The sequence below is a fragment of the Ptychodera flava genome, chromosome 14, assembly GCF_041260155.1.
Source record: "Ptychodera flava strain L36383 chromosome 14, AS_Pfla_20210202, whole genome shotgun sequence".
In the NCBI taxonomy this organism is placed as follows: domain Eukaryota; kingdom Metazoa; phylum Hemichordata; class Enteropneusta; family Ptychoderidae; genus Ptychodera; species Ptychodera flava.
Genome location: NC_091941.1, coordinates 1,573,483 through 1,633,019, shown reverse-complemented (window position 1 = coordinate 1,633,019; position 59,537 = coordinate 1,573,483). Strand labels below are relative to the sequence as shown.

General features: G+C 37.6%; 1 protein-coding gene and 1 long non-coding RNA gene across 4 annotated transcripts; one reads left to right on the top strand and one right to left on the bottom strand.

Moving 5' to 3' along the window:
* Window positions 1-3,692: 3,692 nt before the first annotated feature.
* Window positions 3,693-19,619, bottom strand: LOC139148941 (uncharacterized). Of its 2 annotated transcripts, XR_011556043.1 has the most exons (5): window positions 19,513-19,619; window positions 11,421-11,996; window positions 10,792-11,002; window positions 10,099-10,209; window positions 3,694-5,777 (listed from the first exon to the last, which is right to left on the bottom strand). It is a non-coding gene; the product is annotated as an uncharacterized lncRNA (long non-coding RNA). The 2 variants fall into 2 exon arrangements; XR_011556042.1 differs by lacking the exon at window positions 19,513-19,619 and having other exon boundaries at window positions 3,693-5,777; window positions 11,421-13,165.
* Window positions 19,620-19,706: 87 nt separating this feature from the next.
* LOC139148940 (arginine-hydroxylase NDUFAF5, mitochondrial-like) lies at window positions 19,707-55,576 on the top strand. Of its 2 annotated transcripts, none has more exons than XM_070720404.1 (11): window positions 19,707-20,036; window positions 28,046-28,086; window positions 28,565-28,628; window positions 28,956-29,003; window positions 29,923-30,029; window positions 31,190-31,229; window positions 31,486-31,596; window positions 41,717-41,803; window positions 43,576-43,720; window positions 47,271-47,353; window positions 55,180-55,576. In XM_070720404.1, exons 1-11 carry the CDS (start codon window positions 19,707-19,709, stop codon window positions 55,279-55,281), a joined length of 1,158 nt encoding a protein of 385 aa, XP_070576505.1. In that variant the 3' UTR covers window positions 55,282-55,576. The 2 variants fall into 2 exon arrangements, with proteins under 2 accessions (XP_070576505.1, XP_070576504.1); XM_070720403.1 differs by having other exon boundaries at window positions 29,887-30,029.
* The last annotated feature ends 3,961 nt before the right edge of the window (window positions 55,577-59,537 follow it).

Here is a 59,537-nt window from a genome sequence, read left to right as displayed (position 1 = left end):
CAATAGTACTAGTCTAATACAGTCATATTGTAAAAAACTACCATGTTCCTAGGGATGACTTATTCAAATTTGTGAAAATGATTTGAGATTGAAAGTAAATTTTTAGGGAAATTTCATAAGTATTTTGTTCCAAGCATTGCATTCTCTTAAAACATTAGTCCTGAAGCTTTCATATTCCTTTATAGATTCATAAAACTGACTGTTGTCTGTGTGTGTGCAAATGGTGAGGAACGTTACACAGTTATGTTTTAGGGCTATTTTCTTGTCCATTGTAAAAAGTCAATGCAAACCCTTTTCAGTTATTTCCATGTTGGATTCAAGGTGTTGCGCATTAATTCATTTCCAGATAACATTACCAATTTCTTTAAAAAATTCAATTAGGTTATTAATTTTGTTTTTGTAGTTTTACACATCACCACAACACCACACAGGGCTCAAGAATGTTTTACATTGTTTACTGTACATCGTCATGGTTAAGTTCTTTTAAACACTAACACATTCAGATAAAAATAACACATATCAATGGTAGTGTTCTCAGTTAAATATTGCAGAGAAATTACACACAGTTTCACTTTTGTCCTTTCAGAAGCTTTGCAATTAGAATATTCTTACAGTGATAGTAGTACTAAGGGGATGCAACGTTTTTGCCGGCCCAGCAATGCCCCTGATCTGAGTCTACAATGTGTGAGAACAGTTCCCAACACCCCTGCGCCACCAGTAATTTAAGACGGAGTCAAGGGGTGGACCTGAGTCCGAGTTTTGACTTAACGTCAGCGTTTCCAGGGTGTGTGACCCCATGGAAAATTACCAACGTCAAAAAAAGCCCCCATGTTTTGTGTATATTTTAGAGGTAACCTATGGTCTTTGTTCAGTTGTCATTGATTTTAACCATGACGGACGTGTCCTACGCAGTCGGACGTGATCAAAAGATTAAGTAGTGCTTTTGCTTGCCGTATGGCGAGAAAAGAACATCCGGAAATGATGGACGGCACTTCCAGAGACAATGCAGTTTACGGAACCTGTAGCAGACGAAGCAGCAGCCAAGCCCTGGGAAGAGTACTTCTATAGAAAAGTTGTACGGATATATGTGCTCCAATGGATCACTTTTCACAAAAAAATCCCTAAACATGAATCGATTTTTCATCCTAAAAACCCTACACATGGTTGACATAGCAAAGCAAATGTCCCGTTCTCAATCAGCTTGCATAGCAACTTTCATCAGCTTTGGTCAAGTCCTTCCAGTTTAATGTAATTTGGAATATTCATTAAAAGTGCAATATCAATTAGTGACTAGGATATGCAAAATGTCCTTCACTGCTAGCACTGATTTTGAAGAATTCATTAACTGCAACAAATTACCAATCAGCAAACACAGCATCTTCATCAGCTTTGGTCAAGTCCTTTTAGTTTAATGTGACAAATTTGAAATTTTCATGGAAAATGCGAATTATCAATTAGCTACATGAAAATGTAAAACGTCTTTCATTAAATAAAATATCACTGTCTCAACAATATCCACAGTAAGTTTTTGGTCAAGTCAATCCAGATATATAATTAGAAAAGTCTGTTAAACAAGCAAATAAGTATGCTTAATGACTTTTAATAACTGACTTTTAATAGTGCCATATCATAGAATCTCTGATGAACATAGCTTTTCATAGTTTCATTGATGAAGTCAACTCAGATATTTATCCCTAATCAGGAATGTCAATCAAACATGCAAATTAGCAAGTAACTTGCAAGTCAACCCTTACAATCTTCAGAGCTAGAGTGATCAAATTTATGGTAATTCTCATCGAATTTTATGAAGCCGATCTGAATCAATGTCAAGGTTTTCCTTCTAAAATCATTAATTATGCAAATTAGAATAAATTATGAAAGCTACACTCACCAAAAGCTAATCAACTCAGCTGTTCTTGACATATCACATGAACAGACAGACAGACAGACATAAGTGCTACATTATCCTTCATGTACATGTGAACACAGGAGCTAAAAAATGGTGCAAGCTTTTTCAAGCGCTAAGAGGCCTTTCCTCACATTTTGACACTTTCAGCAAAGAACATGCGCAAATCTTGTCAAGGAATATTGTCATTTTTCTGGTTTTATATATAAATACCAAAAAGAGCTTATATGATGAGTCGGTGGCATCTGTATGTCTGTATATTTGTGGGTATGTATGTGCGGATGTATGTCCGTCACACACAAAGGTTCCCATACCACAAAGCTACTGTCTCAGTATTGGTGTACAGGTAGATGTAGGGGTTGAGATGTGAATTTGTTCAATGAACACGTCAGTGTCAAAAATGTGCAAATGAGGTAAGAGAAAGGGAAATCCTGCAAATGTGCAGGAGTGGTGGCAGTAACTGAATCAGCCCACACATCTGAATAAGAGGATTTTGACTTTAACCTATTTGTATGCAGGGTACCTATTATGTTTGGGAGTGGTAGCAGTAACTGAAACAGCTAATTGGTCATTTCCTGTCATTGTTTATGAACTGTGACATATCAACCGATCTGCTGAAACCATGGATGTCTATTTTTGTACATCCATGGTTGAAAGATTCTCTGCTATGCATGTTGCTAAAGTTGACCTTCAGTACCTAAAGTTTCAGACCTTATTTACTTTTGTCATTCTTAATTTTCTGGTTTAAATATTTCTTGTTGTTTTCTGGTTGTACTGTGCAGAAATTGTCATAACATCAACGTATGATTTTCCTGCTCTGAACAGATAGAAATAACACTTATGTTGATCTTTGGTATGTACCAATTCTGATCAAATTTGAGCGACACCGTATAATTGCGGTATTTTTTCATATGTTGTGCTCTGATCAACTATATCAACAGAAAAAGGGAGTTCCTGTGCTACTTTAGACTTTGGGGCTCCTAAAACACCCTAACCCGATGCTTTTTCAACTAACAAGAGGCCTTTTGTTCGTATGTTTTGATGGTTTCAGTAAAGATCTGGCTCACAACCTGTCAGGGAATATTGTCATTTTTCTGATTTTTAAAATATATTGTGCTCTGAACAATTATGTCAACAAAATAAACAGAAAAAGGGGGGTCCCATGCTATTTTTTGAGTTAGGGGATCCTTAAGTACCCCTACGCCATGGTTTTTCAACTACAAAGGGCCTTTTTCTCCCATTTTGATAATTTCAGCAAGGAACATGCTCAACACCTTTCAGGGAAAATTGTCATTTTTCTGATTTTTGAATATATTGTGCTCTGAACAATTATGTCAACAAAAATAAACAGGAAAAGGGGGATCCCTGTGCTACTTTTTGAGTTAGGGCGTCCCTAAAGTACCCCTACCCCATGTTTTTTCAACTGCTAAATAGGGGGCCTTTTTCACATTTTGATACTTTTAGCAAGGACATGCTCAAAACCTGTCAGGGAATATTGTCATTTTTTTCTGATTTTTGAATATATTGTTTCTTTGATCAATAATGTCAACAAAGACAAGAGGGAAAAGGGGGGTTTGGCAAAGTACATGCTCAAAAATTTATCAGAGAATATTGTCATTTTTCTGATTTTTGCATATGTTGTTGCATTGGTTATGTCAACAAATAATAGAGGGGGGTTTCCAGTGTTATATTTTGAGTTACAGGGTGTCCTTTACACAAGTGTAGAAAATAGAGCATAAGCAGGGTTTGACTGATTGATAATATTGCTTTATTGCTTACTTCATATATACTTACATCATAGTATGATATCTTGTTATATAATCAATACTATATAATAAATATTTTACATCAATATTTTATAAATATTATGCTGTATTTACTTATTTGCTCTGGAGTGTTTAAAAGATGAAGAATGAATCACCAAGCCAACTGTGCATATGCACCAAAAGTATTTCAAGATACAATAGATTGTTTAGTAAGGCTTTGTTAGATGCCGTAATACCAAGCGTTGTATGCCCAATAAATATTCTACAAAATCTTTCAGTATTGTCTCAACAGCTCCGCATGACCTGTAAATGACCTCCAAATGACTGATTTATGCAAATAGATATTCCAATGTGTTAAAGATTTGAAGTTATAAGAAAAATGTGTAATTGGAATATGACTGTGTTGGTGGACAGAGTGTTAACATGAGTGACGTTTCCAAACCAATTGAGGAAAAAACAGGACAGTAATAATTCTAAGTAGCTATCACAGATTGACAGCAAATGACACCCTATAAGCCTGCCACATGCAAGAGAAAGTAGCTCAGTAGATGAGCAAAATTTCATATGAGGCTGCTTGCTCAGCCATTCTCGTGTATAGGGGATTTTTCGTGTTTTTCCTTTTGCGCCGTTATGCAAAAATATTCAACATGTTTGGTATTTTTGCCTCGAAAGGGAAATTCCTACCCATGAGAATGGCAGAGAGTACTTGAATCCTAGTATTACAGCTTTCACTGTTTTAGATCTGGTGCAGATTTGGAAGCAGCAGCCTTAAATGCATGATCACTGCATGCACAACACAAGTTGCGGGTACTGGATGGGTGTCCAGTTCCGCCTCAGGCACTAGCATAAGCCAAATTTTAAACAAATCCTTGGTCTTTGAAAACTTAAGTAACGAAACACAATTACTTGAAAACGTTTAGCACTCTACAGCAATACAGCGATTTGGCATATCAGAACATTTTGTACAAGATAATCTTCCAAATTCTATGGACGTCTGTGGTCTCGGCTAGGCTCCGCAGTACTGTGTCCCGTATTTGCGTCACTTCTGTATTTATAATATCCCACAATGAGCACTTCCGGTCTTTTGGTGGGCTCTTTCAAATCGCTGTGATTGGGTGAAAAAGTGTTTATTCTAGGGGTCAAAAATAAAGTTTTCAACAGTAATGAATTTATTTCACCTATTATTTACACTTAAGTTTGCTAATGCAATTGAGATGGGTTGGTCATGTCAGGAGAACTTTAACAGTTAAAGTTATCAAATATCTAATACAAGTCAGCATGAAGCTTTTCCATAAATTTCAAAGTTATGATGCTAAACATACAGTATTAATTCTGTGAGAAACAAATTCACAAATATTATCTACCGTATAACGTTTTTGGATTTTGTCACCCTTTCTTTTCTATTTTGATTTTTGTCTTTCAACAACAATTCAATGCCTTCTTCACCTTTCCTGTTGAATGCAAGCTCTAAATGGCCCATGGCAAGGCCACTGCTCGCAATTTTCTCGCACATACATTTACCCTTTGAGTACAAGAGGATGTAAGGTTTGCATGTTTTGGCTTGTTACCTTTGCATGCTCTACAGACTCCCTGACAAACTCCCATGTAAATGTGAACTCATCAAAAGATGGTTGCACCTTTTCAATAGGTTTTTGTAAAGCTTTCACATCTGCTACAGCATCATGTGCACTGTAACTTTCTCCTACAAATTTTGAAACAAGCACAACTTGTGAGTACTTTTCACAATCAGGACATGACATTTTAAAGACCTTATTATACGAATCAACAAAGCCAGTAATGTGTGAAGACAATTGATCAACCATATCTGTTGCTACAGCAGCATTATACTCTACAATCAAATGACTTGACGTTGTGTCCAACCAGAATACAAGGTTCTGGTCCACGAAAGTCACACAATGTCAACAATGCTTGTTTTACAGGAACTGCACTGACAGGTTTTCCATTCTGTGTTAGGATTCCATTTTTCATTGTCAGACCGGTCACTCTTGATGCTGGTTCACTTATTGGCATCTTAGGTATCACATACACATTCAAACACCCTTGTGGTCCAACGGCTGCAAGCTGTGTTAAGTGTGATGTTCTTGCTGAAAAAGAAAAAAAACTCATGACAAATGGCAAGATAATTTGTTTATGTTATTTTGGATTACAGTAAATTTCAATGAAAATTCATTTGCTGTGTCAGACTTTGCCCTGGGAGATAAGTAATAAACTGAAACTGACACTTGAGGCATTGATTGGCATGTTGGTATGAAAATAATGTCATCTGCCTATTGTCTGTAAACCATTGCTGATTTTGATAAGCAAGTCATGATCATTAAAACAATGCTGTCAGAAATTTGAAGCATGGATGAAGTTGTTCTGTTTACAGTAGAAATTTGCTTCAGTTTAATGATTGATCTGTGTGTATAGGTCAATGGCCATTCATAGCCTCTAAAGGTATTAAGATGAAGTATTGATATGGGGTTCACATCTAGGCCCAGGGCCGGCCAGAACTAATCCGGCAGAATGTGAGAAGATAAGCTAATCTTTTGTCCGCGTTCACATTACGTTCAACGCTGTCCTAGCCTAGATCATTTGGTAGCGTCTAGCCGACCGTTGACCTTATACAGGTCAAAATACATTCATCAGATACATTCCAGTTCCTACATAGAAAATCATGTCATCCAAAATCAACCTTCAAGGGCCTAATCAAAGGCGAAACATTAAGGTACATGAGGACATGTAACAATGAAGAAGACTTCAACAACAAAGTCAAAACATTTATGAAAAGCTGTTACTGCGAGAATATCCACAACAAGAAATATCAAACATCAATGCGGAAACAAATTACGCTACACGAAGAACACATTTAAATCACAAACAAACGCACAACAACAACACAAATAAATTGATATTTGCTACCAAATATAGTCCACACATCAAAACAAAAGACATCAAACAAGCACTCCTGAAGAACTGGGAAGAAATAGAAAAAGACCAAACACTAAATAATTTATTCACGATGAAACCGATCATCCCTTACAAAAGAAATCCAAAAATTGGCGACACACTCATAAATGCACAAGTACACAATCTTAGAGAACGACCGAACACAATGAAACACAACAAACTGACCCAAACATAAGTATTCTAGCCTCCTTGCTAGACGAACAAAACACTGACAATAATTAAGGAAACCGCTGCGAATATCCCTATATCGCAAATTAATTAGCAACAGTATTGCTAGTGCACCAGATCATCTTGCAGTTTGTTTATCGAAAACACTGCGGGGTGCGTATGCGGTGTCCCCTAGACAAAACACTATTGCAGAAGCCGTTCATATAGCGTGAACGATGGTACATTAAAGGATTAACTTTTACAAGTAAAGTTACATTGCTTTTGCCAGTTTTTGTTGAATTGCTGTGGTAAATTCCATTGCCTAGGGAACATGTTGAAGCAACCAAATTCGACAGACTTTCCCTGAAGAAAAAGTGCAGGAGAGAAAACGATAGGTACTGTCATGACTTTGACTTCGTTTCGTTGTACAGGCGTTGTCATCATAAATGCCGTCATTACCACTGTCTCACAAAAACTGTAATTTGCGTCCGGCATTGAGGTGAAATCCGTATTTTTAACTTTTATTTTCATAAAGTGATCAGTTTACGTCGAGGTTTACAATGTGCGTAGTTTTTCTATATGATGTACAACATGAACCTTTTCACGTTTAACACCCATCGAGCGATATGTCATCTTACCTCAAGCATGTACTTCGACAATTTTCCATCAAACGGACGGCTTCCTTGAGTGAAATTCAAAGTCTCTAAATTTATAATCTCGTTTCGAAGAAACCGATTTGCCGACCGACCGCTTTAAAGTAGATGCGTATTCTTAGAGTGACAGTGAGAATAGACAGTTGTGTAAGTAACCCGTATTTATCGGCCGTGCACCGATGTAGTTTCTAAAAAGTTACTACTTGTAAAACTTCCAGGCTTCGAGGTTCTGTTATCCGACATGTCGTAGCGAAATTCTGTGAGAACTACAAGTAATACAGACAAAAGTTTGGGTTTCTGACGGTTCCATGTATGAGCTGATTATCAAGTTGAAATTATTGTGTGGATAGTCGTTGCTGCTGGTCCGCGGCGTGGCGGGAATTTGTCACGTACAAACATTCTTCAACTGTCAGCCATATAAACCTCTCCAGTTTTCATCGACGGCTTTTGTGGTTTCGAAGAAGACCTTTTTTTTTTGGATATATTTCTGACAACCTCGGCTTAGAGGCAAAGTCGATGTCGTCTCGTAGTACACCCTGTGCGAGTCTCGGCCTTGACATGACACAAGCAGACATACGTCACTGTTCAGTCACATTTATTTGGATGCGTCATACGGATAATATCATTATTCAGGGGGGGTTATCGGACTAAAGTGGGCACATAGTAGAGTTTTCTCAAGAAATATAAAACGGAAAAGGACAGTCATATCATAAATTTCAAAGAATGCTGAAATGCCATAGTTTTTAATCGTTAATCGATGGCAAAGTTCGTATTTTGACCTCAACGTATCCAATCGAGAAAGTAAACTTGGCATGACTCAAAGTTTGAAAATGTGTTGTCTTGTCTCCCGCGGCCTGGCATGGCCCGGAGGCACTGACGTTTCGTACTTCGAATTCTGAGAGCTATCAAATCGTCACGATCAGCGGACACGAAATTACTATTTTCAAATTGTCATCACTGAAAAAATACAGAGAAATGAGAAAACACGGTGAGAAAAAAGGCATTTCATCGATGCTGTTGATAACCTTCCTTTCGCTTCTGATCTACCCAGTGCAAACTGGTACCTTTTCAAACCACTCATGACTCAGAACCCAACTCATTCCAACTGGCCCGATACAACCGGCCCGAATTCAATTTGTTGGGAAGGCAACGATAGCTTTTCCTGCAAATGTGGACAGACCTGCAGTGTGCACTGAAAGGAATAGTTGGCGACATCTTTTCGAAACTCTGAAAATATAGCTAAAGAAGGAGCCATATCTCAGTCAGTACGGCCAAACCTTAGCGTTCACACCGACTATGGGGACAGAGCATTTTCAAACGAAACGGAAATGTCAAGGAAAGGCGATGACTTATTTTCTAAAATTGAAGAAAATGCTTAAAATTTGGCTGTGTTAGTCAATCAAGCGAAATATTTTTGTTCCAATAAAATCAGTCTCGATTCTACCCTCTACTAGACTAAATCGACAACGGAGGGTGCATAGGTACGCGGTAGAACGTGTAAATCTCAAACAACGGGCGAATTGGTTTCGGGCGAGTTGATTCTTGGCTGTTTTAGTTGGAGAAAGTGCGAGTTAATTGTCATTCGTACAAAACGGTCAAGAAAACTTCAGGAAAATAGGAAATCAATGACATTTACCGCAGACGTGGTGATACACATACATGTAGGCAAAAGCAATTTAACTTCATAGAAAGTCAATGCTTTACTTCAGTAATTTATCGGTCATGCAAAATGAACGGCCTCTACTTTATGAGACACCCAACGGTGTTTTGATAAATAGACTGAAAGATGATCTGCCAAACTTCATGCACATAGCGATAGTGCTGCCAGCTATAAATCTCTTTGCGATGTAGGTATATACCCAGCGGTTTCCCTAAGTATATTGGGGCTTGGGTGTACCAACAATTATCGCGAACCACGAACCACGAACAGTGAAACATAAATCTAAGGAGAGCAATCTCCAAAGAAAAGCGACTGAGGAAGAAACCACACACTGGTTTCGAAACGTAGCGTCAAAGGCCGGGGTCAAAGGATCACCCTGTCATTCGACAGCCAGATTACGGCTACGTCTCGCCATGGCTTATATCTACACCAATAGCCAAACACACAAAATCAAACACAAACACAGAGAACGAAAAAATAGTGTAGGCGATGTGTGCAGCCGCTTTCCCTTTATTACAAACGCTGTGAGATGATATTGTAGGCGATTCGATCCCTTGACGTGCCGTCCATCAGATTTTTCACCATATCTTCGTTCCAAATGCCTAAAAGACACTTGATTTCTTCCGTAGCCCAGTTGACTCCTCGACTCGCTATGTCTAAAATGATACTGAATCGTCGAATAGGTCAAAGACTACACTGCATGTCAACTACAGAGGGCGTCAACTGGGACCTGAGTCGGACAAACGCGTTCACATACGCTGTTTACTGCTCAACCAGAGACCTGGGTCGGCCACAAACCACCCCTCTCGACTAGGACAGAAATTGTCCGGCAGTGGCCGGCCAGAACCGTTCACACCTGTTTTTTTGGTCGGCCACGAACCTGGCTAGGACAAGGGCCTAGTCTTTTTTGGCTAATGTGAACGGCCCTTGAGATGATTGTAATATCAGATTAGTTTAAACAACACATATTATCACACTGATAACAATAACACCAACCTAATCCAGTAGTCTCCAGGTCAAAATACACAGCAGGTTGATCAGTCAATTCTATTGGTCATGGAACAGTTTCTGTAGAAGGAGAGGGTATTTCCTGTATAGGTTGTGTTTCTGAATAAAATGATAGAAGCAGATACAGATAAAATATATAGGAATGAATGATTCAGTTTTTACTTGGATGAAACAGAATAAAAGGTTATTCACAAAACAGTGCAACCTACAGAAACTACCGGTACATGTATGGTCCACGGCTCAATGTTTTAGGTATTTGGCAAATCACAAACTTTAAGCAGACATGAACTGAGTAACTAGTTCTACAATTATGCAAATAACAAAATTGCCATCCAGCAAATGATAGAGTACATCAGGTCACTCAATGACAATGCATACACTTGCAGATGCACTGGTACATGTCATACTGAAAGCATTGGGGTTTTGTGTGCTCATTTACAATTTATCACATCAATGAATGTCAAACTTACTACAGACATTCGTGCACAATCATCAGTTTTATGGCATTGAGTTTTACGGTAAATCAGTACAGGCCAGGAGCCATATCAATACAAGCATTCAACTGTTAGCAATTTAGAGTCATTTTACATTGATTCTAAAATCATTCAACATCTACATCTATCTGAATTCAAACTTTCATTCAAATCAATTATACAAGGACTAGATTAAACAAGTAATTACTTTGAATAAGGTCAATTCCTGTTGTGTATGTGTCACCTTCACGGAGTTCCTGGACACTCTGTCGTAAATACTTGTTTGCCTTCAGCTCGATGCGACGTTTTTTGGCACACTGGGTCTGGCTCTTCATCTACCTCTTTCTTTTTTGATTATCTGGATAGGAACCATGTGACACACAATACTTCCCTGGAGACATGCTAATCCGTTCATTTACCTATGACGAAAACAATAACAAGTTTACAGTGACATTAGTATAAATTTTTGAAATATTTTTTGTTGTGTAGTTAACTGAAGTGGGCTGATTCAACTCCAGTTTGAAATCATTTATGGTCATAAGATACAATTTCTTGTATTTACCAAAAACTCATACCCCGGTAGAATAGAAGTAATTATACTTCATGTCTAGGGAACGTGTGAGAATACAACTCCAAAAGCCAACACTTCAGGGTGTATTTGTGATAAGCAGAACCACATAAATAGTTTCCTAAACAGATCAAAACTGATGATACTATGAAAGGAGATAGTATCGTTGTCCCTGAAAAATTCTTCAGCAAAAAATCTGTTCGCTTTGAGGTAAACACAAGACTTGGCACTCGCGCGCGTGCATGAAACAAAACAAAAATCGTACTTACCGATTGCAAGTTTGGTATTTACATCAAGCCAAGGGAATAACGTTGACAAAATTACAAATGGGGTTGCAACACTTGACAAGCAGCCAGCCACCCAGACCATGTCAAGTCTCGCCGATAGTATACTAGTGTCGGTCATCCGTAAAGGCATATTGCTGCATTTCTTGCAGCCAGATAAACCATCTGCAAGGATACCAAGATCAACATTTCCCCTACCATCTCTCCAGGTGGCACTGTAGGTTGTTGGCTGCAAAGGATCGTAGTTTTCATCATATTCCCATATGACTACTTCATTGCTGGGTTCCGCAACCGAGTGGTGGTCAAGCCAACATACATGTAGCAATGGTCGTCAGGCGTTGTGATGTGTATGGCCACAGCCGACTCGACAAGAGTATCAGATCTTACACTTTCATGACCAGAGCAGGGTTCGAGTTCGAGTATCCAGAAACATATATTGTCCTCAGAGATACATATTTTAGCAGTTATGTAGTACATGTCTTGTCTGTTCAATCACACTCCCTCCACTGTGGTTCAATGTCAGTCCTTCAACCCCACTCCACTCTACTCAAGTGAGTGTTCCTTTGGATATACAATGTCTCTCTTTGTTTTAATGTTTACTGCTATGATTATTGTGATTAAGTCTGCAAAAGTTGTTACATCTCCTTGCAAATTTCGTCTAGTCATTAAAGTGACACAGATCAAGGTACAAAACTCTTACAAAACTTCATAACAGTCCAAAAAAATGCAATAATTGTCATGATATCAGCAGAAATTGTCACTTCTTTATTACACAGTAATTCTGCCAAAACTTTAAAATCTGTAACTCAAGTCCTTTGTATATAACCAGTCAGTCAGTCACTCATGCAGTAGTCAAGTTGATCTGTAAATGACTGAAAATTTTCCAGTGGATTTACTGGGCATCCAACACACATGTAAACCAACTTAACATGTGTAGCAGCATGGTGAAATGGTTCCAAAACAGCATGTACAGCCTACAATTCACCCCGATGGACCCCAACCCCCACAAGAATTACACTCTGATATGACTGATTTTTTGGACCACCAACTTTTGCAATTGACCACCAAAATTTGAATCTGGTGGTCAAACTTGACCACCAAACAAATAAATAAATGGGTAGTGGGTTATGAGTACCTAATCCTGTAAATGGGCTAGCGCCCGTTGGATGATGGACTAAATAAATTAAAAATTGGAGGCACCGTGGACCAGTGGTTAGGGTAACGGACTCACTATCGGAGGATGGTGGGTTCGAGACCCGGTTCAAGTCTCGGTAGATCCAGAGTAGCGGATTCACTGTCGGAGGACGGTGAATTCGAGACTCTAGCTCGGTGTTGTGCCCTTGAGCAAGGCACTTTACTCCTAAGTGCTCCATTGGGGTTGTGGGTTATGGGTACCTAATCCTGTAAATGGGCTAGCGCCTGTTGGATGATGGACTAAATAAATTAAATAAATAAATTTCGAACCCTGCTAGAGGATTGTCATTTATCCTTGAGGGCCTCAGAAACTCTTTTGGCTCTGTTTTGTTTTGCTTTGGTAGTGAATCTACCGTTGACTTTCAGCTGACTGGCAAGACCAAACAACATAGTTTCACTGCAAGCGGGCGATATCGCAACATAGTTTGATGGCAAATTGCGTTGTGATACACAGGGTCGAACCCATTTACAGTACCTTCTTAAGGTTCCAAGACAAGAAATCAACCTTTTTATGCCAACAATTTTCTAGTGGTTAATAAGCTCAGAACCCCAGTAAATTATATATTTTTCAGAATGCCTAGATATAGGGAAACATTTTGGTTAACATAGTGTCACCACTGTTTACATAACTATCACGTGACAGGTAATTTGCATAACCTTTCAAAAATCGGTTTTCCCTATGTTTTGTTTCAATTCTTTTAGATATGTGGCTGAAATTTGTGTGATTGCAAGCTGTCCTTAGGATCTTCAAAAGAGTGTCTCAGAATTTTTTTAAACCTTCTTAGACAGTTTTTATGCCAGAAAAACTTCCAGAGCGGTGAATTTAACCCTAGTTAATTTCTTTAAAATTGTGCTCAACTAAAAACTAGGCAAGATATGAAAAATCTGAGACACGCTTTTGAAGAGCGTTGTGACAGCTTGCATTCCAGAAAGTTTGAGTCAGATATTTTGAAGTATTGTGACAAAACATAGGAAACCCGATTTTTGAAAGGTTATGCAAATTACCTGTCATGTGATAGTTATGTAAACAATGGTCACACTGTGATTACTAAAATCTTTCCCTATATCTAGACTTTCAGAAAATGTATAATGTACGGGGGTTCTGAGCTTATTAACCACCAGAGAATTGTTAGATTAAAGAGGTCAATTTCTTGTCTTGGAACCTTAAATCAATCACGTCGATACCTATACCATGAAAATTTACAAAACTTTATCATTACTTAATTTTTTTGATCATTCATAACAAACTATCATCAACTTAATACGTTAACCTTCGTTTATGCGTAGCACAGCCTAAATTTAAGATGTCGCAAATAATCTCATTTTGCACTATTTAGCTCACTCCATTACGATATAAATATTGCGCAACACCTGCACAGACATCGATTTTTGTACGTAGTCCCCGTCCTTCAATTTTATGTTGCTACAATCTATGACTGATTGCAACTAACCAAATGACCATTATGGGATTTTAGAGTAGTTTGAAATGACGTTATTTGTTGAAGTTCTACAACTAAAACAATGTATCCTGAAAATTCAGCCGTGTGAAGGCACTTTGGCACTCTGCGACCTCTGACCATGTGGGGGAGGTCAGGTGAGTGCCCGCAAACTAGCTCAGTATGTAAGCTCCAAGTTGGCTGTATGTAAGCTCCAATCAGATCAGACTTGAATAACATTGGCTTTATTGTAAGTCTTTTCTCAGCTGTGACGAAAAGAAGGGTACAGATAGTGACAAGATTCAATATCAGCATGAAATGCTGCTTGTAATAGACCTCCACTGATTTGATTTGTAGGACTTTCATTATGATATACTGTACGTTCAAAACTAAGTGTCATAGCAAAGTCAACAGTAATGGACAAATTGGCCAGATGGACCAACCTCCAAATATGGTGAGCAGTCATTATTACTAGTGGGCTGGATGTGGCAAGTTTTAACAGATATTGTACTACACATGTTAGCAAATGTAAACTTTAAGTCCACATAGGACACGTTAATAAATAAAATACAACTAGTCTCCAAGTTTGGCTCCCAACAGACCCAGTATTTCAAATAACAGAGTCCATAGTGAAAGTAATTCATGTGCAACTTGTGGTCATTCAGAATTCAGTCATACTGGTCAAGCTCATACAAATGTTAGTGGGATGACTCGCCTAATTTATCATCAGGGCTGAAATTTATATCTGAAGTACCCATAGGGAAATACCCATATCTTGATTAGGAGCTGTTCAGAATAAAGTTATTGCCCATAGCAGTAGTTCATGAAAATTGTCAATCTGTTGTTCCTTTTTAAGGGGTGAACCGTGATATCCTGGGGGTTTAGAAAATTGGGGAAGGCTTAGATTTTGAGGAAAAAAAGAATATGAGAAGTTGCCTTGGCAAAAAAATCCCGCAGAAAAAATAGAAAAGATTGCAAGCAGATATGAAGTGAAAAATAAAGTAAGGACGGTTACTTTAATCTTCACTTTCCATTTTCGGCACGAACCCTGTACCGGTATGCAACAATTTTCGGCATGCCCTTCAGGCATACAATGTTAGTGTGCCTTTCAGGTGCCCTTTTCCCGGAATATCTTTGATCACATTTTTATAACATCTAAATTCATTACATTTCATTTCATTGATGTCATTAATATTTAAACTCACACTTTTGTTGTTGTTTTCCATGTGCCAAGTGTTTCAATTTGAAACATTTAGTAGTATTATTCATTTGTTGGTTTCTGCTACAGTTTCTCATCATTACAACTGAAAATATCTTGAACATTCAGTTCAGGTTGTCAATAGCCTGCACTGGATATCTTGTGTCTTTCATTTTTCTTTACAATGATGTCACCATCATGTGCCAGCCTCATGACTTGTCAACAAAATTATTTTGTTGTACATATGGGTTTCCAACATTTATCACAATGTTGAACGTTTGTACATGTAGAACTGATCTTTTTCAATTTCTAACAAATTTGCAATGCAAATAAGGGGTGCTTCTATTTTCTTTCAAACTTTTCAGCTTCCTGAAGCAGATGAGGCTGTTTGCGCTATAATTCCATGTAAACTTTGTGCTATTATAATGGTAACCGGAGAAGTCGGCCAGTTGCGAACTCGGCCAGCGCCGGTGCCGACCAACTCGGCCAGTGGGAGAAGTCGGCCAGGGGAAGTCAGCCAGTCGCAACAAAGCAATATGATTGCATACGCATTCTCTTCACAGTTGAATACTTAACCGGCACATGCCAGTTTTAACTTTTTACTGCCATAGTTTTTGTTATTTTGTCGGTTTAATACTACTACGAACATTCAGAAAACAATTCGAAGAGGTCCCACGTCCACCCTGCAAAACATTGTACGGTCTGCCTTAGTGTTTCTGCAGATCGCGCGCGTACCGTATTAAAGTTCAGGCAAACATTATGCCATTTCTTCAGTAAAATTCATGGCTTGATGACTCTTAACTAATTTGCTTCACCATCTCCTATGACTTTTTAACGAACTTCAAGTGTAACTATGACGAAGGCTGCAAAACTCGCTGCCACGATCGCGATACACCGCCATCTTTAATATTACCCAATGCAATGTGTGTATGCGTTGAACCATGGATGGGCGATTTTTTACATCCATGGTTGAACTGTGATCTGTGAAGTGAAGTTTGCAAACATTACGCTAACCTTATGCATGACATTTAGATCGTTTTCGCATATAATTTTGGTGAGACTTCAAAAAAAGAAACACTACTAGGCCAAAAAAAAAGAAATGTTTCTGGTCAGCGCGCGCGTCACTTGAACAACAGCGCGTCACCCTTTTTTTTCTGTTTGTGGCCGGCGGCCGCGGCTGACACCAAACCGAAATGGCTGAAGAGAAAGAGAAAATTCTTTTGGGGGCATGATCAGTGACTGCATGAACAGTACATGTATATATGTGACTATATTGATAAAACTATAAAACTGACCCTCCTCCCTCCCTTGAGGGAAAAAAAATAAAAATAAAAAAAAATAAAATGCGCGTCGCCGCACCATTTTTAAAGAAAGACCTGACCAGAAACATTTCTTTTGTTGTTTTTTTTTGTTTTTTTTTGGCCTTATAGATCATATATTCTAATTGGGTGCATACTGTACTGGCCGAGTTCGCCTACTGGCCGACTTCTCCAACTGGCCGAGTTCTTAACTGGCTGAGTTCTCCCACTGGCCGAGCTTGCAACTGGCCGTCTTTTCTTGTATTCATTATAATTTGTTTACCTTTACTTGGCCTTTGCCATTCGCCTGACAATAGATAGACTGAAAGATCCGTCTACACTCTCTACGCCCCCACCACCACCCAAATTTGCAGCAAGGTAAAACGAGTTTCAAATCCGGTCCTTGTTCGTACGTACCACAGGTGCTTAAGGTGAAGCACTACGAATTACGTCAAAATTAGGTTGTGGTGTCATTTTTCTTGAAACTTTGCACAAATATTCTTTGAAGTTGTGCAAGTGCAAAAATGAAATAAAAAATGGGGGTCACCACGCTCGTTTCCATGGAAACGGACGTTAAAATGGCGTCATTAGAAATAAATAAAAATGATATAATTCACTTAAACTAAAGAAAGCAATTATAAAACGCTTAGCAAATGAGTTAATTTTAATAAATACCAAGGATTAAGATCAATATCTATCGAATGTATAGTTTTCATGATGTTTGTAAAGAAATTTTAACATAAGTATCGATTACAAAATGACGATATCGAAATTATATCACTACATAATTTTCGAACTTTCTTCCTGTCGCTTTGAATGGTGTCATTTTGACCAAACTTGGCGAATAAAATCCTGACATAATACCATTTAGTTTACACTTTTAATAAAAGGGTGTCACCACGCTACTTTTTACAATATCTCCAGGTGAATGGGTAATATGCGCCATATAAATGGTAGAGAAATGTTAATTTTGCGCTCATATTGAATAAAAACCAGCTTCCTAGGGGGTCAAAATATGACAAGGTTAAAGGTCACATGTATTTCTAAGAGACTGGGTCAAAAAATTAGGTAAAAGCGCAATTTCAACAATGACAGGTGATGTTAAATACATGCGCTACAAAATAACCCATTTGCGGCAGGCTGGAGTTAAATCTGCGCAGAAACGTTCTAAAGCGTGTGCGCGTCCGAATTCGTCGCCCTTTACCTTAAATCAACCAGTGATCGCGAAGCCTCCTGTAAACGTACATGTATGTTTACAGGAGGCTTCGCGATCACTGGTTGATTTAAGGAGGATACCGCGACATTGGCACTATAGGCATTATCGGTAATATTACCTGAGTTATCTAAGTAAGAGTCTAATATTAGACGAGTGGGAAAGGGGCAGATGCCCGACATGCTGTTTTATCGGATAATATCCGATAAAATCGATAATATCGTCTAAAATCTAAGTTAGAGTCTAATATTAGACGAGTGGGGAAGAGGCAGATGCCCGACATGCTGTTTTATCGGATAATATCCGATAAAATCGATAATGTCGTCTAAAATCTAAGTTAGAGTCTAATATTAGACGAGTGGGAAGAGGCAGATGCCCGACATGCTTTTTTATCGGATAATATCCGATAAAATCGATAATATCATCTAAACTCTAAGTTAGAGTCTAATATTAGACGAGTGAGGAAGGGGCAGATGCCCGACATGCTGTTTTATCGGATAATATCCGATAAAATCGATAATATCGTCTAAAATCTAAGTTAGAGTCTAATATTAGACGATTGGGGAAGAGGCAGATGCCCGACATGCTGTTTTATCGGATAATATCCGATAAAATCGATAATATCGTCTAAAATCTAAGTTAGAGTCTAATATTAGACGAGTGGGGAAGGGGCAGATGCCCGACATGCTGTTTTATCGGATAATATCCAATAAAATCGATAATATCGTCTAAAATTTAAGTTAGAGTCTAATATTAGACAAATGGAGAAGGGGCAGATGGCTGACATGCTGTTTTATCGGATAATATCCGATAAAATCGATAAATATCGTCTAAAAGCTAAGTTAGAGTCTAATATTAGACGAGTGGGAAGAGGCAGATGCCTGACATGCTTTTTTATCGGATAATATCCGATAAGATCGATAATATCGTCTAAAATCTAAGTTAGAATCTAATATTAGACGACTGGGGAAGGGGCAGATGCCCGACATGAGGCTGTTCGACAATATCGTCTAAAATCTAAGTTAGAGTCTAATATTAGACGAGTGGCAAAGGGGCAGATGCCCAACATGCTGTTTTATCAGATAATATCCGATAAAATTGATAATATCGTCTAAAATCTAAGTTAGAGTCTAATATTAGACGAGTGGGAAGAGGCAGATGCCCGACATCCTGTTTATTGGATAATATCCGATAAAATCGATAATATCGTCTAAAAGCTAAGTTAGAGTCTAATATTAGATGAGTGGGGAAGACGTAGATGCCTGACATACTGTTTTATCGGATAATAGCCGATAAAATCGATAATATCGTCTAAAATCTAAGTTAGAGTCTAATATTAGAAGCAGATGGGTGGAAAATTATATAAACACTGTCTTATCGGATAATGTCGATAATATTATCCCTATTAGATCACTTGGATCTCACATTCCTGGAACTCTCTAACTTAGACATTTTAGACGATATTATCCGATAATAAAGAAAAAGCCTATGTCGCGCCTTCATGGATTTAAGCACCTGTGGTACCATGGATGTACGTACTCAGTACTCAGTACGGTACTGTCCATTGGATGAAAATAACCCGGCAGCAGTTTGAAATTCCCGCGCGGTCATTTCCCATAGCTGTCGTACCCTATCGACCTTGAACAGCTGTAAGTGTTGCGGCAAACGACTGGTTCATGCAAACAAACGGCATAGCGACACTGCAATTATTATAGTGATCATTGAAATATGTACTTACGTCTGCAGCCATGGGTTGGCGATGTGAAAGGTAGGCGTGGATGCTCTGATCTATTTTGTGCACCTGCGCAAATACGTTGAACTTTGACCTCTGAACTTCAGAAAAATGGCCGACTGCGTCTGTGGAAACTGGCATGGAGTGACCGAAAATATTTCACGATAAATTGACACCGACGGTATCTTGCTCGGAAAACAATGGCAGCAAACATCATTAGGACTTACATTAATTTTGGCCCAAATTCATGTGTGAAATATCGCAAAATTTGTCGGAATTATTCAGCTGTAGGGCAAGTAATATGCAGTGGTTGGAGCGAACACTTCAATTTGCTGTCTCTGTATAGCTACGGAGTATCGTTCAAACGACGTTCAGTCACAGATTTGAATTCCCATTTTCGTCATTTACACCTTGGAAACCCAAGGGGTGAAACTGTTATGAACATTTTTGACAGGAAGACAAAACGACAACAGAGGAACAGATCTGCTATCTTGAGCGATGGCCACGTCTACGACTACCTTAAAGATGAGGTGAGGAAAGTCAAATGTTTTGTCCTCTTCTCTGTCCCTTTCCGTAGGACTCTAAAAGTTTCTTCAGATTTCCATGCTGCTTTTTCGTGAGGGTCACTGACTGGACGATCTTTTGAAAAATGGGTCTGTTGGGCAATGATATTCCTCTGTTACATCCACAGGCATTCGACTCAATGCAGGCAAACTGTGACTGATGTAGTAATATTATTACTGGTTGCCATCAGTTTCCTTGCTTTGGGCCGAATGCCTGTGATTGCATCCATCATGGAGGTAGTTCCACCTGGTTCCCAGACACTTCGCACCAAAACCACTTGGCACCAAAAGTCACATCGCCCAAAACAATTTCTCCCCTATAACAACACAAATTCGCCCCAAACTTATCGCCAACCGGTAAAGCTGAAAATAGCCTACCGCAGCCATCGAAGTTTTCATCACCTTTCCATCATCCCAGGACTGAAGTCTTGAAAGTGTACACATTTCGGAAAAAATGACATCGCGCTATTCTGCGCAAGGTACCTGCAGTTGAAGCGTTTAGTAGTTTGCGTTTGTCTTTTTTCTAATTCTACCGTTTATGGTTTTCTGCAAGAATAAATGGTTCGTGGTGGCAAAATTGTCCTGACACAGTAATGGTTCCAAGTTGCAGGTAAAAACAACGCTGTGATTATTATATACCATTGTTTCAGGACAATTTGGGCGAAGTGGTTTCAGCATGAGGTGGTACTTGGGGCGAAGTGGCGTTGGACGAGGTAGTACTTGGGACGAGGTGGTTTTGGTACGAAGTGGTTTTCGGACGAAGTTGTGTGGGGCGACCTGGTTTTGGTGCGAAGTGTCTGGACCCAGTTCCACCCTCCATGCATCCATGTTAAATCGCGGCCTGATTGAAGACGAAAATCACAAGCAAATAATGAACAGAGTAGTCCCGAGTAATAAGTAGTACGTTAATCCGTTATACATGTATGGCGAGGATACTGAGACATTGGCACTTTACGCATCACTGGATATTATATGTTCTCTCAGTTAGAGTCTAGTATTAGAAAGGTTGAGGATGCTGATGCTCCACATAATGTTTTATCGGATATTATCAGATAAAATCTATATTATCATCTAACTTTAAAGTTAGATTCTAATAGATATTAGAAGGGTGAGTAAATGGCCAATGCTGGACATGCTGTCTTATTGGATATTGTCAGATAGAATCGATAATATCATCTAACCACTAGGTTAGAGTCTAATATTAGAAGTTAAGGAAGTGGCCAATGCCAGACTTGCTGTTTTATCAGATGTAATCAGATAAAATTGATAATATAATCTAATGTCTAGTTAAAGCCGAAAATTAGAAGGACAGGGAAGTGGCTTATGTGGTGCTTTTTTATCGGATATCAGATACAATTGATAATATCATCTATCTTCTAAGTTAGAGTCTATAATGTTAGAAGGATTGGAAAGTGACCAATGCCCAGCATACTGTTTTATGGAATATTATTGGATAAAATGGATAAGATTGTGTAACTTCTAAGTTTGTGTCTAATATTTAATTTATTTATTTTATCATCAACAGGCAAACCCACTAACAGATCTGCGACACAAAAAAATAACAGCAACACAAATAATATATGACAGCCACAAAAAGTAACAGGTCACATGTAATTTTAAAAAATACATAAATCAAAAAGCAGTATTATTAAAATGACTGGATTAAAACGTTTTAAAAGTATACAGCGTAGAAAAAATCTATATTACATTTGGAAGAGATATCGTTAAAACACATGCATCTGGGCACTGTGGAGAATTTTCTACAATTAACAGAACATGGGGGTTTCTTGCATAAATTTCTACTGAGGGCATAAAAAACAGATTTTACTTAAAGTATTGGGTGACTCATAATGTGAATGGATTATTTTGTATAAAATGCACATATCAAGGGTAAGTCTTCTATTGTTAAACTTTCTATATATGTTAAAAATTGGATAGCTGGACTTGCTGCAATGAACATTGAGTTTTCGACTAATGTACTTAACAAACTTAATTTGCACTCACTCAATTTTGCCTGACATGCCCTGCTGGTGGGATGACCACATAACACAGCCACACTTTAGAATAGATCTTAATATTATAAAGGTGAGGAAGTGGCTGATGCCCGACATGCTGTTTTTTTGGATATCATCAGATAAAAGCGATAAGATTGTCTGACTTCTAAGTTAGAACCTCTAATAGAATTTCTAATAGAAGGATGGGAACGTGGCTTATGCAGAACTTTTTTATCAGATAATATCAGATAAATTGATAATATCATATAACTTCTAAGTTAGAGTCCAATATTAGAATGATGGGAAAGTGGCCGATGTCCAACATGCTGTTGTATGGGATACTATTGGATATACAAATGATAATATTGTCTAACATCTAAGTTAGAATCTAATATCAGAAGGGTGGCCAATGTCAGAATTGTAAAATAAAATTGATAATATCGTCTAACATCTAAGTTAGAGTCTAATATTAGAAGGGTGGGGAATTGGCCGATTCTGAATTAGCAGTTGAATGAAGTTAAAAACATTATCAAATGTACTAAAATATATTTGAAACACACAACATGAACATAATTATATGACATGAGCTTTTGCTTCACCTTTTCATTGATTTCTTAATGAACTATTGACAGAAGAAAAGAATACAAATATTCTGATTTTAAAATTGTCAAGTTAAAAAAGGTGAAATAAAGTGCCCATTATAAACTTCAATGCTATTGCATATATTGCATTTTAAATCAACATCATACTTTTGTATGTCAATTGTGTTGATTCAAACATTTTTTGTGCTGTTGACCATGTTCGCAAGTGTTTCCTAAGGCTACAGTCACTACTCTTGAATATGTCTTACACCAAGTATGGCAGCTAGCTGTGCAATATTCAAATTTCATCAATAGAGAAAAGGGAAGAGAGTCATGGGCATCAAAGTGAGTTGCACTGAGTTTCCAATTTTCTCCTCAAGGTGAACTAATGACAGTTTTCTGCTTCTTGTAGTCAGATTTGTCAATGTTGCAACAGCGAAGAAATCGCAAGAGTCGTCACTAAGTTCATCATGTTTTCTCTTTCTGAATGTGATGGCTGTCCCTTCTGGATATCATCATTAATGCCAAATTCTGAAACATGCCTCAGGAAATGCTTAGCCGCTTGTGAGGTGTAGGGGCATCTTGTGAGGTGTATCTGAGAATGGAAAGGCAGAAATGAGTGACAGATCCCAATTACCCACCATATCCCATACAATAGAAATTAGGAACGTATTAAAAAATTTTAACTTATTTGGTTGCAAGGATTGAGAAACTAAATGAGAAAAATAACAAAAAAAGTAAAGAAATACGTAGAATTATGATTTTATAAGGTTGGTATATATCGTTAGTGCCGATGACATGACTTGGGCAGTGATGCAAAACACTAGATGCTGGTCAGCATGGTTTATAAACCATGTATTCGTCAGAATTTTCCAATAAGGGATCAAAACATTTTTGTGAAAGTTAATTTCTTCACTCTTACCAAATAACCCTAACTACCTATAACTTTTATGTTGCTGAGATATTTTACTTCAGTTTGCAAAAAACTAAACAAATATAAACAGATGCATACACGCTAGTAAATTTCTTCACTGACATGCATGCACTTGTCAAAGGGTGAGTACGAGAGCTGTCAAGGGTTAAAGGTGCAGCTTTTATCAGTATTTGTATCTCTAAGCAGCTTGACTGACTGTGTAAAGCATTAATAGAAACCAAGGGACTAAAATCACATTAACAGTTAATATAAACTACATGTACCTATTAGAGCAAGAACAAGGGATTGAGGACTGTTGCTTCAACTAATCTGTTTTTTTTTCTTCTCCGGGTTTATGTATGGAAGCATCAGATGACTCTGCATGACTTTGTTAGAATGGATGTAATCTAGTCTGTAGGTTAACAGGCTCCTCACATCTTCTGTGCTTTTTGGGACCTTTAGGTACTGGTTTGTGAAGAGCTCGTCAACATCCCCTGAATTTGGACTTGATGACCCTACAGTAATTTCTCTGGATAGACTCATAGGGATGGTGTGCACAGCAGTGATCTGTTAATATCAACTGTAATTTCATCTGGCATCAGTGCAAATTTCTGGTTTATGAAATACAAATGTAGTTCATGAGGTATTTGGCAGTAGGGACAGTAGGAGTTTCCATGATATTAATGTGCCAGTCTTCATTGTTATTATCATTGTCATCGACATTGTCACAAAGTTTGTGTCTTTGTTAGAGCATCATGTAGGCATTGGATTCAATCATACACAGTCATGGAAACTGGCTGCCAACTTTCGAAAGGACAACTCTGCAGTCTCATCGAACAGAGTGTCTTCGTTGATGTATTTGGTCGCAGCTTCAATTGCGTGGGCTCCAAAGTGAGAAAAAACTTGGTCATTCATCTCATGAACCTCTCGTGTGACCAAAACACGTCTTCAAAGGCAGTTATGTCGGATGGCACCAGTTTCATTTCTTTGATGAAGGGGCTCTTTCAGCTAGACAGTAAAAGCATTGTCTATCAACAAATGTTTCTTTGTCATCTGCCATCAGATTCTCATTTGATAACATATTTTGGCCACGTGTAGCCTGTGATGTTCTGTATGTTGTTTCTTCCATGCATGGGGTACATGTACCTGTGTTATTTATGTACTACCAAGTCCCTATTCCATTCAGAGCCATTGTACAAGCTCAGGAACATTGTCTAGTCAAGTTGGCTTTTCTCTCGCTTGTTAGAACCAGATAGAGGGACCGTGTTAGAACCAATAAGTTCATACAGCAAAGCAATCTGATTAAAATCCATGATGGGTTGGTCTTTTTTTGCAGTCTAGTGAGGTGAGGACTGCAAAAAACCTGTAATACAATAGTGTAAAGACTGACCCATCACTACATCAGATTTTAATCAGATTGACAGCAAAGATCATTCATCGAAATAGAACAGTGTCTGCTGTTGGCTATCAGCAGCAGGTGGAGCAGTTCAAACGAAAAAATTGATGTGTATAAGTGCGCTTCTTCAGCAGCCTTTGTCTCTTCTGACTTCGTTGTCCAGCTATCTTGCAACTGCTGTTTTTCTGCCCAGCAAACATTGCATTTCTGGCAGGAGACTTCTTTTCACCTTTTCTGGCAGCAACAACTGTCCACAGAATGCAGTTTTCTCAACATTTCTCTGAAAATTCCACCATTGTGTTACATCCCATTGGAGATGCTGTCACTGATAGAAGTGGAACCAAGATGAAAGACTTGTCAATTTTTATAACTTCAAAGACAGCATGCACTCAGACCCTGATCATTGTACTGAAGAAGCTTGGTATTTGTGGATTATCATTTCACGGTACCAAGAACATGGCAAAGTGAGCAATATTGACTAAAGTACAATGTACACAAGTGGTCAATAGAGGGTTGGCTGTATATCACAAAGGTACAAGAGGCCTAGTGCCATTTCGTGCACGATATCTTGATGCACCTCGCCATCATGGCTGCAACATTTATATTATACAATGTCGATTATGACAGACATTTTTTAACTTTCATCAATTACCATTGTACCTTGGACAAGTGTTTACATTGGTCATATGGGTGACCAGGGTCCCATACAATCTTTGAGTGCAATTCCAGCGACTGTATACCTTTAATAAAAGTTTCAGTAAGTTTTGTGTAAACATGTTCATTTCAGGATTGTTCAGTTAATATTGATGAATCAGCACAGTATCAGCTTTTTAGGTCATATTTGGTATGTATATAAATACTAAAAAGAGCTTATATGGTGAGTCAGTGGTGTCTGTATGTCTGTATGTATGTACATGTATGTGTCTATGTATGTTCGGATGTATGTCCGTCACAAAGGATCTCATACGGCCAAAGCTACCATCTCAGTATTTGGTGTACAGGTAGATGCAGGGGTTGAGATGTGACATTGTTCAAATGAACCTGTCAGTGTTAAAAATATGCAAATGAGGTAAGAAAAGGGGAAATCCTGCAAATGTGCAGGAGTGGTGGCATGCCAATGACTGAAACAGGCTACTTCTGAGTCATTTCCTGGAGGCTGTCATTGTTTATGAACTGTTACATATTAACAGACCTGCTCAAACTAAGAGGGACTAGCTGTGTTGAAACATTCTCTGCTACATGTATGCATGTTGCTAAAGTTGACCTCCAGTACCTAAAGTTTCTGACCTCATTTACTTTTGTCATTCTTGTTTTTCTGGTTTAAATATTTCTTGTTGTTTTTCTGGTTGCACTGTGCAGAAATCATTGTCATAACATCAACGTAGAATTTTCCTGCACTGAACAGATAGAAACAACACTTATTGTTAATCTTTGGTACCCATACTGGTATGAACCAATTCTGATCAAATGTGAGCGACACCGTATAATTGCGGTATTTTTATCAGTCTGTAAATGAAATAGAGAAGCAGGAAAAGCTCTATATCTGATTGCCGATGTTGTCCTTAATTAACATATCTGCAAGTTTTGCAAGTTAACATTTAACATTAACATTGAATGTAACTTTTCTGTAAGTTTTGCATTAATGTTAGTATTAAAGTCAACTTATTTAGCATATAAAACAAGGTCTTTTATGATTTGTTAAATGTATGTAAATGTGGGAGAAATCATGTAAGCCTGACCTCAGTAGAAGTTGACTACTTTCAATTGTATGTCTTTGACTTAAACATTAACAACAACCCTTAAAACAGCATGTATGGTATCATCCACTTCTCCACCCTTCTAGAAGGTAGATGATATATTATTGATTTTATCTGATAAAAAAGCATGTCAAGCATTGGCCACTTCCCAACCTTTCTAATATTAGAACGATGAGGAAGTGGCCTATGCCCAACATACTGTATTATCAAATATTATGATATAAAATCAATAATATAGTCAAACTTCTACGTTATGGTCTAATATTAGAAGGGTTTAGAAGTGACAAATGCCCAACATGCTTATCGGATATTATCAGATAAAAATCAATAGTATGGAAAATGCTAAAAATGCTGTTTTATCAGATTCTATTGATAATATTATATCATGCTCCAGAAACCCTCTAGTTTAGTGATATTATTTGATAATCACTTAAAAAGCCTTTGTCACGCCTTCATGGCATGGAGGTAACACACAGTACAAGCAAGATGGGGTTAGAACTGCCTTCATGATCATAGCAAAGCAAAACACTTCAGAAAGTTTGACATCTATCCAGAATTCTGTAATTCTATGAGATCTTAAAGCTCCGGAATCAGCTAGCCCAAAAATTTAAAATATTGGCACTGTGGAAGTTTTTGGTCAAAGGGGAATCAAAAATGACTATCATTTAGGCCAATCAAATACCGGTATGTCAGCTGTGGTTTATCAAAAAGATGCACTTACTAAAACTAATGTAGCCTTTTAGGTTCAGTTGAGTCCGTAGGTGATTCTTCAAAGCCCTCCAGTTCTATGTATCAACTGATCTTCAACACTAGGTTAGGGGTTGATTCCAGAGTTTTAAGAACTCATGGAATTATGTGAATTATGTGAATTAAAGGGATTCTTGCAGTTCCATGAAACTATTTGTAATGAGTCAAATGACGACAAATCACAGAATCAACCAAATAAGTCTGAACTCAGCTTATTAGTAAGTTTATCTTGCTTGGAAAGACTGGCCAATTCCAAATTCAGTGGTATAGAAATACCAGAAAAACTTTGCAAGCCTTTCACGTGGAGTTACTGTCAAAGCAAACAGCAGAAACACATATCACCCACCAGTTGTCCACTAAGTTATGACTCCAGTGTCCTATCTTCATGGGCTCAGCAGTCACTTCAACGATGCTACATCCATGATACCAACCCTTAGGGAAATCCTATATGTGTCTTCAAACATTGAGGTGTTAGGCTACCTAGTACTTGACTAAAGTGTTCATCACTTAACAAATATCATGAATCAATCTGCATGGCTTGCTATCTTGTGATTATTTTATTCTACCATTTTCCTCATATCCCTGTAGGTTGCATTCAGAATCACTGACCGGCTCAGAGACGTAACACGGTATGTCAGTTTCATTCTTTCAAAAGTTGCTACTACAGCCAAAAAAAATAATAGGTTTGTTTCTGGTCATTGACATCAGGCAAAAGTGATGCGGCAATGCTTTTTTTTTTCCAATTATTTTTTTATTTTTAGTGAAATTTGATATATTTTTCCCTTTTTTCCATAGGGGCAAATGAAAAACACAGAAAAAAAAGAGTTGACGCACACACTTAAAAATGATGCGCGCAATGATCAGAAACTAATCAATTTTTTTTGGCCTACTCTAAGATTGCAAATTTTTATTGGTCCAGTTATCTTAGAGAAAAAAAGGGGACAAACGGAATCTCAAATCTATCTTGGATTCTTTGGTTACAATGCTAATTGAGATGGCACGTTTTATAAATTTGTTTTTATGATATCAATTAATGTTTTATGACTATGTTGTCACATGAAGGTCTTTACAGGAATATGTACATTTTTTTTTTCTCTTCTTTTTCAGAAAATTTGACATCGCCCTTGACCTTGGCTGTGGAAAGGGTCACATAGCAAAGTGTTTGTACAGTGTAAGTTTTCAGAATTTACCCCAGCAATAGCTTTAATTAAAGCAAAAATTATGATTCCAATTAACTTTGGATATTGACACGGAAAAGTACATAGTCTGACGCTGAGAAAAATTTGTTTAAATGAGTATGGTTCCTTAAGAAGAAATTCATCGGGTGTTTCAAGTTGCAAACTCAAGTTTTTAACAAAGGTTGAACAATATTGAAGTAAAATGCACAACATTCATTAATAGTCTTATGATAACAGTGAAAGACTACACAAACTCTTATATCTTTACAGAATTCTGATTGTTTCTTTACCATGTATTTCTGTACCTTCATTTATCAAAGGATATGGTGAATATGCTGTGTCAGTGTGACATTTCAGAAAATATGCTGGTAAGTTTTATCCATTTTTTAACTCTGCTGTAAGCTATGTTGAGCTTATCAAAAAGGGGGCTTGTCTGTCGTCATCTTGTCTGTTGTATGTCATTTGTCAAATTTTTGCATTCCAAGGTTCTTCTCTAAAACTGCCTGTTTGATTGGTATGAAATATGGTATGCAGATTGCTAGGGGTTATTTTTTAGCTCACATTTGATATATGTACATATACCAAAGATAGCTTATATGGTAGGTTGGTAGCATCTGTCTATATGTATGTATGTATGTATGTATGTATGTATGTATGTATCCATACATGTATGTATGTATGTATGTATGTATGTTTGTATGTACAGGTTGGAGTGATATGGGCATTGGTATATAATAAATGACAGATATGGTAATGTTCATCGTGGAAAAGGCCAAAGGATTGCCGTGCCACTGATCTCCATGTTTTTAGAGTAGCAGAATGTTAGCAGTAAAATTTCAGTATTTACCTCAAAAAGTCATGACAGTTTGATAGATAATTCGTGTTCAAAAATACAACAGACAAATTGAAGTGTCAATTATACAATATTCTCTTAAAGTATGGAATTTTCAAAGCCAAGTATACATTGTCTTTCCTTTTTTGAATCTCTGTTTTAAACAATAGAGTCATCACAAGATACATGGCCAATAATGATATCATTCTGAATTACAGCAGCGCTGAGTATGGAAGTCCTCCCAAAATATAAAATGTTGAGATTTCAAAAGACATGCTTTACATTGAAGGCCTATACTGTACTGTACCAGTGTAATTGTACTAGTGCCAATTATGGAAACACCTCATTAATTTGAAGTTGCAGGCCTTATAGTATGCAGATATATCTTCTGGTTTGACTATTTCATGTCAATGTCTAAGGTGTCATCCTTAGCTTTACACTCTTACATCTTCAAGGAAGTAAGCAGTAGCTCAGAAGAAGTTCCAACATCTAGGATTTTGTGTGATGAAGAGTTTTTGCCATTCAAAGAAAATTCACTCGGTCTTGTGATCAGTAGTCTTAGGTGAGTAGTACTTGGCATGTTGTCAGTCATTTCCTTTGAGTACTTCTGTCAGGTAGCAGTGTGTAATAATGACACTGTCATGAAGATCTATCACCTAGGAATACAGCAGAAATTGTCAGCACAGAACAGAGAGTGAGCTGGAATGTGGAATAGTTTCCCTCCTCAGAGTCTGAGCATTGTTTTTATTTTTTAATTAATATTCTGCCACAGCAGGTTTCAGTACAATTTGCTAATTAATTTTCTGCCTCAGCAGGTTTTGATACAGTTTGCTAATTAATATGCTGTCGCAGCAGGTTTTAGTACAATTTGCTAATTAATTTTCTGCCACAGCAGGTTTCAGTACAATTTGCTAATTAATTTTCTGCCTCAGCAGGTTTTGATATGGCTCAGTTTGCTCATTGATATTCTGCCCGAGCAGGTTTTGGTACAATCTGCAATGAATTGTTTACTACAATACTGTTCTCTGCATCTCACACCAATGGTACTTATAAGACATAACTATATTTTTGATGTATTTAGACATATTGCATGTTGTTATGTTGCATTGATATTGAGGTCGAGGCTGGAACTAACAGGTTATAAATATTATCCAATTGGATGCTTAAGATTAACCAGTTTGTAATCAGCGTATTCATATTTGTTGAAGATTAAAACAAAATTTGCAAAATTTTACCCATTTGTTGGAAATTTTCTCAGTTTTGATTTGAAATTATCTTTTCACCTTCATAGGCTTTCAAATTTGATATGCAGGTTCCCTAGAGTGCTTTCATGGTTGTTTATTCAAACTCATAACAAAACTGTCAATACATATTGTGTGACTATGCCCTGTCTTCCAGTATGATATAGGGTCTGTAAAGCGATACCAAAGTCTATGAGACTGAGTTATGATGTTGACGTCAGTATGACCAAAGTTTAAGTAAAGTATCACTGACACCATATTGTTTTGGTGTATAAATTCAGATAAGAAATCAAAGCTGAATTGGCATGGTGTTTGAAAAATAAAATATACAAAGATTCACCAAAGATATGTTGACATTCATGAAGTAATTTGACATGGTCAGAGCACAGTAGGAGAATAAGGATTTTTTTGTAAAATGCATCACAATCAGTGACTATGATTTACTTCACCCTGTTTTCACCAGTTTTGAACTTTTTTCCAGTTTACATTGGGTAAATGATCTTCCCGGGGCATTGAGACAGGTAAGGATATTGCCTTATGATTCTCAGAATCTCAATATTTAATAAATTTTCATGATGTTTGTTTAATTTATGATTTATCACAGAATGTAATAGTATGCTGGAAGAGGTTTCCATCACATTGTCTTTGAAGCTGACTTTTTCAAATAGGAAAACTGCCCAAACGTACTTCCACATATTTATTCCGTACTGCAAAAAGCTCTTAATCTAGTAGCGACATTGCCTTATACAGGGTTTAAATTTATTTTATTTATGACAGATTCAGTATTCTTTGAAGGAAGATGCTCCGTTCATTGGTGCGATGTTTGGAGGTGACACCCTTTTTGAATTGAGATCTTCGTTACAGTTAGCTGAGACAGAAAGAGAAGGAGTAGGTATATGTATGTGTTCTATGTGAACTATAACTTCATGATGATCATGTGATCCATCACTGGCATATCAGAAACCGATAATGATCATGTGACCTGTTACAGGCATATCTGAAACCTGTGATGATCATGTAATCTGTTACTGGCATACTGTAGCTGAAACGTTGAAGATCACATGACCCGATTAGCATATCTAAACTTTAACTTACACATGTGACCCCAGATGTACTGAAATATGAAGTGTTCTTGTCATCATTCTACTAAGCTAACTTGACACTTGACAGTGTCTTGCCAAAATATGGGAATATGCTTTGAGAAGCTGTTCAAAAATGCTATCCTAGCTTTCAATAGTGCTTATGAATTTCACCTCATCTCAGGAACTCGCTGATCGTTTTTGTGACTTTTATACTGAGAAGATTCATAAAATACGATCCGATCTTCAACCTCACCAACTATCCAATCGTCCACCTGAAGAAAACAGGATCATCAATGAGAATCTCACTTCCTTTGCCCCAGTAACTATCAAGGAAGTTTATGACACCATCTTGCAGTCTCCAAACAAGGCCTGCAGTCTTGACCCTGTTCCCACAAATCTCCTGAAAAAAAGTCTTCATATCATCTCTCCTGATATAACCAACATAGTGAACTTATCGCTGTCCACAGGCTGCTTTCCAGATTATTTCAAAACAGCTGTTATATTTCCCCTCCTGAAGAAGTCGAATCTTGATCATGATATACTAAAAAACTACAGACCGGTATCAAACCTGCCATTTCTTTCAAAAGTTATCGAGAAGATTGTTTCTAAAAGGTTAATTCATCATCCACATATCAACGAGCTTGGCGAATCAATGCAGTCTGCATACAAAGAAGCATATAGTACTGAAACTGCCCTGGTACGATTTCAAAATGACATACTGATGGCAATGGATCAACAAAAAATTGTCATGCTTGTCCTCCTTGATTTATCATCAGCCTTTGACACCATTGACCATGCCCTTCTGCTTTCTCATATGTCTCAAATGGGTATCAATGGTTCTGCTCTGGCCTGGTTTGAATCCTATCTTAGCGATCGTTATCAGAAAGTTTGTATAGGGAACTCTTTTTCGGAACCGCAGAAGTTGAAATTTGGTGTACCTCAAGGCTCAGTGTTTGGACCAATTCTGTTCATCATATACATGTCTCCACTTGGAAATATCATCCGGCGACACAATATACAGTTCCATCTATTTGCTGATGATACTCAGTTGTATTTAAGTTTCAAAGTAAGAGACTCTCACAAGAGCATCTATCACATGGAGGACACAATTTCTGAAATACACAGATGGATGACTTCTAATTTCCTGAAGCTAAACTCTAATAAGACTGAACTGCTGTGTTTTGGATCACGACCTAAACTTTCCCTTTTCAAATTTCCGAGTATTCAAATTAATGGTTGTACTATTATACCAACTGCAACAGCCAGAAATCTTGGAGTTCAATTTGATCGTCTCATGAACATGGATCGCCACATTACAGAAACCTGTAAAACAGCCTATTTTCACATCAGAAGTATTAGTCATATCAGAAAGTACCTTACAGAGGACACTGCTAAATATCTTGTCCACACACTGGTGACATCTCGGATCGATTATGGAAACAGTCTCCTTTACGGCATCAGCCAGACTAATTTGAGTAAACTGCAGCTTGTTCAAAACACTGCAGCCCGTCTTATTACAAAAACCAGGAAATTTGACCACATTACCAGTGCTTTAGCCAAGCTGCACTGGTTACCAGTCTGTCAGCGGATTGAATACAAAATTTTACTGCTTACTTTCCGTGCCTTACACGGTAATTCTCCGTCATACATTAGTGACCTGTTAAGCATCTACCAACCCAATCGACATCTCCGATCTGGAAATAAATATCTGTTGGTCGTTCCTAGATGCACTTCTAAAACTTTTGGAGATCGCGCATTTTGCTGTATAGCACCAAGGCTATGGAATTGTCTTCCGCAGCAACTTAAAGAGTCTCCGTCAATTGAGAGTTTTAAAAAAGAACTGAAAACTTATTTATACACTAAAGCTTACAAATCATACATGTAAAGACTTTGTTGTTTTTGTAAAGCGCCTATGGGCAGTTTTTTTGGATATATGGCACTATATAAATTTTTCATTTATTATTTATTATAATTTGACCAGCAATATTCAAGAAGTTATGTGAACATGAACTGATGACAGTGCAACTAAATTGATTTATTCACTCAAGTATTTCTACAAATATTTCTTCGTAAATGTTCATGAGTTTGATTAAATACAGTTGCAATAACCAGATATGAATTTAAAATGCTCCCATGTTTCAGTATATATCGCAGTGGTCTGAAAATTTAAACCTTTGCCACAAGTTTGCAACTTCACTGACATTATTTGATCAACGTCGTGAACAATATCCATGGTTGATTAATTGAAAAATTGAGTATCCAAATTAGTTGAAACTACTGAATTTCTGTGACCTCTGTCATTGTATCACCACTTTACACAGCAAGTGTAATTGCCTTTGGTCAAGTCCTTCAAGCTTATATGTCATTAAATATGCAAATTATAAATTAGCTGATGCAAAAATGCAAAATGTCTTGCACTGGCATGATATAACTTTATCGTCAATTAGCATACTAGTGATTTTGTAAAGTTCATTAAATATACATATTACCAGTGTTTTCAGCGTATTGAGCTTTCGACTTGGGAAAACTCACTTTTACCAACTTTTATAAAACTCCCCTAAAACTGCAATGAAAGGTTAATGATATAATTGACTCAAAACATAGTGTTCGTGATTAAAATTAGTTCTGTGTTGTTAGTTTGACAGATGTGTAGGTTAATATCATTCACAACTTGACTTGAAGGACAAGCCATTGAAAAACAGGAAAAATATCATCATTGAATCAAAATCAAATAGAGTAAGCAAAAATTCAACTGTAGAATCCGTACAGTTAAATTTGAATTAAAAAATATGAAAAATGCACAAAATAGTGAATGTATCAGCAGTCTGTGATGTATAATCTGTGTTTTTGACACAGATATGTTTTATTAATTTGCCACACTGTTCTCTTCGGCTTTTTGCCAATTCACTTGTATACATGTTCCCTCCAATTTCTCTCAACCTATCAGCTCCTCCTCTGCACATGGCACACAGCCTCAGCCAGTTTAACGATAGCAATCTAAAACTTATTCCTGTGCACTAATGGTCAGATCTCACACTTAGCATGCTGCTATTGTCCATTATGCATGACATGGTTAGGTAGGCATAGTATAGTCTCCCTAAGCAACCCATCCTTGAGTGCCCTATATTTCTGCCTCAAGCAATTCACCCATAGCTTCAAATCATGGGCACTATAATCACAGCCTCCATCACAAATTCTCACACACACTGTAGCACAAGGACTTACATGGCCAGTTCTACTTGTAATAAAGAAATTGCTGCTGTTTAACATCCAGTGTACTGCTATTGATTGTCAGTCATAGTATGTCTAGGTATGGTGCGGAGTCCAAACTTTCATTTGTTTCTTTCCTCTGTAAGTCCTCTGGATAGATGACGTTTATATGATTTCATGGACATACCAGGATTGTTTAACCTTATGAGATCATTCTATGAATATTTTTTAAATGCTTGGCAATCTTTTTACATCCTAATTTGTGAAGTGACTGGATGAAGTCAGCCTCATTGGAACACAAGTATAAATCTGCAAGTAGTGGTGCACAGTTTGTGGCCATAGGTATGCCTATAGTTTGCCTTAATTTCATAACAGCAAATTTGATAAATGTGTCATCAATTTAGGAAATCTAGCATTTTAATTATATCACCATCACTATTTGTGCTTTGCATCACTGCTGTTGCTAGAATATCCCAGGTTGTGCTTGATGACAGTGTATTAATACTTGCAACTACCATTCTTGTAAAGGAAGGCTTACCTCACTACAGATGATAGTCCTTCCTTAACTTTGTTTTGTGGGATGGTTACCGGTATGTACCGGTACATGTACAATGTTGAAAAATTAAATGTCTGGCTTAAATTGTACATTTTTTTTCAGTTTGTAAAAGATGGAATAATTCTTTAGAACTCTTTAATATCCACATTTGATTGATCACACTAGTTTCACAAACTGTGTCACAATAGCACACACCAGACCAGATTTATCACTTGACAAAACGCTGGTCAAAAGTTTTGACAAGCATATAATAATAATAATAATATTTAATTCTTCTATAGCGCATTACATAATAGTATAAAATCTCAATGCGCTTTACAACACTTATAGATAAAAAGAAAGTACATTAAAGTTGTCATAAAAAAAATAAGTAACATTACAAACAAGCATCCATAAACAAACACGTACACACACGCACACACACACACACACACACACACACACGAGCTAATGTAAAACCTATGCAATCTGGTAAAATATCAAAATTGTATACGCTAAAAGGTTCAACTTTAAAAAACACAATTGGAAAACACTAATGGAGTTAGATAAAAAACTCACTGTGAGAAATATAATTATTGTACCCTGTATGCCTTCCTAAAGAGATGGGTTTTAAGTTGTGTTTTAAAAGAATACAGGGAAGGTGCGTTTCGAATAGAAACATCAAGGGAATTCCACAGCCTGGGAGCAGCTACCGAAAAAGCGCGCTTTCCATAATGCTCCTGATTATAGCGAGGTTCGACAAGTTTTGTAGCATTTGCAGAACGTGTTAGTCTACTAGGCTTGATAACAATGAGAAGATCTGACAAATAAGTTGGAGCTTGGCCATGGAGACATTTGTATGTAAGCATAAGAACTTTGAAATCAATTCGATGGATAACAGGAAGCCAGTGTAACTCTTGAAGAACAGGTCTGATGTTTTTGTGTTTTCTAGTACGAGTAACCAAGCGAGCAGCTGAGTTCTGTATGTGTTGTAACCGGTTAATGAGATAATCAGGTAGATGAATGTACATGCTATTACAGTAGTCTAGGCGTGATGTTATGAAGGCGTGGATTATTCTTTCAGTAGTTTTGCTATCCAAGACGTTACGGATACGACCTATGCGATTTAAAACAAACGAGGCTGACTTACAAACTTGCATAACTTGATTATGAGCTAAAAAAAACACTGTCAAAATAAAACCAAAGGTCTCTGACAACGGATGAAGGTGTAATTAGATCTGTTCCGACACGTAGTCCAGGTAGAGGTGTATGAGGTCTGAATTTCGAATGAAAGTGAATTATTCTATCTTATTATCATTTAAAACAAGTTTATTAACGGCCATCCATTCACGGATCTCGTCCACACAGGTTTCAATCTGTAATTTTGAATGATCAGCCCGCTTACAAGTGAAATAAACTTGTGTGTCATCAGCATACAGCATGAATCTTATCGAGTGTTTTTCCAGTATGTTCTCAAGGGGTGCACAATAAAGTGTAAATAGTAAGGGCCCTAAGACACTGCCTTGTGGGACTCCATATAAAAGTTCACGTGGTTCAGAAGCGATATCATTCACCATTACACTCTGAGTCCTTCCTTTTAGGTATGATGCAAACCAATCCAGTGCTTGTCCCTTAATGCCAAAACGAGTCTCTAGCCTTTTTAAAAGAATTCATGGTCAATGGTATCAAATGCAGTACTCAAATCTAAAAGAACGAGAATCACTTCTGAATGACTATCAAAAGTATGCATGACGTCATTTTGTACTTTTACCAAAGCCGTTTCTGTGCTGTGGAATTTGCGGTAAGCAGATTGAAATTTACAATACAGCTGAGACGATGCTAAATGACGGTGTAATTGTTCTACTATGATTTTTTCAATGACTTTGCCAATGAATGGAGTATTTGATACAGGGCGATAGTTTTTCAATTGATCTTTATCCAATCCAAACTTCTTCAGCAAAGGTCTAACTATGGCATGTTTAAGACACTGTGGAAAAACACCATGACTCATTTACTATGTCATTAATACGTGATGATACCAATGGAAGGCATATTTTCAGCAGGGAAGTCGGGATTGGGTCAAGTTTACAAGATTTGGAATTCATTGATGTGATTAACTTAGAAACATATTGCTCTGAAACACACATGAATTTATCAAGTGGTGGACCACAGTCATTAAACACTTGTACTCCGGTCGTAGAATCCAATCGCTCTCTGAGCTTCATCACTTTTTCACAGAAAAAGTCCGAAAACTTTTCAGCCAGAGCCTGGGGGTTACAATGGTGTGGCAGAATCCGGGCAGATGATGATTTCTCACCAATGATATCATCGATAACAGAGAATAACCTTCGTTGATCGGATTTTTCTATCTTTGAACGATAGTAGGCGGATCTGGCGTTGTTGACGATACGATTGTGGGCAGAGAGTTTCGCGTGGAAGATTTGTTTATTAATCTCTAGGGGATTTGCCTTCCAGGAACGTTCTAATTTTCTGACTTCCTTTCGATGATCACGTATTGCATCACAAAACCAAGGTGCACGCGGCTTGTCATTGACAACTTTCGTTGTTGCTGGGGCGACACTGTTAAATACCCTGGACAAAGTGATATTGTAATTTTGGACCAGCATATCCACAGACGCGCCTTTCAATAAAGACAAAGGATTGTCACCCATACATGACATCACTTGATCAGAGTCAATACTAGATATCTTCCGACTAACTGCTTTGATCTTCCTGGTGCGAGGCCTGGTCAAATTAGACACAAAGTGGATGGAACTGTGATCAGATGGCAGGAGACAGTGCGATTCCAAGTCCTTGACGAGATTTTGTGATGACTGCGATATTACGAGATCTAGTGTGTGACCTTTCTCATGAGTCGGGCCACTTACATGTTGGACGAGGTCAAATGATACTAAAAGTTCTTTGAACTTGATGACATCGCGATCAGTATCATCTTCCATATGAAAGTTGAAATCACCAAGAATGAGCAATTTTCCAGGCGAAACGACACCGCATTCCAACAACGATGTGAATTCACTGAAAAATACTCCGGATGTGGAACAATTTTTCCTTGAAGTTGGTGGACGATAAATAACAATCATGTGGATCATTTCAGACTGGACTTGAATACGTAAATCCATTGATTCAAAAGATAAGAAACTAGTTTTTGTTGAAACATTGGTGGATAGATTTTTCCGCACAATTACGGCCACTCCACCACCTTTACGGGATGCACGAGGACGGTTATAGATGTTATAACCAATCAACGACGAGCGAAGTTCATTCATAGTCAATTACTGTTTTGAGTCACTCAACCAAGATTCCGTTACCACAAAGATATCAGTCAGCTTCTCGTGAATAATAGAACATACAGCTGGTATTTTGTTGTTGAGTGACCTGGCATTCCACAAACAGAACGACAAGTTCCTCACCTGTTCCTGAATCGTACTTTGCTTACTACAATCAAGTTATTTGTATTCACTCCTCGGCCTCTGACTGATGTTTTTGAATGATATTGAGAAATTACTGGTTGAATTGCATGGCGTCGATTCTTTCCACCCTTTGATCCACGAGGTCTGTTTCTGATCAGGCGATTCATAAGGTTTATGCCAGCTTTTAGTGACGATGTTAGAGTCACGGGGGCCCGTCGACGAGACAATAGGAAATTCCTTGACATTGGCTTTCTTGTGGTTATGGGCACTTGCACCTGACTGAAGCACCTCTGCGCGAAAATTGCCGGTCTAGTGAACCTTCTTGAAACCAAAGACATGACGAGGGAAAACGACGATAAAATCGACTCCAGCTCTTCTAGACTCTAGTTCTTGTAAAATCCGAGAGTAGGCGGGTAAAACTATCAAATAGTCACACGATAAGACATATGGTTGCACAGTTGCTGGAACCAGCAATGAAACACTGTTTATAGGGATTCTTTTGGATTTTAGTAATCCAATATAGCTTAGGTAATATCTTGTCATTTAAAACTGATGAATTATTCTGAAATCTAGAATGTAAGTAACTGATTGAAGTCTTGTGTTACTAGATATCCACTGTCAATTTCATAAACTTTTGAATTGGACCCTGTAACTCTCAACATAATCCACTCTTTTAGATTATTTTTAACCCTTTGAGCGCCAAAGTCAATTTTTGTCACCTTTATAAAATGTGCCCCACTCGATTTTTTTTCAGATTTTTGCCAAAATTTTGGTGAAAAACTGTAGCAAATGAAATGTAATGTCCATTCATCCAAAATTATCAAAAAAATTACAGAAAAATTCATAAAAATTGGTAAAATATTGCACTGAAATTTTGGTGGGAAAAATTACAGCACTCAAAGGGTTAATGTGTACCAACCTCACATTTCTTATACATAATGTATACTGAAAGCATGTTGAAGTATCACTGACATGTATCCAAATATACCGGTATGTATATATGAGGCTTGTATTGTCATAACTTGATGAATGCCTATGTGACAAAAATTCATTTATCAACAATAACAGTACCGGTACACCTAATGTGTATACAAGGTCAGTGTCAGCAAGCCAATTATTTGGTATCTCAACTTGCTGGAAGCAGATTGCAAAATTGCAGGTGATATAGAACAAAAAACACTAAAAGTTACCTGGTCATTGAAATATATTGTGCATATATATATGCATATATATATATATATATATATTTATATTATATCATGCTACCATGCGCCATTCTGATTGGACGAGAGCTCATTCCACCGATGCTAAAATACTGTTTTAGCACTGCTAGCAGTGCTAAAACGGGCCCCTAAACCAGCATTTTCGACAACTGCTCGGTCGGTGCATTTGAACGTACTATCTAAACCATAGACCCTCGAGAAAGACCGAACCACTTTGTTTCAAAGACTGAAGACCGAATTTTGATACACAGATAAAGTGTGGGTCTTTAACTCACCTTTTGGTGTAAATAAGTTGGGATCGATGATGAAAGACATCTCTGAAGCAGCACGTTTGGGGTATGATGCACACAAATATTAGGGCGACAGCGCACCGTGCACTTTGCGGGAGTCGAGACGCGATATATCCTATAGTACCGCTCTTTAAAATGAAGATAGTATTCGTTCATACACAAATAAATTGACACTTCCTCACAGTAACGGTATGTCAGATATTATTTACCAAAGTTTGGGCTATAACAGATCGGGATGTCCTAACGACGTAGACCAAGAAGTTCAAAATAACAATGGGATGACTCCTGGCGACTGCGACGATATTTGACATCAAATCCAAATGCAACGAGCAGTGTCAGCGTCCAGCTCTCCCTGCATCGGGCAACACACTCAGTATCTGCACAACTGTTCATCACAGTTGCAGTCATAGCAAGTCTGGATTATTTTAAAACTGCTTGTTTTCTGGTACAATTAACGTCCAAATTATCCATCAAAAATAGATCCTGTAACTTCACTGTGCCAACACTGAATGTCGCGACGGTATGCGGTACAGAATGAGTCAAATCTATTTTTAGTATGCCAAAAAAGCCAGGACTAAGCTTATTGTTCTTATGTAAATTTACGAAAAAAATTGTTACTTTTTTCTTTTGATTTGAACTCTTGACCCATTTTCTCTGTGAGTGCTGCAGGTATTTTGACAAGTGTCGTTCGTGTTGCATGCGAATAAAATGAATGTCGATATGGACGTAATGCGTATTTATCGTAGGATACCTTGTGCCTGAGCGGAATCCTTATAAAAATGCTCGGTCTCGGGCGCAGAATTTCCGACGTTCGATCTCTCAGACGTCCGTTTTCTGCATTTGGGGCTTAGAGTTATGAAAATACCCAAGTAAGACAACAAATACACGCAAGTTGATATAATATAATAGCAATAACCCCCTTCGCAGTCGGGTATACACTCGATTTTGGTACAATTCGCTCCATATAGCACTCGCCTATCGGCTCGTGCTATATGTCGCGCATTGTACCAAAATCTCGTGTATACCCTCCTGCGGCGGGGGTTATTGCTTAAATATATATATATATATATAGATAGATAGATATATTGAATATAGATAAGAATTTGATTCAATATTTGTGTTAGAATTCATTTGTCAGTTTTGAAAATTTGTGCACAATTTTTCCAATCGTTTGAAACCTTTACAGCTTTCTACATTTAATAATCATTAATTACATGGTTTTCTCTCACTTGTCCAGGGATTTGCACCTCATATATCTCCCTTCACAGATGTGAGGGACATTGGTAATCTTTTAACCAGAGCAGGTTTTAACATGCTAACTGTGGTGAGTGTATGGTTATAATTGATTCCTGTATAAAGTATTTATGTTTTTCAGTTGCTGCAGAAAGAGTTGAAGGAGTCACATATGGGATTGCCATTGCCATACATAAATATGGGATTGCCATAAATACTTGGTTGGCTCTCTCCACGAAGCAATTACTCTGACATGGTGACATGTTGTTGTTCAAAAGCTGCACACCAACAATGTATGATCGAATTCATGTGCATGTAAATTTCACCATTTTATGATCCAACAAGACCAGTGTAGGAAATTCATGGAAAATTTCAACCAACGATATGTGCAGGCATCTTTAGCAAGAACATATCGGTATTGGTACCTGTCCTAATAATTATGTCTTGTGAACTATATATACTCTGTAGACCCCTTCTCCTCTGATCTCAGCAAATCAAAAATTGGAAATAATGTTCACACACAAATCAGACAGGTAATACTGTATAAACTTTTACTGGCCATCCAAAACTTTACCTGTGATGGGCAAGCAGTGAGTTATTTTCTATTTTCCTGATACAAGCATAAAGGGTCATGGATAATTAAAGCACACGCTCTGTAAATGCAACTAATTGTGTGTGGCCTCAACCCGCCCTCCCCCTCCCCTAAAGGAAAGTTTGGAAGTGCGAAAATCCAACCAAGCTTCATCCTGTATCAGCATGTCTACAATCAGTTATAATGTCGCTATGAAATTGCAACAAATTGTAACAATGCGGTACACCAAATCTTTGTGACCTGATGAATCACCTGCAACTCTTCCTTTTTTGACGCGACTCGACAATAACACAACCAGCATCAGAATAAAATGAATTGAAACAGTGTATCTAAAATGATTGTTACATTATTTTAAGCGTGCATAGAACCACATGTATATCAAAACAATGCTGGTGCCACACTGGCCTGGTACACATCAAACAATATAGTGATACTTTGCGATTCATAAAAACATGTAGCAAGATATTGCTATATCAAAACGTGCGATTTTTGCGCACGGTAATCAAAATACAGCCAAACCGCCTCCCCCTAAAAACAGAAATTGAGTTTACTGTGCATGTGTTTTAATTATTCACAGCCCCTTAGGCAGTCTTCATTACCCACTGACATTGCAAAACAAGATGGCAATAGGACAGTGCACCTTATTATCAAGTGATTATTTAAGGAACAATACTTGGTACTACAACTGTTAGTTTTTGTGATCTTGAATCTAGTCTTGTAGTATTTTGAATCAACAAGTGTAAAATCTTCGTATACTTCATGATACCAGTACTTTATGGAAATAGTCAACTTCACATCATTTCTTAGTCAATCATAGATCAATCCAGCTGTTCTAATTCCACACAGTCCAGAGTGCATCAAACCTGCTACAGTACCAGGCAAAACAATACAAGACTGGTCAATTGGAAATGAATTCTATTGATATTAAATATGTAATGGTATCAGAACACTGCATATGTCAGTGTTTAAGGTGTTCTACTTATTTGCATAAATGTCCTTGAAAAGTCAGGGATATTTGTGCTGATTAGCCAAACTACTAAAGGTTTTAAAGGCCATGCATAGCATGCCAGTCAGTCCATCAGAATGACCTGACCATAATGTAAACCTTGAAATTTTCATGGGGCAAGTTTTCATGAATTTTCAGGTATGTTCATTAAGCTATGATATATTTTGATAATTTGCATTTTTACTGTAACTGCAAGAATGGAAAAGCCATCAAAATACACCATTAAGAAAGACATCACTCTAAAAGAAGTTTCAGTTTATTTCAGGATATCGATGAAATCACTGTCAACTATCCCACACTATTTGAAGTTATGTTTGACCTCCAAGGTATGGCTGAAAGCAATGCATCATGGTCACGCAAACTACTTCTACACAGGAATACAATGATGGCAGCAGCGGCCATTTACCAAGGTAAGCCTTGAGATCATTCACAGCTGTCAATAATTGTTCAAACAAATGTTTACTGTCTGTTCACTACCAGTAGTCTTAGCCAAGATACCAGTAGGTAATTTAAACCTGCAGCATAGAATAAGTCCTTTAATTTCTCCACTTTTAGCTGCCATTTGGCAGTGTCATCAGTTTTTCCTTTTGTCTAACTTATACCGGTAAATTTGATGATATTGATTAATTTCCATTTCAAAACAATCAATGGAACAGCTTTGTAATTGTCTTTACATTTGATTATAAATGTCTAGCTAGCACTGATTTATCTTTTTCCTAGTCAGATTGTGATGACTTTTCTGAAACATGTATGTTAAATTAGTCAACACTAGAAAAATTCATATTTTCTTCATTGTTGCCCACCTTTTGGGTGTAAAAACTTTGCTTCAAAGCTACATGAACATGTATTCCAGCCACTAGATGACTTTCTAGGTCACCGGTGGTTTAAAAGATTTAGTGAACAATCCCAGACCCCTTGACAGTTGGTTAACAAGTTACTTGGGATGATCCCATTAAGATTTGTTGACAGGTTGATAAAATTTATCTATGACTTGTATGGCAGCAAGTGCACTCCATATGCATCATTGCAGTATTTGCTCATCCATCAGGACAGTGATTGTACTTAGTACCATGAAAGCTACACTTTGAAATTCTATCAGGACAGTGATTGTACTTAGTACCATGAAAGCTACACTTTGAAATTCTATCAGGACAGTGATTGTACTTAGTACCATGAAAGCTACACTTTGAAATTCTATCAGGACAGTGATTGTACTTAGTACCATGAAAGCTACACTTTGAAATTCTATCAGGACAATGATTGTACTTAGTACCATGAAAGCTACACTTTGAAATTCTATCAGGACAGTGATTGTACTTAGTACCATGAAAGCTACACTTTGAAATTCTATCAGGACAGTGATTGTACTTAGGTACCGTTCAGTTTTTACGGCCGGGGGGGGGGGCCGGCAAAATCCAGGGGGGGGTCATCATAATTTTGGAATCCGCAAAGGGGGGTCATCGCTTTTTCACTGGTAGGAAAGGGGGGGGTCACCACATTTCAAAAACATAATACCAACAATAAAGTTCACTTTATGCCATGGCCATGATCGACCCTCTTTACCGGCGGGCCGCCTTCGGCGGCCCACTACAATAAATATACATTATGTATTACCCATGACCCTCTTAACGGGCAGATGCCTTTGGTGGCCCACTCCAATTAGGTTTACTTCATGCAATGGCCATGATTGACCCTCTTTACCGGCGGGCCGCCTCCGGCGGCCCACTACAATAAATTGACTTTATGTAATACCCCACGGCAATCTTACCGTAAAATTCCCAATTGAAGCCGCGGCTTGTATTAGAAACATTTTTGAGGGACCCCTGGGATCACGCACTGAATAATGGTAATGGCCGCGCGCCTTCAGCGGCCCTGTCCAGTAAAGTCTACTTTATGCAATAGCCATGATCGACCTCTTTACCGGCGTGCCACCTTTGGTGGCCCACTAGAATAAAGTTGACTTTAGGTAATGGCCCATGACCCTCTTAACCGGAGGGCTGCCTTTGGCGAACCACTCCGATAAAGTTTACTTTATACAATGTCCATGGACATGAGTTGTCTATGGAAATGAAGTTTAAAAATTGCCTTACAGTCGTCCTAATTAACAGACATTTCAATGGATGTGGCTGAGAAGTTTGTGCACTAGCTGGCATCGAATAAAGTGCGCCGCGTACCGGAGTTCAAATCCAAACCATGCGGGTAAATTTGACATATGGGTTTTGGTTATTTTTCAGGGGGGGGGGGTCATCAATTTTTTTCGTCTACCAAAGGGGGGGGTCATCATTTTTTCACAAAAAATGCAGGGGGGTCTATATTTTTTGAACACCGGCGACAAGATTTTGCCGCCCCCCCCCCCCCCAGGCCGTAAAAACTGAACGCTCCCTTAGTACCATGAAAGCTACACTTTGAAATTCTATCAGGACAGTGATTGTACTTAGAACCATGAAAGCTACACTTTGAAATTTAAACATCAGGATAATGATTGTACTTAGAACCATGAAAGCTACACTTTGAAATTCTATCAGGACAATGATTGTACTTAGTACCATGAAAGCTACACTTTGAAATTCTATCAGGACAATGATTGTACTTAGTACCATGAAAGCTACACTTTGAAATTCTATCAGGACAATGATTGTACTTAGTACCATGAAAGCTACACTTTGAAATTCTATCAGGACAATGATTGTACTATGTACCATGAAAGCTACACTTTGAAATTCTATCAGGACAGTGATTGTACTTAGTACCATGAAAGCTACACTTTTAAATTCTATCAGGACAATGATTGTACTTAGTACCATGAAAGCTACACTTTGAAATTCTATCAGGACAGTGATTGTACTTAGTACCATGAAAGCTACACTTTGAAATTCTATCAGGACAGTGATTGTACTTAGTACCATGAAAGCTACACTTTGAAATTCTATCAGGACAGTGATTGTACTATGTACCATGAAAGCTACACTTTGAAATTCTATCAGGACAGTGATTTTACTATGTACCATGAAAGCTACACTTTGAAATTCTATCAGGACAGTGATTTTACTATGTACCATGAAAGCTACACTTTGAAATTCTATCAGGACAGTGATTGTACTATGTACCATGAAAGCTACACTTTGAAATTCTATCAGGACAGTGATTGTACTATGTACCATGAAAGCTACACTTTGAAATTCTATCAGGACAGTGATTGTACTATGTACCATGAAAGCTACACTTTGAAATTCTATCAGGACAGTGATTGTACTTGTACCATGAAAGCTACACTTTGAAATTCTATCAGGACAGTGATTGTACTTAGTACCATGAAAGCTACACTTTGAAATTCTATCAGGACAGTGATTGTACTTAGTACCATGAAAGCTACACTTTGAAATTCTATCAGGACAGTGATTTTACTATGTACCATGAAAGCTACACTTTGAAATTCTATCAGGACAGTGATTGTACTATGTACCATGAAAGCTACACTTTGAAATTCTATCAGGACAGTGATTGTACTATGTACCATGAAAGCTACACTTTGAAATTCTATCAGGACAGTGATTTTACTATGTACCATGAAAGCTACACTTTGAAATTCTATCAGGACAGTGATTTTACTATGTACCATGAAAGCTACACTTTGAAATTCTATCAGGACAGTGATTGTACTTAATACCATGAAAGCTACACTTTGAAATTCTATCAGGACAGTGATTTTACTATGTACCATGAAAGCTACACTTTGAAATTCTATCAGGACAGTGATTGTACTTTGTACCATGAAAGCTACACTTTGAAATTCTATCAGGACAGTGATTTTACTATGTACCATGAAAGCTACACTTTGAAATTCTATCAGGACAGTGATTGTACTCAATATCATGAAAGCTACACTTTGAAATTTAAACATCAGCTTCAGAAGTCATTACAAAAGCACTTATGATAATTTATTGATCATTATCGATACAGATATGTATGGAAATGAGGATGGTTCTGTTCCAGCTACTTTTCAAATCTTGTATATGATTGGGTGGAAACCACATGTTTCTCAGGTATGTATCACACTGGTATATGAATGGAATGATCAGACCATTGTCAGAGTATCTTGTCTCTCATTAAAGGGAGAAAAAATTATATCATCATCAACTTTGTTTATCTGGCAGTGTCAAGAATTGGAGTTTGTATCCATCAGCTAACAATGAAATTGTACTTCATCGACAACCGGACTACTTTGGTGGCAGTGGAAGTGAGTGATATCTGTTTATGGTATTTTGCACATAGGCAGTCACTTCCTTAAAATAAGTCCAAGATTATTAGGTGAATGACAAATTATATACGACAGAGAAAACTTACCCCTCCTCTCAAAGTTACAAGCTACAATATATAGTCTGGGTATATTTAAGCAAATGCTATCATCAGTCTCTGTTGGTCTATCTGTATGTGTGCATGTGTGTGTTTGGTATATTTATGTGCAGACAATGTGTTGCATATTATTCAAAAATGACGTGTCTGTTTATTACAAAATTTCATGCAGAGATCTGTGTCGTCCTCTAATAGATCCTCCCAAATTTTGGGTTATTATCACTTGATACTTATGGAATTCCTTTTGAGTTTTAAAGGGACATAAGCTGTAATTTGTGGCAAGTTTTTCAGTATTTTGCGTCTGTATATCAACTACCCTGTCTGACCCTAATCCGTTTGTCATGCTAAAATTTCTAGTATTCTTTTCGTGAACATAGCTTGTATGTGTGTAGTGATAATTGTTTATTGTTTACAAATAAATTCTAGTCCGGACTTGAATACAATTTTCAACAATAACAATGGAGATTATTAGTCCCCACGGACACCGTCCGGGGGAACTTATTGGTTTGGTCATGTCCGTGCGTGCGTGCGTCCGTGCGTGCGTGTGTGCGTGCGTGCGTGCATGCGTCCGTCCGTCCGTTCACGCAGATATCTCAGAGATGCCTGGAGCGATTTCATTCAAACTTGGTACAAGGATTAATTCATATGTCATACAGATGCACGTCGATTTGTTTTGTGATACGATCCAATATGGCTGCCAGGCGGCCATTTTATTACGATTTTTTCATGTACAGAGCCATAACTTAGGCATGTTTCAACTGATTTTATTCAAAGTTGGTACAAGGACATTGACCTATGTCATAGGTATGCACATTAATTTGTTTTGTGATACGATCCAATATGGCCGCGGTGCGGCCATTTTGTTATGATTTTTTCATGTACAGAGCCATAACTCAGGCGTAACTCAACCGATTTTATTCAAACTTGGTACAAGGACATTGACCTATGTCATGCACATGCACATTGATTTGTTTTGTGATATGATCCAATATGGCCGCCGTGTGACCATTTTATTACGATTTTTTCATGTCCAGAACCATAACTCAGACATGTATCAAGCGAATTTATTCAAAGTTGATACAAGGAGATTGACCACTGTCATACATATGCACATTAATTTGTTGTGATACCATCCAATATGGCTGCTGTGCGGCCATTTTGTTATGATTTTTTCATGTACAAGCCATAACTCAGGCATATCTCAACCAATTTAATCAAATTTGCTACAAGGACATTAACCTATGTCATACACATGCACATTTATTTGTTTTGTGATACGATCCAATATGGCCACCGTGTGGCCATTTTATTACGATTTTTTCATGTCCTGAACTACAACTCAGACATGTATCAAGCGAATTCATTCAAAAGTATTTTTATCACAGACCTGATGAAGAGGACTCTATCCTCTCTGAGGACCTGTAATCAAAGTACCCATTAACAAGTGGGGACTGTGTCATCAACGATGACTGTACTCATATAGGTTGTGTTGATATGCTAAATACTTGGCATTAAATTACAGTTTAGGGATTCAATGCAGATAGTGTAAGGAAACCATAAAACTAAAGTTCTGAAAAGATAGCCAAAAGATACAGCTTATGGAGCTTTAAGAAAAAATCTCAGTTTTGTTGGCACCTTTTCTCAACTCTCACTTTCACATATCAAGTCAAAAATTCACTCATGACCAAACTCACAGATATATTCCAGCAGGTAATCACAATTTTTAGTTTTCATTTTTTAGCTCTCATTTGGTATACCAAAGAGAGCTTATCGTATAAGGTGAATCTTTTCATTTGCATCTCATTTACATGTCGTCTGTGTGTATGTATGTACCGGTATGTATGTATGTATGTATGTATATCTGTTAGTCCGTCCAGATCAAAAGTTCCTAAACGGCAGCAGCTACTGTCTTAGTATTTGGTGTACAGGTGCATCCAGGGGTGGAGATGTGAATTTGTTCAAATGAACATGTCAGTGTCAAAATTATGCAAATGAGGTAAAAAAAAGGAAAAATCCTGCAAACTGCTATAACTCAGTAACCATTGATCAGATTTGGTTGAAACTAGGTATGTACGTTCCTTTAGGTATTCTAAATTAGATGTGTACAACTGTGGATGAAATTTGCGTGTTTGTATTTTTGGGGATTTTTTCAGTTTTTAGTCAAAGTATCATTTTCTCTGAAACAGCTTGTCAGATTGCTTTGAAAGTTGGTATCCATGTTCCTCGGGATGACCTCACTTATGTTTGTAAAAATTGTAGTGAATATTTTGTATTTGTATTTTGCAATTTTCCCAATTATTGGTCAAAAATTTTTTTCTTCAAAAACTATTCATCTGATACCTTTGATATACGGTATACAGGTTCATAAGGTTGATCAAAATGTTATGTATTCAAATTCTTATGAAATTTGCAATTTTGTATTTTTGGGGCAATTTTTGTCAGTTTTGGTCAACAATTGTATTTCTCAAAAACTACTCATTTGATAGCTTTGATGTTTTGTATACAGGTTCCTACCGGTAAGGTTTATCTTAATATGATGTATTGAAACCAGGATGAAATCTGCAATTTTGTATTTTTGGGGCAATTTTTCCCATTTTGGTCAAAAAATTTGTTTCACAAAATCTACTTTTTAAAAGCTTTGATATTGAGTAGAAATATTCCTATGGATGATCTGCATTTAATATGTTCAAATTGTAGCTTCTTCAATTACATATTTTTGCAGCTATTTTTGCGATTTTGGTCTGGCTGACCTGAAGTGGGCTGTCAAAGATTTCCTCCATCAACACATGTCACAAAAAGTTATTCTTTACATAACACAAAGGAGCTCTGTCAGCTGCCAGGTCGCTTGTTATAAATTTTCAGAGAAATATCTTCAATTTCCTATTTTTGTGAAACTTCCTAATTTTTGACGGAAAAAACTTACAGAAATAGTCCACTGTATTGATTCCATAACTTTTTCAGGTTGTGTTGATCTGAACAAAATTAATAAATATTATTTTGTGAAAAGATTTTCTGATTTTTGGCGATTTTATACCTACAGGAACTAAGAATACATAATGTGGTGATTTAGTGAGCATTTCATATGGTAAACTGTATTTGGTGTTAAAATGCAGTAAAAGAATCATTAGAAAGCACAACTGAAGGTGATTTTAGCAGGTTTGGTTTTGTGTATATTACAAAATGTTTTCAATGTTTGAGAGTATCAAGGTTGTCAATAGCTCATACACTTCCTGTCCATGTATCTCTTTATGTAAACATTGTTGATACCAAAGGGTGGACCATTTGATATCCTGATGGGGGGATCTGGAAGATTAAAGATTCCAAGCAAATGTCAGTGAAAAATAAATCTGCCAGAAAAGGCTTGACTAAAAGAAAAGGTGGAAGAGTGGAAAAAATACTGTACAGTGGATCAGGTAGAAAATAATGCTACCTCGCCAAACTTCAGACCCCCCCTCCCAGAATATCAAATGGTCCACCCCATGTCTTTGTGCACACATTTCACGATGCACTGTATCTCAGTTGAAGATTCCAAGTCAGGTCAGGATTTGAAAGGAATAGTCAAGTTAACCACAGTTAAAATTCTTAAGTTGATCTCAGTGCCATCACCCTTGGGAAGTTATTCCAAAAGTGGATGCACCAGTTGCACTGGAAGAAAACAATGTTTACTTTTCCCTGTAGGGTTTCTGAGTTAATGGTTGTATGTTGAAATCTCTCCATGTATCTGGTGTATGAGCAAAATATAAACATTGGTTGCATGTTAAGCATTTCAGTCAAGGTTATCTGTTGTTCATGAAAATCAAGAAAAGGTAGCTGTTTGCCTGTATTTGTCAACACATAACTGCCTTGCGGGTTGATTATCTTAAAAATTATCACATAAGTAGAAAGAGGACAAGAAACTAATCAAATTGATGTATAATATTCACCCTGAGTGCCTGTATATATAACTTTTTTAGCATTACATCCAGCTGTTTGTTATATCTTTATCACTGTCCATGGGCCAAAGCACACAAAGGAGCCAATGTCATCACAGCCAGTCTGTGTATGTCAGTCTGTCTGTATGTCCATCTATTTGCCAGTCTTTCTGTAGACAAAGTTTGTTGAGCTCATAACTGAATAATTTCCATGTTAAATGTGGCCAGCTTTGGAATGTTTCGATGGTTATCTATAATCAAATAGAATCTTGTAGGCGTTGATAAAAGAATAAGAAAAAAAAATTTTTCATAATCTGCAAGTTATATTGATAAGAGAGTGATTACTTTATTATTTGGTACGTATGATAGGAGGAACAATGTATGCGATATTTTGATTGAAAAGCATAAAATTTGTATATATATGTATTTTTGCATTTTTACCGATTTTTTGTCAAAAGTCTTGTTTTTGAGAGTCAAATGTCAGATACCAGGTATCAAATTTGGATTTTAAGTTCTAAGGATCATTTGATTACCATATATCAAAATATCAATGAAATTTGTAGAAGTGAATATGATGAGTGAATTGGAAGGCAGCTGACACTGCAGTGCAGCTGACGAACTGTTTTACAAATAAATTAGCATGGAGCTATCTATATGTTATTTTTAAAAGAAGTTTTGGGGTACCACGTTTAGCATGTTTTATTGTTTTAAAAAAGCCAAATATGACATTCGTGAAATCCCTAGTCCAATTGCAAAAGATTGAGAATTGCTGCACATTTTACCTGTGTATTTGTGGAAGATACACGTACATGCTCAACTGCAAATTAGTATTTGTTCAAATGAAGTCAGCATTACTAAAAATGCTAATGAGCAACAAAAGTGAAAACTTGGTGAAAATCTCAATAAACATATTGTCTTAGCAAGGCAGCTAACATACCATATTGTACAAAAAGTGTTGTGTGGAAGTTGCTATAAGTGAATCTAAAAGAAGTTATGGTGTACAGATCTTGCAAACAACAGTCTTTCATTTTCAAGGTGTAGGATAACATAAGTACATTCATAATAAGTGTCATCTGTATAGTTAGTGTTTCATCTATGATACTTTACCAGGGGGGATTGGTCCCCCTCGATTGGAATGTTTGAGGGGGAATTTAAAATTTTCGGGGGGATTTAACTGAAACATTTAATGACATCTTATATATAAGTTTTAATGTTGCAGTGATGTCACTTGTGATATACATACTACAAGCCATAAATCACTTGCTTACACAATCCAAGCTGCTGGCTGCAAAGACCATCCTCTATAAGATTTTTTCAAAAGTCAACAAATTTGGGTATCACTGTTGTGAATGTATAGGGCTTCCAAATTTGGCGGACAGCTCATTAATATTCGTATATAAGCATTAATATCCCTAAAAAATTGTAACATATTCCTTCATGCGTTAATATTCTGTATGTTTGTTTACACATATTCTGTAAGTCTGCTTTCAAAGGGCTTAATGTACATTCAAACATCAAAATTAACAACAGCCAGCCATTCCCACTGTACCTCCAAGGATTTTTCATTTTTCACTGAACTGTCTGCACTACACAAACCAAGAAAAAAAACTATTGTAGTTATAAAAGAAAGTTTTGTAGCTTATGAAAAAAATAATGTGCTTTTAGGGTTTATTTGCCCCAAAAAATGAGTCAGTGTCTGTTCACTGGATTCAAAAACCGGGCCCATTGACACCACAGCTTGCTTCAATGCTTGTGCAGTCTGCACTGACCACGTTTCTGTGACAGTAAAGTCCAATTTTTCGTGTCAATTTTGCTATCAGAATTATTTTCAGAGTGTTATGGACATTCATATGATGCACAAAAACTTCAGTTTGTCTCCTTTTCTCAATCGTACAGAGATGATGTGACACAGAAACCTTATTGGGCTAGGGCAATGAACTTTTGTGAACGTAACTCTCAACTGGCTGATAGGCTTTCATATGCAAAATTAGCGTACGGAAATTTATTCGTGGTATTGTTTCAACAGCATTTTATTGAAGCAGTTCAAAAAGTATCAAAATCGAATTAAAATTAGTCCCTTCCACGTAAATGTTCTTGCTACACTATACAATGCCTGAACGGGTCAAATGCATCAAAGTTACACCCATGACAGCAGCCATTCCAGCCAGCTCAGTGCAGTGTGCGATGCGTTGCCCCTTCTACGTGCAATTGGCGGCGCGCAGCACACCAAAGAGGGGGAATCGCGCAATCGTGCAGCCTAGATGAAACACTGTAGTCAGTAAACTTTGCTGCTTAATCCAACAAGGTCAGGTTATTAGTTACCAACTCTTACAACTGTGAATGTAAATATGAAAATTTTGTGTTTAAAAAATGTTCTAACTTTGGTTTGAAAGGATTTTCATTGTCATCTTGTATATTTATGAAATTGTTTGTCTGTGTAAGTCAAGTAATTGCTTCTATACAAATCCCTGGTTTGATGCTTTGAAATTTGGTTAGAATAGCTTTAAAACAGATGTACATATCTGATGCTTCAGGTTTCTTGCTACATGTTTGTGTTTGGAAATTTCCCCATTTGTCGTTGACACTGCAATGCTTGTTTAACTTGGTGGCAGTTTCAGACATACCATTATCATGTAGGTGTGGCAGCTTCATTAACAGTGGAAGGTGAGGAATGCCCATTATTACATCTTACCTTAGTCTTTGATAGTGCAACCATAGACCGTAGACAGATCAAATATTGTCTACATTAATTTTATGCATTACACTATGAAGGGACTCCTTTAGTTTGGTATGGCTGATTTTATCACTAGTTATGATGATGCATGGTATTGTGTAAGTGTATGTGATCAACAGTTGCAAGTTGCCAACCATTTCATACTTCAATGGACGGTGCATCAAAATTTGTTCAAATGCACTTCACTATGAATATCACAAGCTAAGGTATATAGAAGCGTGTTAAATATCGTGTATACAATCATTCTGGCTTGCCATGTGTAATCAAATGTGAGCAAAGTGTCATTGACGCTATTTTCATCTTAAAGGAGTGATATTTTTTCTTGTGCAATGATACTGAAAACTTTAGTTTACGAGACTTCTTAGATCATCTGTGTTTTTCTGAACTTGAAAACAAAGACAAAGAACCAGTAACTTTGATTCGATTCTGAACATGAAGTACCGGTAGTGTGCAGTTTGTCCAACCGTATGGTTCAACTGGGTGCCACCTAAAGGCACATACTTTGAATGTGTTTAGCAATTCCTGTCTTTGAGCATCAATACCGAAGATTTTAAACAAAGGAAATATATCTTTGATGCATTACATTGAAAATTTTACCCCCTAATGCTTGTAAAAAATGAAAAACTGATTTGTGAACTCATTTTTCCCAAAACAATTGAAGGGGGATAAAATGGACGGTAAAGGAGTAAGTGAACAGAAAACTGAAGGTTTACTGCGAGTAGGTTCATGTTTAAAGCACTGTAAATCTAACCCTTCAGGACCCAGGTGACTATCCTGTAAGGTTGTTATCACATGCTAATACGGCATCAAAGCAAGGGTCTGTTATTTTGGTTATGAAATGCAGAGACTTTTTTCATCTGGTCTGTTGCAGGCAAAACCAGCCAGAAGAGGCTCAGCCACTGTATCCCTCAAAGACTTGGAGAATATAAGTAAGATGAGATACGAGTCAGAAAAGGAGAGACAAGACAAGTGAATACCTACCACCATGGAGATCAATTTTGTTTTCATTAGACATGTGAACAGCTCTGCCATGGATATCAGTTTTTGTTAATTCATTACACCAACGAAAGATAGTGTCTTGTGTCATTACCAAAATGAAAGCAAAATGTGCATTGTACACAAGATGGATTTGACCAACTTAATCCTTTAAGTTAATCCTTTTTGATCAGGTAAAAATTATGTTACATTAGGTTGGCTGGCTACTCTGAATGAAAATGCTGAAAAATTTACAAAATTATTAAAAATAAAAAATTTTCTTCCCTTCTTCATGTATGTGTGCGACATTATTTTACTGAATCAATATCCAAAAATTATACAGGGATGAAATTGTGTGAAATAATGCCTTCATCTCTTGTTCAAATCCACACCTTCAATAAACTTTTTTTCTGCTCTCAAAAGAACTCTACAGGACATCCTATAAGAGTTTGGACAAAGTGCAACATCACATATGGTTTAGTGTCATTGAGCAATGGTTCTACTCCGGAATAAAAAGGACGCGATGCGTTCTACAGACTCAGTACGCCCAAATAATCACGTGATGCCTGTACAAACAAACCAACATGTGCACCAACGCATATGGAAATACACGTACGTCTACGCGCGTTTGCGCACATGGCTTTGTTTGTACCGTGGTCGATTCGAATTCCGGGTTTGGCCTATTCTCAATAGCCACTGTGACTTGCACTACAGTTAGCCAATACATGTTGACATGTGAAAAATGGCATATTCCCAAAAGCTGTCAATGTTCATAACGTTTGAGCAAAGATATACCAGTACTTTGGAAGATTAATGAAACCTAACACTCAGGTATTTCAGTTTGGTGGAACCTAAAATTGCAACCTTTGCTTTGTATTCAATACATGTACTATACGAAATTATAACTATCTGTAGTCAAAGACAACTCTTAAACTTGAATCAGTATCCACCATTCTACCGATCATCCAACCTGTAACTTGCACCAGTCACTTGGAAAAGTTATCAGTACCAATCATTCTACTAGTCACATGAAAAAGTTGTTAGTACAAATCATTCTAGAAGTCACACATATTGCACCTGTCACATGGAAAGGTTTTAGTCATGTGTTGAGATCGTGAAATGTAATTTAAATTATTTAATCCAAAACAAAGAATATTGGCATCTGTGGATATTCTGAAAGTAAGAAATATAATGAAAAAAACGGAAACATTCAGCCGCTTTTAGAAACAGTGGGTTGTCCGGCGGACCTTTTTTTTAAATCGGGCTACGCAAAAACGCCCACCATGGCCCTGTACTCGACAGTTTTCTTGAGGGGACAGCATTTTCAGAAGCTATCTCCTCGCCTGATTTTACACATCCGTAGGAGTTAAAAACTTTTTTAATCACGTATCTCTCACATCTTAATCTGGAGCTTAACAAGCTTGGCTGCAAGTAGGAATAATCAAACTCAGGTACTACTTTCCTTACAGGCTTTCTTCCTGGGTAACCAAAGCATTCCGCCTGACAGTGAACTAATCTCCAAGTTCCAAGTTTAGACATTGCAAAAAAAAATCAAACAAACCAACAAACAAACAATTGTCTGCACTGGAAATTGACATGTGGTCACGTAGGATCATTGAATTGGCAAGTTCACTGCAGTGAAAGAGTTCAAAGCAGGATATGCTTTGCTGTTTCTTGTTCTTATTTTGAGGGAAAATATGGAGCCGATGCACAACAGTTTAGCAACTAAATATCTTTTATGAAGTATGTAATACTCTTACTTATTTTGATTGGATTAGAGTAAAATGCGCCTCGCCGATAGTTATTCGGACTCTCAAACCTTTTCAATTCTTTTTTGATTTACCATTTACGGGAGTTCATTTTAAAGATCTTGTGTATAAAAACTTTTAACCGTCTTTGTTTTTCGAAAATTGATAATTATATTTTTCTCCATAGAGTTGGCGACCAGGTTGAATTTAAAATATCGGTAAAGCTTGGGTAAGTTGTATCTCTAGTACCAAAATTTTCATGATGACCCCAATATTTGTTTTGATTTTGAAAGAGAATTGTCGGAATATTCCAAGACGAAAGTTAGAGCAAATTTTAAAGTCTAAGTCTTTCACTGAGAAGCATACTACCTTAAAGTTCTCTTGCCTTTGGAGGCTTTTTACCCAATAATTAACCTTCTGGTAGACTGTATGTTGAGAATAGGTCAATTACATGCTTGAATCAAAGCTTGAACTTCAAAGCGAGTTTATTTATTTGAATTTCAAGAGAATTCACCTGAACATTCTGCAGCTTTTGAAAACTTTGGGTGCTCCAGCGGACATTTTTTGGTCGGACTGCACAAAAAAGCCCCCCCATGGCCGAGTACATTACTCTGCTTCCTTGACGGGACAGCATTTTCTGAAACTATCTCCTCACATCATTTTTAATACACATGCAAAGGAGTAAACAAACTGTTTTTATCACGTATCTTTCACATCTTAAACTTAAAGCGCAGTGGTCGTCGCGCTGCGCATCCTCCTAAGGGGTCCCCCTCTGTTGTAAACAAATCGAAGAACGCCGCACATGTACGGGTTGATTGTAATGTTTGCGATATTGCCGCTGTTAAAATGGCGACTGATCTGTCACAAGGATACCAACTATCCAAATGTAACACGCAATAAAAGGTCAATTAATGTAAGTTAAATATCTGCTGAATATTGAACAATGATTGCACGCTGGATTGAGATCACATTTGCTCATGATTTTCTTGAATCAGTTGAATGGGGCTCGGCTACTGTTATCGCTCGAGCCATAGAGCTAGACGTACGCATGTATACGCCAACAGACTATCAACGACCGGGCTCTAGTTTTCGACATCGCTAGCAAGGACGAGAGCTTTCATTTCAAGAGGCCCGACAGGAGTACAAAGACAACAACCCAAACTACAGAAATCTACAGCTCGCAGAGCAATGCCCGCTGCAGCAAGAAGCATCTCTGCATCTGTTCCGTTCCATGGTCTGTATGAACGTCCGTGTCAAACCGGGTATATGACGCGCTACACTCGGCTGTGGAGAATCCAACTCAATACAAAGTTTACCCCGTTTTGGGGTGCAAACGAGAATTCTGAGTACAGGTATCAAGTCAAGCGAAGGACCTTTCATAGGTCTTCTTGTTATGTGGGGGTTATCTCACTTGAAAGAGGATTCAGACCTACCCGGCAATCAGGAGGTACAACAACGAAGTTTGCCCAGCACCGGTAGGCCTACACCAGCTAGCGGTTGGATCACTGCCATGACCGTGCACAGGACCGGGGCACAGGATCTCTCGATACGTCTATGCACGGTGTAGTCGTGCAATTTCCCTGCCAAATGCCGCGAAAACCCGCTCGTTTTGTTTATTGTTTCCTGTCATTTTACTATTTCTTACCACGTAATACTAGGAGAAGTAAGACATGATGATCAACAGTTGGTTGTGGGCCAAGTCGTAGCGGGCCGGTACGTTGTGGGACCGGATTCTCTATATCCGTGTACGTCAACGCGGTGACCGTCTCCCAACAACATCTCACGTGTCCTGCTCTGGCTTGCCGATCATGGTCTTGAGTGTAATTTTGTGTTAGGCATTGTGCTTGTTGCTGGTCTACATATATAGGCAATGTTGATCATTTTAGTTATGTATTTTCACTGTACTGTACATAGCATGTGTACAACCAGCGTGATCGCGCGATCAAACCTTTTTGTTCAGTGTGTCTGCGTGCAGTAAACTCAGCGACATAATGTGCTGAGTGTAGTGTCCCAATGTTCGTAGCTCTACATGAGTTTATAGATAGGATAGAAATACACCACTGAAGTTCGTTTCCGATCTTAATATTTTACTATTGCATGATGTTGAGTCTTACAAAGGCCTTAACAAAGTGGGGGACTGCTCCCATCTCACTCCTATTGAAGTTGAGAAGACTTATGTTTACAAAAATTTATGTTTATCAACAAAAAATCACGCACGCGCAGCGCGACGACCACTGCGCTTTAAGTTAAACAAGCATGGCTGCATATAGGAAAAATCAAATTCGGGCTCTATTCCTTCCGGGATATTTTCCTGGGTAACCAACGCAATCCGCCTGACAGTGAACTAATCTACATAAAGTTTCAGCTGACATTGAAAACAAATTCAGGCATAGCAAAAACAGAAAAAAATGAAAACATCCAACAAACAAACAATTGTCTGCACGTGGAATTGCCATTGGTTCACTTAGGGTCATTGACCTGACAAGTTCACCAGAGTGAAAGAGTT

Coding starts and splice junctions, on each gene's coding strand:
- LOC139148940 (XM_070720403.1), top strand. CDS start 19,707: ATGGCAGCAAACATCATTAGGACTTACATTAATTTTGGCCCAAATTCA. Junction 28,087..28,564: donor CGGCTCAGAGACGTAACACG/GTATGTCAGTTT, acceptor CTTCTTTTTCAG/AAAATTTGACATCGCCCTTG. Junction 29,004..29,886: donor ACATTTCAGAAAATATGCTG/GTAAGTTTTATC, acceptor TCAATGTCTAAG/GTGTCATCCTTAGCTTTACA.